We start from the raw sequence: 67,191 nt of genomic DNA, 5'->3' as shown, positions 1-67,191 counted from the left end.
AAATGGCCACAAGGGCTGGGGCCAGGCCAGGCCAAAGCCAGGAACCTGGAACTCCATGCTCGGCTCTGTGAGGGCATCCGGGGCCCAAGCGCTACGGCCGTCTTCTGTCGCCTTCCCAGGCACATTAGCAGGAGCTGGATCGGAAGCAGAGCAGCCTGCACGTGGGATGCTGGCATCATAGGGAGAGGCTTAACCCGCTAGGCGCCAGCGCAGGCCCCTGGCACGGGGCAGACCCGGGGGACCTCTGCAGACCCAGGGGTGGCGCTCGCTCCCTCAGCAACACGGGGCGCAGGTCTGGGATCCTGAACAACCCACGTCCCAGGAGCACCGGGGCTGGGACCAGGCAGCACCCCTCCCCAACAGAGAAGGAGCAAAGCCCGCCCCTACGCCCCCGGGAGCGTGTGGGGAGCCGGGCTGACCCTCCCACCTGCTCCTGACCCTCCCACCTGCTCCTGACCCTCCCACCTGCTCCGGGGTGTGGAGACCAGGACTCTGTCACGTGAATGAATCATTTTAATGGGGTGTTTTCACGGAGACATTCATCACCTTTTGCGCAACAAGGATTTTCTTTTTTGTTCTACTTAAATGGTTAAGTGGGTAATAAACGCCTATCAGACTGTGAAGCCCTGCAAGCCGCAACTCACAGGAGGATTATTAGTGTCGCAGAAGCGAGCTCAGAGGAAGGGCGGGGCCCGGTGCGGGCAGGTGCGGGAGGCCCCGCCCCCACGCTGCGATGCGCCCCTCTCTTCCCCCAGTTCCAGGCCTACAAGCTGCCAGGTCCTCTGCTGTGCCTGGGAGCCGGGCCGAGCTGTCCAGGGCCCCAGCGCACCGCGTGGTGGCCGCTGCAGAGAGCACCAGGAAGCGGGGGACAGGGCCTGGCCGGGGTGGGCGCTCACGAGGACGGCAGCCCGGGAGGCCCTGGCTGCAGAGCTCCAAGCCCACTTCTGCTGCTGTCTTCACATCACCCTGCCCCCGTGTGTGTCTGCGTGTGAGCTTCCTTCTTTTAAAATATTTATTTATTTGAAAGGCAGAGTTAAGGGGGGGGGAGAGGTCTTCCATCCGATGGTTCACTCCCCAGATGGCCACAATAACCAGGACCGGACCAGGCTGAAGCGAAGAGCCAGCCAGGAGCTTCTTCCAGGTCTCCCACACAAGCGCACGGGCCCAAGGACTGGGGCCATCTTCTGCTGCTTTCCCAGGCGCATTAGCGGGGAGCTGGATTGGAACTGGAGCAGCCGGGACTCGAACTGGCACCTGTATGGGATGTCAGCCCTGCAGTCAGCAGCTTAACCCGCTGCACCACAGCGCCGGCTCCGAGACCACAGCGCTGGCTCCGAGACCACAGCCCCGGCACCGAGACCACAGCGCCGGCACCGAGACCAGAGCGCCGGCACCGAGACCGCAGCGCCAGCTCCGAGACCAGAGCGCCGGCTCCGAGACCGCAGCGCCGGCTCCAAGACCGCAGCGCCGGCACCGAGGTTCTTTCTTCACAGGAGGTGGCCAGCCCCCCCGGGCTGGAACCCACGCCACCCCCGGGCTGGAACCCACGCCACCCCTGTGGCCTCATTCCACCTGCTGCAGTGCCGTCGCCGGGTAAGGTCACATCAGAGCCATTGGGGTTGGGAGTCCCCAGTGTTTGGGGGAACAAATCCGACTCACAGCCGGGGACCCAAGAGTGACCCCTGCGTGAGCTGGAGGGTGGCCCGAAGCCCCCGCGCTGCGGCTCTCCCTTCGCCATCCTGACCTGGGCAGCCCCGGGCTGCTCTTGCTCCACGTGCCCCGGCTCTTCCCACAGCCTCTCCCTCCCCGGGGCGGGTGCGCGGAAGGGCCCAGCCTCCGAAGGCCCGAAGGCACCCCCGTCACCAGGGCAAAGACGGAAAACCTGGTGCAGTGTCCGTCTGTCTTTCCGGCCCCGGTGTCCGTCTGTCCTTCTGGCCCCGGCTCCGCTCGAGGCTTCCCGCTGCGCTGCTGCCCCAACTTCGCATCCGCCCTCCCGGCTGTCTGTGCTCCGGGCTCCACGCACCCGCCTCAGCCGGGCCCCTCGGATCGCGCCGGCTCCTTTGTTGCCCCCTCCCCACGTCCTCAGGTCACTCCTGCCACTCTGCTCCGGCTGCTCAGGTGCCGGCTACAGGAAGCACCTGGTGCTCCACCTCCTGCAGCCCTTGGCGCTTTGCTGGTGTTGTTCACACCTCCGGGAGCTCCCCGGGGTCAGGTGGGGCTGGGGCTGAGCCGACAACCACATCCGTTTGTCTGGCTTCCTCCCTGCCCTGCTAGCTTCCCCGCCCCGGGCCGTGTGCTCAGGGGGTCCCCAGCCTTCGAGCAGCGCCGCCTTGCAGGACTCACCCGGCACCCTGGGCTCTGTGCTTGCGAGCAGAGACAGAGCGTGCTCTTTGTGGAAGCCAGCAGCAGGGGTGCGTCTTCTGAGCGGCTGCCTCTCCAGGCCCTGCTTTGATGGAGCAGGGGCCACGGCAGGGCTGGAGGCCTCCTGGGGAGAGGCTGGGAACCACAGGACCAGGACACAGCCACACAGCTTGCCCTGCCCCAGGGGGACCGGGTGGGGGCAGATGGCTGGAATCAAGGCCCTGCGACTGCCGGAGGAGTGGGCACCCTTGCTCGTTAATCTTTTGTTTTGGAGATAATTTGAGGTTTGCAGTGAAGTTGCGAGGTGCACAGAGTTCCCGTGTCCCCTCAGCCCGGCCTCCCCAGACGCTAGGGCTCGCGGGGGCCGGCTGCACTCCCTCCCCAGGAGGAGTGGGGGAGTGAGTGGGGGGCTCAGGTTCCGGGGAGGAGGGGGATGGTGTTCTGTGCGGACGAAACAGCTCATGCAAGGGTTCCGAGCAGACAGCACCCAGTCCATTGGGTAGCGCGGTGGGCGCCAGGGGAGGCACAGAGCCACAGGGGCTGCCAGACCCAGGCCACCGTGCGAGCACTTTGGACTTGGCACACAAACAGGACCCTTGGGGGTTCCCAGGGCCTTCCGCTGACCCAGAACTTGCTGTCTGCACTCCAAGAACAAGAGGAGCGGGCCGGGGGGGGGGGGGATGGAGTCCAAGGATCCACCAGGACTAGAAGGACCCAGAGAAGCTGGGCTCTTGGACCAGACTCATCCTTGCTGGTGCTGCCTAAGGCCTTCCCCGTGCAGTGGAGCCAGGGCCCCCGGGGCTGGGCAGCACCCTGGGCAGGGGGCAGGTCCCACTCCAGCCTACTTCTTAAGAGGCCAGGAAACAGCACCCCCCTCCTGGGATCGGACCCCCCCCCCAGCCCTGCACTATCTCTCGATCAGTCTGTCTCCGGCCTGATTGTCCCCCCACGCAGGCCGGCGCCCCTGTGGGCAAGGTAAGGTGCTGATCCCATTACTGAGTAAAGCGATTCACACCGAGGTGTGAGGCCACAGGAGGAGCTGCTGAGCCCACGCTGTGTGCAGACTGCCCACTCTGCTCTGTGCGCCTTCCTCCCGCTGGCTAGGGGCCAGCGCAGCCTCACCCAGCACACACGTCTGGACCCACATCTGTGGGCACCGGCACTGCCATCCACAGTCCGCAAGGGGAGGACCCAGGGGCAGGGGTCACCCGAGCAGCCCGGGCCCTCTGGGTGGCCTGAGACTTCTTAGAGCCGCTTGCATGTAAATTCCCTTTAACTGGAAAATTAAACAGATGGCATCATCGCAAGTGCCCTGTGCCAGCTGCGTGATCTCAGGGCCTTGGTCCCCCACCACTTAAGTGGGGGCGGCACGCTCAGCCCCAGTGAGCTCGGAGCCCCGACAGCGGCGTCTGTCTGTTGCAGGCTGGGGAGAGAGGCCCCTTTCACAGCTCGCTGCCGACGGAGAGCAGTTTAAGCAAGGCCGGGACCCGGCAGGCCCTGGGCACCGGCGATTCTCTTTCCAGGACTGACTCGGTGTCCCAGCTCACAGCGCCCTGGGTGACCTCTTACAGGACTGTTTGCAGCCGCAGGGTTTGTCAGAGCAGAGAAGGGGCACCTGTCGCAGTGCGGCCCCCAGGCGAGGGAACAGCCTGCTCCGGCGGCTTGATCTGGAAGGGGTCCCGGAAGAGCCCAAGCGGAAATGAACAAAATCGAAGATGTGAGTCGGTCACGTGTGGAGAGAGCATCATTGTGTTTTGTTTAAAATAGCCAAAGCATTTAATGGGATGTTCTCAAATGCTCATTTCTGGAGAAAAGAGTGTCTCAAAAATTTTATAATGAGATCATATGACTTCTTATATCTAAAAAGAGTACTTTTTTAAAAGACTTATTTATTTGTTTGAAAGGCAGAGTTACAGAGAGGCAGAGGCAGAGAGAGTGAGAGAGGGGAGAGAGAGAGAGAGAGAGGTCTTCCATCCGCTGGTTCACTCTCTAAATGGCCGCAATGGCTGGAGCTGAGCTGTTCCAAAGCCAGGAGCCAGGAGCGTCTTCTGGGTGTCCCACGTGGGTGCAGGGACCCAAGCACTTGGGCCACCTTCTACTGCTTTCCCAGGGCATAGTAGAGAGCTGGATGCGAAGTGGAGCAGCTGGGACTTGAACTGGCGCCCATATGGGATGCCAGCACTGCAGGAGGTGGCTTTACCTGCTACGCCACAGCTCTGGCCCCTAAAAATAGTGACTTAATACTGAAAATACCTTGATGTGAAAATGGCCTCAATGTGCTCCCCAGGGCAGGGTGGGAGGAACCGAGGGCTCCCGTGCGCTGCAGTGACCTGGGAAGGGGCAGAGCCGCCTGTGGAGGACCTGGAGGGGCCGTCACCCACTCTGCAAAAGGCATCTGGGGCTCCGAGCCTGACGTCACAGAGGCGGCCTGCCGAGGGCTTGCCGATTGGCCGAGGGCAGGGGCCAGCTGAGCCACCAGGGAGGCTTTGGGCCTGGAAGGGACGGGCGTGGGGGGTGTGGCTCCACCTTGGGACATGGCTGTTTCCAGGTGACAGAGAAAGAACCAGGGGGGTGGAAGGCCAAGGTGGCCACGGTCCTCCCGGCAGATCAGGGCTCCTGGGGAGGGTGGCAGAGCCCTCCAAGCCTCCGGCACCCTGGCACGTCGGCACGCTGGCACAGGGCACCAAGGGTCACCGGGCTGTACCCGCAAACCTGTGGCTTCTCTTTTCCCCTGTTTTTCTAAATTTAACATTGTATCTATTATTCTTTGAGATAGTGATTTTTAAACTTACCTCATAGTCAAAGGCCTAACAGCTCCACTAACTAAAGAGTTTAACAAATAAAAGGCCGGCGCCATGGCTCACTAGGCTAATCCTCCGCCTGCGGCGCCGGCATCCCATATGGGCACCGGTTCTGTCCTGGTTGCTCCTCTTCCAGGCCAGCTCTCTGCTGTGGCCCGGGAGGGCAGTGGAGGATGGCCCAAGTGCTTGGGCCCTGCACCCCATGGGAGACCAGGAGAAAGCACCTGGCTCCTGGCTTCAGATTGGTGCGGTGCGCCACAGTGGCCATTGCGGGGTGAACCAGCGGATGGAAGATCTTTCTCTCCGTCTCTCTCTCTCACTGTCTATAACTCTACCTGCTGGCTCACTCCCCAGATGGCAGCAGTGGCCAGGAAGCCAGGAGCCCAGAATTCCATCCAGGTCTCCCACGCCGGTGCCGGGGCCCAAGCACTCGGGCCATCTTCTGCTGCTTTCCCAGGCCACAGCAGGGAGCTGGATCAGAAGTGGAGCAGCCAGAGCTTGAACCGGCGCCCATATGGGATGCTTGTGTCTCAGGCAGTGGCCTTACCCACTGTGTCACAGCATCACCCGTGGATAACACATTTTTTAATGTAAGTGAATAAACAATATAATTCTCCATCCTAATCCTATAATATTCTGGGTATTGGGTTTCAGAATCTAAAACTTTTAATATAGTTTTTACAACTGGACTTCAATACATTTTAAAAAAACTAAGCTGAATGACGAGTGGAGAAAGCGATGGCTAGATGGGCGATCAACAAAGCAGCCTAATAAATGCTAATTAATGATACAACCGAGGCCACGGGTTCATGCTTTTTTGTGTCTTTGAAAATTTTCACATTCAAGGGCAAACATGTGGGGCCGGCACTGTGGCGTAGTGGGAAGCTGCCGCCTGCATTGCAGGCATCCCATGTGGGGGCTGGTTCTAGTCCCGGCTGCTCCACTTCCGATCCAGCTCTCTGCTATGGCCTGGGAAAGCAGTGGAAGATGGCCCAAGTCCTTGTGGGAGACCTGGAAGAAGCTCCTGGCTCCTGGCTTCAGATTGGTGCAGTTGCGACCAACTGGGGAGTGGACCAGCAGATGGAAGACCTCTCTCTCTCTCTCGCTCTCTCACTCTCGCTCTCTCTCGCTCTCTCAATCTTTCTCTCTGTGCCTCTCCTTCTCTCTCTGTGTAACTCTGACTTTCAAATAAATAAATAAATCTTTATTTTAAAAAAAGCAAGCACTGAACCTGTCTTGTGAAGCTGTGTCTTAAGGTGTGTCCGCGTAATTACTCAGCTGATGTCTATCTGCTAATGAGCTGATGATCATAAAGTCTGGTTTTCATCTCTGACTCAAACAGCACATGAAAGGGAAATGCAGACATCCACCCAGCGGAACGAAGCCAGATCCAAGCTTCCATGTGAGCACAGTGCGCGTCCTGCTGACCGGGCTGCAGAGCTCCACGTCACTGGGGCTGGGCAGGGGCTGGCTGCACAGTGGGTACAGCTGGCGCAGGCCACCGTGCTGGCCCCAGAGTTGTGTCGGCCTCACGTGTCCACCTGATGGCAGGGTTGGGGTGGGGGAAAATCCCTCAGCAGGCGGGGTCCTTGGAGCAGCCAGCGTGAAAACTTTGTTTGAAAGGCAGAGTTACAGAGGGAGAGGGAGAGGGAGAGACAGAGGTCTTCCATCTGTTGGTTCACTCCCCAAATGACCACAATGGCCAGGGCTACACCAGGCCAAGGCCAAGAGCCTGAATCTCCATTCGGGTCTCCCATGTGGCTGGCAGGGGTCCGAGTACTTGAGCCGTCTTCTGCTGCGTTCCCGGGTGCATTGGTGGGGAGCTGGGTGGGAGTGGAATAGCCAAGACTCGAACTGGCATCCATACGGGATGCTAGCATTGCAGGTGGCGACTTAACCCCCTGCACCCCAATGCCGGCCCCAGGAGGGCTGATTCTAAGACAGCCACGGCTCAGCCCCACTCATCCCCGCTGGCATGAGTTCCCCCACGTGAGGGCTGGCACAGAGACTTCCGGGCGAAAATGTGGCCATGCCACTTCCTGCTAGGCCACGGGGGACGGCACTGCTGCTGCCAGATACCCTTGCTGATTTTTTCTGTTGCCTTCCTGGTTCCTGTGCTTGGATGAAGTGAGCGACCCCACTCCCCACGTGGAGGCCACGTGACAAGGAACTGAGGTCTCCAGTCCAACAGCCGGAGAGGCGCCAAGCCCACTGACACTACAGAGAGCTTACACGCTCATCGGCACCCAGCCGTGCGCTCAGAGGAGACCTCAGCCCGCACCACAATGCAGCCTGGAGAGAGACCCAGCGGAGCCGCAGAACTGAGATGATGGAGATGCATGGGGGGGGGGGGGCGGGGCCGGCGCTGTGGCGTAGTGGGTAAAGCTGCTGCCTGCAGTGCCCGCATCCCGTATGGGCACCTGTTCAAGTCCCGGCTGCTCCGCTTCCGACCCAGCTCTCTGCTGTGGCCTGGGAAAGAAGTACAAGATGGCCCAGGTCCTTGGGCCCCTGCACCCACGTGGGAGACCCAGAAGAAGCTCCTGGCTCCTGGCTTCGGATCGACTGGAACCAACACGATATGGGATGCCGGCACTGCAGGCAGCAGCTTTACCCACTAGGCCGCAGCACCAGCGCTCCCAGACTTTTAAGTAAACGAAACTTTCTGATTTTTATGAGAAACCAGCCCAAGTTTAAATACTAACAACTGCTCTAAAAATGGAGAAACCAATCTATGGCTCAAAAACACTGTGTCTTTGGTTTACCTGTGCTGCGGGCGCTGAGAGCGGCCTTGCCCTGGGGACAGCATCACCACGGCCCCCCCCCCCCCGGCCCCCTCCCTTGGGGTCAGGGCAGCCATTTGCTGTGCTAAGAACGTGCTCGTATATACAGCGCACATGCCAGCCTCCCCTGCAGGCAGCAGTGGCCCAGAAGCCACCAATGGACGTCCTTGGGTGGGTTGGTGGGTGGGGGGCTTTGAAGAGGAGCAGCTGGGAGCCACACCCGCTGGCCCTTGCTGCTTCCCTGTGCCTCATTACAGGAATGGATACGGGTAGCACACTGTGCTGATGGGGCTTCCCCGCACGGCTGCAGATGCAAAACCCCAAGGTCAAGTGCACTGTGACCCAGCCTTGTCCCTTCCAGAAAGTGACCCTGAGGTGGGTGCCGAGGCCCAGCAAGCTAAGCCCCGCCCCTTTCGGATGCCCGCAGCCTCTGTTGGAGTTCAAGTCCTGGCGACTCTGTTTCGGATCCGGTGTCCTGCCGACGCATCCTGGGGGGCGGCAAAGGATGGATGAGTGCTTGGGTCTCTGCCACTCGCGGGGAAACCCAGACGGAGCCTCTGAAATTCTGGCTTTGGCTTGAAATGAGGAAGGAGCCAGGGGAGGGGTGCTCCCTCTCTCCCTCTCTCTCCCTCTCTCTCTCTCTCTCCCTCTCTCTCTCTCTCTCTCTCTCTGCCTTTCAAGTAGATGAAATCTATAAGCAACGTTTTAAATCCTCACTTTGGTACAGTTGCTCGCTGCGGTTCTCTGTAGCAGCAGGGGTGGAGCAGCCCAGATACTTCCTATGCGGGGGGCTCGCCGTGGCTCCCGCACACCTGGGAGTGCACCTGCTGAGAGGAAAAGGAGGCAGGCGCTTGGCTCCATGGTTAGGCTGTCACTCAGGACCTCCACACCCCAGAACCCGGGGCTGGGTGCAAATCCTGCCTCTGCCGTGGATCCAGCCTCCTGCCGATGTGCACCCTGGGAGGCAGCAGGTGATGACGGAGGACTTGGGCCCCTGCCACTCATCTGGGAGACCCTGCACTGAGCTCCTGGCTCCCAGCTCTGGCGTGGTCTGGCCCAGCTGCTAAGGGCGTTTGGGGAGTGAGCTAGAGGATAGGATCTCCCCCCCTTTCCCCTCCCTCTTTCAAATAAATAAAAGAATAAAACGAGATTTAGATTATTAAATGAAAAAAGCAAGATGCAGAAAAGTATGCATAGTGTTCTACCTTTTGTGTTAAAATGGGGAAAATACCTGTATATGTTTGCAATTTTTTCTATAAAAATATCTAGTGGGTGGCCTAGTGCCGTGGGTTAAGCCACTGCTTGCCGTGCCAGCATCCCATACTGGAAGCTGCTCCACTTCCAATCCAGCTTCGTGCTGGTGCACCTGGGAAGGCAGCAGAAGACGGCCCAAGCATTTTGACCCCTGCCAGCCACGTTGGAGAGCACTGTGGAACTCCTGGCTCCTGGCCTTGGCCTGGCCCGGCTCTGGCTGTCGCAGCCATCTGGGGGGGTGAACCAACGGATGGAGGACCTCTCTCCCCACCAGCCCAGGGTCCCCACAAAGAAAGGACGGGGAGCTGTGGTGGACACACAGAGCTAGGAGGCTGCTGGGCACCGAGCGGTCAGGAGAGGTGTCCGCAGTGAACACAGAAACACAGCCAAGTGGACACGGCCAGGGGTTTTATCTAGGAAAAAAAACTCTGCGGGGGACGTGCGATTCTGTTGTCTTCTCGCTACCTCTGGAAACTTCTCTCGAGGATTGTTTTACACTGGGCGATGAGCCCCTGCCCCGCCCCCAGTTCCTTTGCACCTGCCGTGAAGGGATCTGGAGACGGCTTCGGGAGGGGATCAGAGGGAGAAGAGGTGGCCAGCGTGGGCCGAGGGATGGCCGACCGCCAGCCAGGGAGGGCTCCCAGCCATCCTGATCTCACATTGCAGACTCCAGCACTGTGGTTCCTGGGGTTCAAGCCACCTGGCCCGGGCCAACAGCGGCCCTCGCAGACCAATGCAGAGACCGCCCAGCCTGGCAGGTGCCCAGGGGCTGAGCCAATCAGAATGGCCGGTCTCCCTCCCCCACGGCGCCTGGTGCAGGGGTGGACCCTGACTCGGCCCGGGGTGCTCAGAAGGGGCATCCCTGAGTCCTGGGGTTTCTTCTGGACGGTTGGTGAGATGCACCTGTCCCCATTGGAGCCGCTGAGGGCACTGGGTGAGAGCCCGGAGCCGCTGGGACCGTGCCTGCCCGAGAGAGGAGGCGACACAGACACCGCCCTGCTGGGAGCCCTCACCTGCTCTCCGCCTCCCAGCTGCACGAGCCGATGTGAACTTTTTCCGTCGGGCTGGCTTGCGGAGGCCTCCGTCCTCGCAGCCTGTGGACTCTGCTGAGGCCCAGAGAGAACTCACGGAGCTGTTCTGGAAGTGGCCACACGGCCCGGATTTGCCCAGGACCTCGTGCCCAGCGGGGCGGGCTGGTCCTCCGGCCACACACTCCCTCGCCCCAGAAACCCTCTCCTCCTCGGATGGGCCCCCTCCTCTCCCCTTCCTCTTCCGGCCTGCATTCCTAAGAGGCAGACTCGCGGGGCAGGGACGGCACGGCACAGGGTGTGGGATTTGGAGTCGTGTCCCAGAGGTCGGAGACGTTGATGTCAGGCATCCCAGCTCTGGGTGTGGCCAGATGACCTAACCTCGCTATAAAACGGGGATTATAATTCTCATTTGTGAGGAAGCTTAACCAAGCCACGCAGCGTGCCTGGTGCATAGATAGGAAGCCCATTAACACAGACACAGCTTTCAGTCGCTCCTCCTCTCCCCGGCACGTAGCTGACACCACGGCTGGCAGTGACCTTGGGGCAGCCCTCGGCCGTCTCCTCGGAAGGCTCCGCCAGTCACCTGCAGACTGTCAGCTGATGAGACCGAAAGCCGCAAACGCGGCCCACCCAATGGCAGGCCTGCCTGCGCAGCCCGGCTTTCAGACTGTAAATACCACCACCGGCAAGGTTCAAAGGCAAGAAGCAGGTAATGACTACTCCTAATGGGCCCTTCGTCCGAGGCAGGCCTCAGCTTGCGACGCAGTGCATGGGCCTCACCGGGTGAGGCGGCTTCGGTCGGGAGCCGAGTCTCTCGGCTGAGGAGGAGGAAGCCCTAGGGCCCTGCTGTCTGTCTTCGGGCTCCGGGGAGCCGCATCCGGACGGCAGACACGGCCAGCAGTGAGCACGCGGGCAAAGCTGACCTGCGCCCGCCCCCAGCCGGCCCGGGAGTGCTGCTGGGGGTTGGGGGAGCCGGGCCCCTGGAGCTTGTCCTCCTCAAACAGCCTGCTGTTTGCTTTGCACACTTCACGCCACTTGACACTGAGGTCACAGCCCAGCCCAGCCTTGCCGCACTGGGAGGGCAGCCCGGGAAGGAGAGGAGTGGGCCCGGCCCTGTGCCCTGGACGTGGGCTCTGGGACAAGCAAGGGGAGCTGCGTGGCGGGAGCGAGGTGCTCTGTGTGCCCGTGGCCTTGCTTAAAGAGCACCGCCCGCGCGGCTGTCGGCGTAGGCGCCTGCTCTGCCTCCACCCCGCAGCTCCTGCGGGGCGAGCTGGGTCTTGCTAGGCTCTGTGTCTTCAGCAGCTGTGAGGGCTGGGTGCTCCCCACGTTCCAATCTGCCGCGCGGGGGAGTCTGGGGCTCCTGCTCCACAGGGCTGCGGCGGGGCTGGGACGGGCTGTGTCCTGCATGGGCGGCTTCCAGGCCCTTTCCAGGCATCGCCTGGTTTTAACCCGGGCATTGTCCGAGGAGCAGGTGCTCCTAGGAGCCCCACCTTACCGATGTGCCGAGTGACACAGAGGGAGCCCGAGGGACTTGCCCGAGGTCACACAGCCGCCAAGCGCGGGTGCACAGGTGTCAGAGACCAGGGTGCCACCTTGGACCACCTGCCCCGCTGCTGGCCAGTCCAACTCAGTAATGAATGGGGGCATTGGAACACGGTGCCCCCCCAGCTGGCCACAGGCTGTCTCCAGGGAATCGAGGCACCCTGGCACACCCAATCACTAGTCTTAGTGAGTAGATTAGTGCAGCTGGAGTCCCTGCACACCCTGGCGTCTACACCGCTGTTCTGGACACGGGGCAAGGCGGGGGTCCTGCTGTGGGCAGCAGGTGGGAGTCGGGCGGCTCGTCACAGGGAGTGGGAGGAGAAACAGAGGCTCCCACAGGGAGAGGCACGGACACGAGCCGAAAGCCGGGTGCCTGCAGTTCGGGCTAAGGAGGGAGTCCTGGCTTCAGAGCTTACGGCGCAGCGTGGGAACAGGGACCAGCCCCCAGCAGGGACCGCCCTCGGGGACCCCGCCAGCAGCTTTGCCCAGCTGGGGAGCTGCCACTTGGACCTGTATGAATGGTCTTCGTAAGATTCGTGGAAAACGCATATGGTGAGGAAAAAAAAAAAGGCACAGGTTTCAAAAATTTTGGCAGCAAGTGAGCTACTTTCCTAGTATATGTTTTTATTTCTTTGAGAGGCAAAGAAAGAGGCAGAGCTCCCACCCACTGATCCATTCCCAAAATGCCCTTAATGGCCAGGGCTGGGCCAGGCCAAATCCAGGAGCCAGGAGCTCAGCCCGGGTCTCCCACGAGGGTGCAGGCAGGGACCCAGCCACCTGCTGCCTCTCGTGGTCTGCACTGGCGGGAAGCTGGAACCAGCCGTCGGAGCTGGGGATGAAGCTCAGCCACCCCGATGCGGTTGTGGGTGCCTTGACCCTCGGCTTAGCCACAAGGCCAAGCACCGGCCCCTGAAAGCGTCTCTGTAATTCCATCTGCCTGTGAACTTCCGGAAGCCCCTTCGCCTGTCACCAGCTGGGGGTGAGTGGCAAAAAGATCAGCACAGCCTACGCTGCGAAGCCGTTCGTCCGGGTCCGGCACACAGAGTCCAGGGCCCCAAGACAGAGCGTTCATGGGGCCCCCAGGGCCCAGCAGCAGGACACCAAGCAAGACGCCAATGGAGATGGACGCTCACAGGCCCAGGACGCCAGGAACAGCTGTCTTTGCTGCACACTGTGCAGAGGGTGGAGCCTTCAGAGCTGCAGATCCATGGATAAGGAGAGGAAAACAGATCTGTGTGCAATTAGCTCCCCGTCCCGGGTCACGCGGCACATGACTGCCAGCCCGAGGGAGGCCGCGATCTGCAGGCTGCCGGCCCCCGCGGCCGCCTCCCGCTTCTCTCCTCTCTTTGAAGACTCCGGGGAGCTCGGTGGCGACTTTATGAGAGCCCAGCACTAGCGCTCCAGAGGGGGTGGACTGTGCGGTGTCCAGGCTGAAGCCGGCCAAGGACATCATCCAGGGAGCCAGCGGAGAGAATCTGAAGGGAAACAGTAACCGCAGATGCTGGCTGGCCCAGGGCTCCCCCCAGTCGAGCAGGTGCATGGGCCGATGAGATGAAGGGGTCCCCCAGGAGACGGGGCTGTCGCCCCATTCGCCCGCCTGGCCATCGAGGTCCTGCAAGCCGATGCTGAGAGTGAGACGTTCAGGAGAAGCAGAGAAAGGACAGAAAGGCACGAAAGAGGCTCCGAGACAGCCCCAGCCCCGCCCAGCCCCGTGGTGTGCAGCTAGCAGGCCCCGAGAAGTGTCACAGCCGCTGGGGACGCGTCCCGATTGTCCTCTGCCTCCAGCAGCAGCTGAGGACGTGGCTCGCTTGGCCATCCCCCCAAGAAATCCCTCTTGACAGGAACATTCTAGTTCTATTAGCGAGGCATCCGAGCCAGGAGTTTTTGGCTCTCCCCTGCCCCTCTGGGGAGCACACCAGGACCAACCACATCACAGGGAGGGCCTGAGCTGGGCTCCCCGGCAGCCAAGAGCGACTGCACTCCGCGGGGCTTGTCGACTGATCCATTGCCACGGGGGCTCCCACGTGGGGCAGCAAAGGGCCGGGCTGCTCCCCGGGAGGAAGGCCTCCCTGAGGAGATGGGTGGGCCCTGGAGTCTTGCAGACGGGCTTGGAGTCCAGTCCTTGCTCGGCCACTTTGGAGCTGTAGAGCCTGGAGCGAGTGCCCTAACCTCTCTGGGGTCATCAGAGCCTCACTCCCAGCAAGTGCGTGGGGAGTGCCGCAGACACAGCCACCGTGAGCACTAGTGCCGTCACGGCACGGAAGGGCTTCTGTGTGCTGGCGAGTGTGTGGCTGACCTCAGCAAAGGCTCACTGGCGCGAGGGACTGCTGGGTGCACGACAAACCCCGCTCGTTCCCACAGCGAACCCCTGCCAAGGCGCGGTTTGTACATCGAGTGGGACTGACCTGACAGCAGATCACGGCCGGTCAGTGGCAAACTGGGCGATGGGGAAGGGGCAGGCCGTGTCCGGGACCCCCGCGTCTGCCGGTGGGCAGTCCCAGTCAGCACTGGGGTCTCCGAAGCCGTCACAGGCCGGGGTCCTGCATATCTCTTTGCTTGCTCATCCATGTTGACCAGCGGGTCCTCCTCGGGGTGAGCACACACTGCTGTGGGTCAGCGTCACATACAGCGGCCACCGTGTCCCAGTCTCGCCTGCCAGAATCCTAGCAGGTACCCCCACGTGGCCCCGCAGATCATCTTCCAGGGTGGGAGCTGGGTTTTCCCAACAAAAAGAGGAAGGGAGAGGTGGCGCTCAGCACAGCAGGTGAGCTGCTCCCGGGACTTCCGCATCCCGTCTTGGGGTGCCTGGGAGCGGGCCCCACCTCTGCTTCCGATCCAGCTCCTTCTAACCTGCTTCCTGGGAGGCCGCAGACGAGGGTTCAAGTGCTTGGGGCCCTGCCGCCCACGTAGGAGGCCCAGGTGCAGTCCGAGCTCCCGACTGGGTCCTTGGCCCATCTCTCTGCGAATGTTTCCCTGTGCGCCTCTCTCGATAACCAGAACTCTGAAAGCAGCTCTCAGGGATGGGTAAGGTGGGTCCTCCGAGCTGTTTTCCCAAACTGTCGGAATTAGTCTTCGCCTTTTGTTTTTCCACATGAGTTTTGGAAGCAATGTGTTGCATCCTATTAAGAATGCAAGATGAAAGGCTGGCGCCAGAATCCCACATGGGCGCTGGTTCGAGTCCCGGCTGTTCCTCTTCTGATCCGGCTCTCTGCTTTGGCCTGGGAAAGCAGTAGAAGATGGACCAAGTCCTTGGGATCCAGAAGAAGCTCTCGGCTCCCGGCTTCAGATGGGCAAAGCTCTGGCCCTTGCAGTCGTTTGGGGAGTGAACCGGTAGATGGAAGACCTCTGTGTGTGTGTGTGTGTGTGTGTGTAACTCCACTTCTCAAATAAATAAATAAAATCTTGTTTTTAAAAAAAAGAGTGCAAGATCCAAAAATAATGATTGGATTTCAGCTGATTTGTACACATTCTGATCTGTAAGATATTGAGTCTTACAATCAGCAGATATTTTCTTCTTTTAAAAACAAATTTTTATTTATTTTTAATTTGAAAGTCAGAGCTCCAAAGAGAGAGAGAGAGAGAGAGAGAGAGGGAGAGACAGCATGAGAGACAGGTCTTCCCGCACTGGTTCACTCCCCAGATGGCCATAACGACCAGTGTTGGGCCAGGCTGGAGCCAGGAGCTTCAACCGGGTCTCCCATGTGGGTGACGGGGCCCTAAACACTTGGGCCAGCTTCCGTGGCTTTCCCAGGCACATTAGCAGAGAGCAGGATGGGAAGTGGAGCAGCCGGGACCCATATGGGATGCCAGCACAGTAGACAGTGTTTTTACCCATTACACCCCAGCACTAGCCCTGACCATCCCCACCTCACAGAGTGAAGCCGAGGCACAGAGAGGTCGACATCCTGCCCAGGTCACACAGCAGAACTCAGCGTGAACCGAGGCAGAGCCTGTGGCATCCAGGACTGGGCGCGGCCGTGAGCTGTGAGCCTGTGGAGAGAGATGCACAGCCAGCTTCCTGTCCAACGCGGCAGATGCAGGAGCATGGACCAGGGAAGCCGGTGACGGCGCCGTCCCCGAGGGCGCTCCGGCCAGCGGTCTGGTGCCTGCTCCCCTCCGCCCCGCTGCCGCCTCTTCCCCAGGAGTTCCTGTGTCTGGGTGACACGCTGATGACTTAGCTGAGAAAGTGACCGTGAGGGTGCCACAGAGCTGAAGCCCGAGTGACAGGAAGCTGGGGTGAGGAGGGACACCGGGGTGACAGGAAGTGCAGGGACACTAGGGTGACAGGAAGTGCAGGGACACTGGGGTGACAGGAAGTGCAGGGACACCAGGGTGGTGACAGGAAGTGCAGGGACACTAGGGTGGTGACAGGAAGTGCAGGGACACCGGGGTGACAGGAAGTGCAGGGACACTGGGGTGACAGGAAGTGCAGGGACACTGGGGTGGTGACAGGAAGTGCAGGGACACTGGAGTGACAGGAAGTGCAGGGACACTGGGGTGGTGACAGGAAGTACAGGGACACTAGGGTGGTGACAGGAAGTGCAGGGACACCAGGGTGGTGACAGGAAGTGCAGGGACACCGGGGTGACAGGAAGTGCAGGGACACTGGGGTGACAGGAAGTACAGGGACACTGGGGTGACAGGAAGTGCAGGGACACTAGGGTGGTGACAGGAAGTGCAGGGACACTGGAGTGACAGGAAGTGCAGGGACACTGGGGTGGTGACAGGAAGTGCAGGGACACCAGGGTGGTGACAGGAAGTTCAGGAACACCAGGGTGGTGACAGGAAGTGCAGGGACACTGGGGTGACAGGAAGTGCAGGGACACTAGGGTGGTGACAGGAAGTGCAGGGACACTGGAGTGACAGGAAGTGCAGGGACACTAGGGTGACAGGAAGTGCAGGGACACTAGGGTGACAGGAAGTGCAGGGGACACTGGGGTGGTGACAGGAAGTGCAGGGGACACTGGTGTGGTGACAGGAAGTGCAGGGGACACCAGGGTGGTGACAGGAAGTGCAGGGACACTAGGGTGGTGACAGGAAGTGCAGGGACACCAGGGTGGTGACAGGAAGTGCAGGGACACCAGGGTGGTGACAGGAAGTGCAGGGACACTAGGGTGACAGGAAGTGCAGGGGACACCAGGGTGGTGACAGGAAGTGCAGGGACACCCAGGTTACAGGACGTGCAGGGACACTAGGGTGGTGACAGGAAGTGCAGGGACATAGGGTGAGTGACAGAAGCGCAGGGCCGCTGGGCTGGCTGTTTTAGACGCCTTAGACATCATGGCTGCTGGGGTGCACATGGGCATAGCAGAGATCTCTCCCCCGACCCCCGCCTTTCAAATAAAATAAATAAATAAGCAATTTTTTTAAAAAAGCCAGGATTGCTCCCGTCAGGTGAGCACCTGCTGTGCCAGTCTATCTGGTCCATGCTGTTAACCCTTGCAGCCCTGCTGGGGAGGACAGAGAGGCTTGGTGGGGCTGAAACACTCGTCCAGAGGCACAGGGCTGGGGCCGGGGCGGGGCAGAGGGAGCCCCTGCCATCAGTGGGGCAGGGGTCCCAGCCCTGCAGGGAGAGGGCAAGGAGGGGGCAGCCCCCGGCCGTGCGTGAAAGCAACGTGAGCGGGTCACCCTTGTCTTCGGGGGGGAAGACAGAAGCAGCCTGTGGCCTGTCAAGGCCGGGGCAGGGAGGCCACGCCTGGCATTCACCCGGCGCGAGCTTCGTGGACTCAGTGCCGGATGTGCGGGCCCACGGGAGGCAGGCCGGCCCGGGCTGAGTTCTCCAGCCTCCACAGTGGACGGCCACAGGGACCAGCAGCCGCCTGGCAAGCAGGGTCGCCACCCTCGGGGGTGCGGGTGGGGGCGGGGGCAGGGCGGGGCTGCCCACAGTGCTTGAGCTTGGAAAGAGGGCGCCTCCCTTAGCGCCCAGCAACGGAGAGTGAGACGCCTCCTGTGCCGTCCCCGGCACCACCATGGTCCTGGCCAGCGCCCAGCCCCGCACATGTGGCCGCTCGGCTGCTGCGCCTGGACAGCGGGACCCCACCCTCCTGCTCACAGGCAGCTGACATCCAGAGGCCGGCTCCGCCCACTTCCTCACCGCGATTCAGCAAAACCCGCACCGGAAGTGAGGGAGCGGCATGGTGGCCAGGTGTGGACGGCCCAGCGCTGCAGGCCACGGAAGCAGCAGGCACAGAGGCCCGAGACAGCTGCGGAGGTGCGCGGCAGGGCGGGGCGCTGAAACCTCTGTGCAGGCCACTGTGCGTCAATCATTTATAATCCCGCCTTCGAGAAGTGAGGAGGAGGAGATGCCCCGGAGATGCGCACTCCCACGCCCCGTGGGCGGCTGGGCAGTGCCCCCCCCCCGCCCCAGGGCCCCTGCAGCTGCGCTGCGTCTGCGGGCTCGGCTGTGTTTACCACGGCCAGCTCTGAGCCCGCGCCTCGCAGGGCTGCCGCGCTGGTCCAGGCATCTGTGCGTCTGGGTTTCTCTGTTTATTTCTCCAGGAAACAACTGGGCCAAAGGCAGGGCTCCTTCCTCCTCCCCAGCTCCTGCTGCCTGTGCCAAGATCTGATAGGACGCAGAGATAACGGGGGGGGGGGGGGGGAGCGATCCCTGCGGGGCAGAGCGTGCAGCTTTGAGTCTCCGCGGAGAAGCCCCGTCTTTGCTTCCAGCACCCACGGCGACCGCGCGTGTAGACAGAGCTGTGATTACGGGGCAGCTGCAGCTTTGGCCGTCCGGCCTGTGTTCCTGCTTTTCTGCTCACGGCAACCGTGACTCCCTCACGGACCCCGAAGAGCCACCTTCCTCTGTTAGTCCAGGGCTGCAGTCGGACCTAAGCAGGGGTGGGGAACACCAGGTCCATGTGTGGCCTGAGAGGTCATTTGCTCCAACCCTGCCAAGGCAACTGCAGGCAGCACTTGGGATTCAACAACCCTATAGCAGGCTAATTTTTTTAAAAAAAGATATTATTTAATTGAGAGGTAGAGTTACAGAGACAGAGAGAGAGGTCTTCCATCCGCTGGTTCACTCCCCAAATGGCCACAATGGCCGGAGCTGGACCGACCCGAAGCCAGGAGCTTCTGGAGGGTCTCTCACGTGGATACAGGGCCCAAGCACACTGGGCAGCTTCCACTGCCTTCCCAGGCCACAGCAGGGAGCTGGAGCCCCTTGCCTCGGGTTTATTTCTCTTCCCGGAGCTTCTGTGGTACCACAGGTGGCTTTGCCTCGTCTCCTCCACTGGGCCAGGAAGTCCTGCGAACAGGGACTTTATTTTGTTCGCGGAGCCTGGCACCGGCTAGGTGCTCAGAAACTGCTGAATCGAAGAACGAACGTAGTCCTCACATTTCTGTGTCCTCACACAGCTGGCCTGAGATCTTTCTTGTCTTCCTCTGACGGCTCTGGGCTCCGTGAGAAGCGGAGACAGGCGAGGACCAGGCATTGCAGCCAGGCTGTGCAGCTCCACGTCAGACGGGCCCTACACCTGTCAAAGCCTAATTTTTCATTGGCAAATCAGGGATAATACCAGTTTCTGCAGGTGGGAAGTAGAACAGGTGTTTGGCCTAAGAATTCCGACTCCCACGTCCCCCACGGAGCACCTGGCTTCAAGTCCTGGCTCTGGCTCCTAACTCCAGCCTCCTGCTAGTGTGGACCCTGGGAGGCAGCAGGTGATGGCTCAAGTCCTTGGATCCCCCCACCCCCATGGGAGACCTGCACTGACTTCCAGGCTGCCAGCTGCCAGCTGGCCCAGCCCCTGGCCATGGCGGGCATTTGTGGAGTGAACCAGTAGACGCGAGATTTCTCCCTGCTACCCTCAACAGATAAATAAATCCAAGTGCCTGGCATCCAAGTCAAAGCCAGGTGGTGATGCCACTTCACGCCCGGCACGTGTGCAAGAAGTAAAGCGTGCTGGCATTTGGCAAGGAGGCGTGCAAGAGAAACTCTGCCCCGGGGCGCACTGTGGGCCAACCACGGCAGAGGCTCATTTGGCAAAATCTGGTGGGGGTGAAGGTTCGCCCGTCCTACGTCCTACGCAGGAAACAAGCCCAGGGATGTCCGTCTCCACGTGGTCAGTAGCTGTGCCTCCTGCACACACAATGCTTGTAGCAAGCCGGTCTCAGGAGACATCCTGCAGGGTCCCCTAGCCAGACGCAGCTTCAACTGGTCAGTGCTGAGGCCGGAGCAAGCGTTTCACATGCGCGACCTCATTTCCCCTTCATTCTCTGTGTCTCGGTGGGGAAACGCGCGCTCGGCGTAGAGCGCATTACGTGCTTAAGGGCCAGAGCTCTGCCTGGCGCCTAGAATGACGGAGAGAAGGGAGCGCGGGGGAAGGCAACCACACGGCTCGGTGAGCTCGCCGCTCTGCAAAATGCTGAGCCTTCTGCTACCCGTGGCCCGGCACTTCCGCTCTGAGGCGTGCGCCCCGAGAAACGAAAACCACACCTGCACCGAAGCCTGCGCAGGGTGCTCACGGCAGTGCGCTTTAAAACGGCCGGAAAAGGGAGCCACAAGGGGCCGGCGGTGGGTGAATGAACGGAGGGGGTGAATCCGTGCCACGGAGTGTCAGTTGTTCCTAGTGACCTTGGACTTCCAAGACGCGCGCTGGGGGCCACAAAGGGGCCTCCACCAGGTGTCGGCTAAATCCCTGATCTGCCAGCTGGGAAGTGGGATGGCCCTGCCGGCGTGCGCCTGTGCGTGGCCAGCGCGTGGAATGGGAAGGTGAGACACCTGTAGGGGTTCCTCACCCTGGCTTCGGGCTCTAACACACCTTCTGGGCTTCTGCAAAATGGTCTCTTTCTATCAAAACCAGTTACCAAGAAGCCTTTAAAAGGGAAAAGCAAGCAATAAAAGCAGCGGAGGAGGAGAAGGAGGAAAGCCACTCTGGAATTGTAAATGTCTCCTGAAGTCAGAGCAAGTCTCCGTTCCGTGCTGGCCGGGTTTCAGATACGGCGAGAGCTTTGGGGCAGGCTGCCTGGCAGCCACCACGCGCGTCTCTGGGCCACGGCCTCTGGAATCTGCGCAGGGGGGCGTGGCAGAGAGCCGCCAGCAGCCCAGGTGGCTTGAGGAAGACAGCAACAGAAGATATCAGAGACACGTCAGTCCCCGGCCGTGGGTGCGTGCACGTCCCTCACCCTCTGATGGGGACACATGATGGCAAGATTTGAGGTCCCACGCTGTGACTAATGTTCGAGTCCCGGCTGCTCCACTTCCAATCCAGCTCCCTGCCGATGCGCCTGGGGAAGCAGCGGAAGATGGCCCAAGTGCTCGGGCCCTGCACCCACCCGGGAGACCCAGTGGAAGCTGCTGGCTCCTGACTTCAGCATGGCCCAGCCATGGATGTTGCAACCATTTGGGGAGTGAACCAACCAATAGAAATGCTCTCTCACTCGCTTGCTCTCCCTCTCTCTCTCTCTCTCTAACTCTGCCTTCCAAATAGTTACAAAGAGACACAGAGAGAGAGACAGAGAGAGAGAGACCTTCCATTTGCTAGTTCATTCCCCAGGTGGCCACAATGTGCAGGTCTGGACCAGGCCAAAGCTGGGATCCTGGGACGCCATCTGAATCTCCCAAATGGGTGTCGGGCGCCCAGGCGCTCGGACCGTCACCCGCTGCCTTCCTGGGAGCACACCAGCAGGCAGCTGGGTCGGAAGCCGAGGCAGGACTTGACCCCACCCCACCTCTGCCGCGCACATCTCCCCCAGAATCCGTGATAGTTTAGGTCGACTAAGCCAGCAACTCGGTCCAGCAAAGCGAACGAGCACCCCCCGCCCCGGCTGGCTGTTGGAAAGCCTCCCTCACCCCTGCCTACCTCCTGGCCCTTTTCCGGTGCGTGTCAGAGGTAGGACGGGTTCTGGGCCCAATGTAAAGGATACTTCGTTCAACCTGCTGGGAAGTCTGGGCCCTTAGACGGGTTCTGGGCTCAGGTCAAGGCTGAGGAAAGACCCACCGTGGGCTCAGGTCAAGGCTGAGGAAAGACCCACCGTGGGCTCGGGTCAAGGCTGAGGAAAGACCCACCGTGGGTTCGGGGAAGGCTCAGCAGCTGGCAGGTCCTTGCCGGAGCTCATGGCAACCTGCTGCGGTGGTGGGGGAGGGGTGGGCAGAGTGTGTTTTCTGGTTGAGTCTCACAGCCAGGGGCTGGGACCCCTGACTGGGAGCCCACCGTGTGGGCCGCTGGCTGCCGGTGGGCTCTGGAGCTAACCTGGTGCTGGGGGCGTCTGTCCTGCACCCACAGGTGAGTGGATAGCGACCCTGCCTGTCCCAGACCAGCCTGCCCGCAAGGGCCTTTGGTTTGTTCGCTGGGGCTGATAAAGGAGAGCCCTCCCCCACACCCTCCCAGAGAGGAAAGGGAACTGAGGCCAGAGGGGTGACCCCACCCCACCAAAGCAGCCCCCCAACACGGCGATGCCCTCCCAGCCTGACCGCGGCGTGTGATGTGAGTGTATGTGTGTGTGTATGTGTGAGTGTGTGAGTGTATGTGAGGGTGTGTGTGTGTGTGAATGTGTGTGAGGGTTGTGAGGGTGTGTGTGTGTGTGTGTATGTGTATGTATGTGTGTGAGTGTGTGTGTGAGGGTGTGTGTGAGAATGTGAGTGTATGAGTGTATGTGTGTGAGGGTGTGTGTGAATGTGTGTGTGTCGTGTGTGTATGTGTGTGAGGGTGTGAGTGTATGTGAGGGTGAGTGTGTGTGTGAGAATGTGTGGGGGTTGTGAGGGTGTGTGTGTGTCAGTGTGTGTGTGTGTGTGTATGTGTATGAGTGTGTGTATGTGTGTGTGAGTGTGTGTATGTGTGAGTGTGTGAGTGTATGTGAGGGTGAGTGTGTGTGTGAATGTGTGAGGGTTGTGAGGGTATGTGTGTGTGTGAGTGTATGTGTGAGTGTGTGAGTGTATGTGAGGGTGAGTGTGTGTGAGAATGTGTGAGGGTTGTGAGGGTGTGTGTGTGTCAGTGTGTGTGTGTGTATGTGTATGAGTGTGTGTATGTGTGTGTGAGTGTGTGTATGTGTGTGTGAGTGTATGTGAGGGTTGTGAGGGTGTGTGTGTGTATGTGTGTGTGTGAGTGTATGTGTGAGTGTGTGAGTGTATGTGAGGGTGAGTGTGTGTGTATGTGTGAGGGTGTGAGTGTGTGTGTGTGATGTCCCAACAGTTCAGAGCGAGTCTGGCGTGACGCCTCACCTCCCGGCTCTGTCACTTCCTGGGGTGCAGTCTCCCCGATCCTCAGCCTCTCCAAGCCTCCTTTCTCCCCTTGCGGAATGGGGATAATGGCTGCCCTCGGCTGTTGATTGATTTCCAGCACAGTTCTCCGCCGCCATCTTCATTACTCAAAGGTTTACTCCCCCCACAAAGCTGTGAGCTCCACACGGGGAGGGCACCCACTCTGCTCACAGCCACACGCTAGCGCAGGGCAGGCGGTGAGGATGCAAGTGTGACAGCAGAAATGCAAGGCACCGCACGCAGGAGACGCATGCGTGCACACACACAGCATACAGCAGGCGTCCACTGTGTGTGACGGGAAACCGAGTTCGCTTTCTTTTTTGTTATTTTTGACAGGCAGAGTGGACAGTGAGAGAGAGAGAGAGAGAGAAAGGTCTTCCTTTGCCGTTGGTTCACCCTCCAATGGCTGGCGCGGCCGGCGCACCGTGCTGATCCGATGGCAGGAGCCAGGTGCTTCTCCTGGTCTCCCATGGGGTGCAGGGCCCAAGCACTTGGGCCATCCTCCACTGCACCCCCGGGCCACAGCAGAGAGCTGGACTGGAAGAGGGGCAACCGGGACAGAATCCGGTGCCCCGACTGGGACTAGAACCTGGTGTGCCGGCGCTGCAGGCGGAAGATTAGCCTAGTGAGCCGCAGCGCCGGCCGTGAGTTTGCTATCAAAACGACCAAGCCACCAGCAACGCAAGGAACAGCAGCGTTCTTGGGGGTGGGCCCAGCTCCATCTCCGCCCCAGCCCCGTCCACTGCTCTCCCTCTCCAGGGCGGCGTCCAGGTTCGGGACTGCCTCCTGGTCCTGGGCTTCCGATTCCCTCCTGCTCCTGAAGCCTGGAGAGAGGGAAGGTGCTGCCCACCGGTCTGCAGGGGTGTGGGCGAAGGCAGTGCGGCTGGGTGGAATACAGGGCGCCCCTTAATCTGAACTCCAGGTAAGCAATGAAGCAACTTGTTTAAAAACACTTATTCACTCACTCATTTGTGTGAAAGGTAGGGCAACAGTGAGAGGAGAGGCGGAGAGAGAGAGAGAGAGAGAGAGAGAGAGAGAGAGAGAGAGAGGTCTTCCAACCACTGGTTCACTCCCCAGTGGCCACAACAGCCAGGTCTGGGCCGGGTCTCAGCCAGGCACCAGAAGCCCCATCCCGACTGTCCCCGGTGGCAGGGGCCCAGGACCGGGCCTGCTCCACTGCCTGTCCAGGCGCGTCAGCAGGAGGCCGGATCAGAAGCAGAGCAGCGGGGGCTGCAGCCCGGGCTTGGGTGAGGGATGCACGTTCTCCAAGCAGCAACTGAAGTCATCGTGCCCAGCGCCAGCCCTGAAATGGCTTTTTAGTAAGTGTGTCCCCAGGATCATACGGGGCGCAGTTGCCCTTAATTTTTTAAAAAAAGGTATTTGTAGTGTATCTGAAATTGAACTGAGTGTCCTGCATTTTAATTTGCTAAATGTGGTGGCCCGAGTAGACAGTGGTGGAGCCAGGATTTTTTTTTCAAAGATTTATAGACTTATTTATTTGAGAGGTAGAGTTAAGACAGTGAGAAGGAGAGAGAGGGGGAGGGAGGGAGGGAGGGAGAGGGAGAGAGAGAGAGAGAGAGAGAGAGAGAGAGAGAGAGAGTCTTCCATCCACTGGTTCACTCCCCAAATGGCCGCAACAGCTGGAGCTGGGCCAGGAGCTTCTTCCCAGTCCCCCACGCAGGTGCAGGGCCCAGGACTTGGGCCATCGTCCGCTGCTTTCCCAGGCCACAGCAGAGAGCTGGATCGCAAGTGGAGCAGCCGGGACTCGAACCGGCGCCCAATGGGATGCCGGCGCCGCAGGCGGAGGCTTATCCTGCTGCACCACCCGGGGCCTGGCCTGCGTGGGTTCGCTCTTGACGGGCGGGGCCACCACCTAGGCCCTCCCCAGGGCTGCCAGGGGACCGGCAGAGGTTGAGTGAAAGCAGCCTCGCCAGGTAACCCGAAGCCAGGGCTGTTGGCCCGGATCAAAGCTGAGCCGCGGCCCAGACCCACACCGGGCATATAATTAGATTCTCTAATTACTTGTTTCAGTGGAAACCTGGGAAGGTTCCTTGCCTTAAACAGCCTGCCCTCTCAAAATCACCTCACGAATTCTGGGCCCAACACCCACGCAAGCCACCAGAAGGTCCCAGCTTAGCCCCGCGGGTCCCTGACACTGACCAGAGGCGCCCGCCCACCACTTGGCCTTTCGGCCGAGGCTGACGCCGGCTGCAACAGGGATGCTATGCGCATGCGTCCGCCCGGCCCCGCCCCGCCCCTGGGAGGAGGAGTGTGAGCATGCGCACTGGCCCAACCCACACGTGCGAGGAGAGCGCCATCTTGCATAGGAAAGCCATTTTAGGGTACAGAGCGGGGTCGGATTAGGGATGCTATGCGCATGCGTCCCCTGCGCCCCGGCGAGGAGGAGTGTGAGCATGCGCACTGGCTCAGCCCGCACGCGCGAGGAGAGCGCCATCTTGTTTGGGAAAGCCATCTTGGGGTACAGAGAGGGGTCGCATTGACCTCGCGAGGTTTTTCTCCCCGGTTTCCCTCATGGCTTTTGCGCCCATGGGGCCTGAGGCCTCGTTCTTCGAGGTTTTGGAGCGGCACAGGGCTTCCCTGTTGGCCGCGCAGCGAGGTGGCGGGGACCCCCCTGCCGCAGGGATTCGCCCGGCCTCCAGGTACTGGGAAGCGAGAGGACGTCCCCGGCGGCCGCAGGCAGCCCCGGCCGAGGCCTGCCCTCAGCTCGCCGCCGCCACCTCTGCCCTCAGCTCGCCACCGCGGGCCGCCCGGCCGAGGCCTGCCCTCAGCTCGCCTCCGCGGGCCGCCCGGCCGAGGCCTGCCCTCAGCTGGCCGCCGCCACCTCTGCCCTCGGCCCTCGCGCTGACCGGAAAGGCCCGGCGTCCTCCGGACCATTCTTCTAGAATGTTCTAGGAGGTTCCCCCACTGCGGAGGCCACAGTTTCCCAAGAGTCTTCGGGTCAGGCAGTTTGAGGCGCCGTTTGTCTCTGCATTTTCATTTAAAAAACTTTTTATAAATTTTTAAATTAAAACGCTTTTAGGTGTTTTGGGAAGGGCTGGAGAGAATTTGAGTTTTCGCTCGGTAAGCTAACGGTTTCCCCAGAATTGACGACCAGAGCGTGGTTGACGTGGTGCATGTTTGTGCGGGAAGAGTCTGTTAAAGGGCTGATTCGGCACCAGCTAAGGCCCCCGGGGCCGCGCGGACATCGCACAAGACGGCTGCGTGGCGTCCAGGCCGGTGCCCCTGCGTGGGCGGAGGTGCGCGCCTGCACGAGGCGGCGCCGGCGCGGCGAGTTCTGCGGGAGGCTGCGTGCGAGGCCGGCGCGGAGGCCGTTAACGCCTCGCTGGGCCGCTCTCCGCCGCAGCACACTGCGGACGGCTCGCTCAGGCCTTGCCTGGCGGCCACAGCGGACAGCAGCAGGTGCTCTCAAAGTTGGCTTTTGGGTCGTTTTCGGTAAAAGCTTTCATTCCGCGGGCGTTCCGAGCCTGAGCGCCCTTCCCGACGGTACGCTGAGCGCACTTAGGACAACGTTTTTGGAAGCTGATGGTTTGTGAAGTCAAGTCGGCTGACAACGCTGGGCTCCGTCCTGGTGTAATAGTGCCAAATCAACCATTTAATGCGGAACTCATGATTTCTTTCGTGGTCGTGATTAAGCTTTTCTCCCTTTTGTATTTGAAATTCAGAAGGGCCGGTTGTAAGGCGTGAGTTCAGTTAGGGTAATGCGCCACGCGACAAGACGTGTTTCTTTTAAATATATTTGCGTTACAGTTTTGGGGAAAGAAATTCAAAGCCCGTGTTCCATCACTGCTAATTAGAACACTTGCTGGCAGCCTTCCAAGCCAACGAGTTTGTACTGGAACTCGGCTGGACCGGAGTAGGCTCCTAGGAGGAGCAGATAGAAACGTGTTTGCAAATCACATCGTGCGTCGTCGGTGTAGGGAGATGCGGGTTGAGCTGGATACTTGGACTAAAAGCCGGCACCGTCTCCCCGCGACCAGCCGGCCCTGCGTGGGAGGGCGAGCTGCGGGCGGGTCCGCCCGAGCAGTCGGGAGCAGACCTGCCCTGGGTCGGTCCCGGGTGGGCGCGGGGCGCTGCCTCGCGCTGAGCCGGCCCCCGCGTCTGTTCCAGCGGCGAGGTGCTGGCCGCCATACAGAGCGTCGTGGAGGACGTCGTGCGGAGCCTGGCGAGGCGGGAGGCCCCTGCGTTGGCGCTGCACGACAGAGCGAGCTGGCAGAACGTCAGGTGCGTCTGCGCCCGGCCAGGGCTTTGCACACGGCCGCGGGGCGCTGGGTGCGGGCCCTCGAGGCGTGCTCCCGAGTGGGCAGTGCCACGGAGCGCTCGTCCACACTGTGACCGCGAGCGCGCGCCAGGGGAGCTGCGCGAGTCCCTGGCCGAGCGCGTTCACCAGCCCCCCCCCCCCCCCCAGCTCTGCCCTGCCACGCGTGGGCGACAGCACAGCGGGCAGCCTCGTCACCGCGCGTGGCCAGCGGTCCTGCAGGTCCCCAGGCCGGGGGAGGGGGTTCTCGTGGGCTCTGGGAGCCAGGGCTTGTCTGGGGGAGCAGGGCGGGAGCGCCCCAGCTGTGCTCCGCGCCATGGCCCGAGGGGCGCCCTCTGCCCCTGTAGGGCAGGCGTGGCGGGGCGGGTTCCCGCTACCACGGGAGGCAGCGCTGCAGGTGACCCGGAAGTGAGGGGTTTCAGGCCAGATATTTAATCAGTGAAGTATTAAACGTTAGTAAAATTATGAAATGTTTTAAAACGCTTTGTATACTGATTGTCTGCCCAAGAAATAAACGCACGTGTGCACACACACTCCATAATCAAAGGAATTTATTTACTTCCCACTTAATCTTACTGCTTTGTATATGTGCTCGGTTTTGTGCCGACTGGATCACTGGGAGATCCGCGCCTACAGGACGGCTGACCCTCGGGCTGCGGTGGGGTTTCACGGTGTGCAGAAGAGGAAGGGTATGGGGTTTCGTGTTCAGAAGGCAAACCTGTAAGTTCACCCCTTGCTTTCCACAATGGCAGGTTTGCAGAGTCAGCGGGTCTTCAGATGGCCCCTCACTGCACCACAAGAAAAGTCAGAAGTGACTCACCGAGATCCGCTCATAAATTTGGTAATCTTTTTTAGCTTTTAGTAATAAAGGATAATTTTGTTACATTCTGTGTTTTAGTTGTTCCTAATTAAATAATTATACGTGTTATTTCATAGACCACCTTTGTATTTGAAATATGTTTCTAGAATTTTTCATTGTTGGTAGATTACTATCTGAAATAAGTGTATTTTTCAAGATATATGGGCCAGTGGAAAATTATTCTCTCTGCTTTATTCCCCCAGAGAATAATTAATATTTTTAAAGATTTATTTATTTATTTGAAAGAATTATAGAGACGTGGTGGAGGGGAAGTAGATCTTCCATCCACTGCTCACTTCCCAGTGGCCACAACAGTCAAGGCTGGGCCAGGCCAAAGCCAGGAGCCAGGAGCTTCCTCCGGGTCTCTCACGTGGGTGGGAGGGCCCCAAGCACTTGGGCCATCTTCAGCTGCTTTCCAAGTCTGTTAGCAGGGAGCGGGATTGGAACTGGAGCAGCCAGGACTTGAACTGGCACCCGTATGGGATGCTGGCAGCGCAGGTGGCTGCTTTACCCAGTATGGCACAACGCTGACCCTGAGAGAATTAATTTTATCCGATTCTTCAGGCAATTATTTTTTATCTAACGCCTCTATTTTAGAAAGGTGAGTTTTAAAAATGTTACAGAAGGTGACTGGGGACACTTAAAATCCTTAGACCAGTATCTTATGAATTAGTAAGATAAGTGACAAATTTCTGACTTGTTATATCTTGTTTTGCAGCTCTAATTCTTAAAATACTGTCCATGATTTATAAATTAGTACAGAGCAACACTTACGCAACCAAAAGGTAAATGTGTTATTTGGTAAAGTCACTCTTTAAAATGCAATGTGACTTAGTTGCATTAACTTTCATTACTACATGTACTTTGAGAAAGAACTTAAAATAAATTACCACCTTTTCACGGCATGTTTCATTCAGTTAAAGCTTTCTTCCAAAAACATACTAATCATAGTCAAAGAGAATGTGGTTAATTAAAAATCCATTGTTCAAATTCCCCTAGAGACATATACTACATGGACAGCCAGCTCTTTGGAAGCCAGACTGTGGTGGACAGTATTATCGATGACATTTCTTGTATGTTAAAAGTGCCAAGGAGGAGTCTACATATAGTAAGTTGCACTTGCTGCAAGTGGTGAGTAGTATATTGTGAGTAGTATAAAATGTCTCCTTTGAAAATAAAACGTTTATATAAAAACTGTAATAAGATATCAACTTTGCTTTCTTTTGCTATTGACACTATATCTTTCTCACTGTAGATTTAAATAATCTGCTTTGGTTCAAGGCAAAGTAGATGAATTACCAAATATTTTTAAGTTCCTAAATACCCCTACATACATATTTCTCCTTCATCTGTTAACTTCCAATCTGAGCTGAAGTACAAAAAAAATCAGCAGGTGAACATGAGGGTGATTTGGCAACATAAAATATATTAATGAAAAAGCTTTCAGATACATCTGTTTGATTTCTCAGTCGTCTACGTCCAAAGGTCTAATTGCTGGCAATCTGAGCTACGTGGAGGAAGACGGCACCAGGGTGAGCTGCACCTGCGGGGCCACGGTAAGTGTCTCGTTCCCACGTTCAGTCCTTTGATCTGAAAGCGTACAAGTGTATTTTTCGTTTTGCTGTCATGTCGTTTAGGGCTCAATATTATAAAAGAAAACTGAGGGTGGGTAGGTGTACGCTTTATGGGGCCGTGTCTTACGTGACTTGAAGGCGGCCATCTGGGGAGCGTCGTGTTGGGATGGGCAGGCACGCGCACTCCCTTTAGTGCACTGCTGTTTCCAGCAGAGTGCGGCCTGACGTCTCAGCGTGACTGTCCTGGCTCGAAATGAAGGTATCTTTTCTTTATTTTTAATTAGCTTTCATTTTTTATTTGAAAGGTAGAGACAGAGAGAGGCAGACAGAGAGATCTCATTTGCTGGGTCACTCCCCAAATACCCAGCAGCCAGGGCTGGGCTGGGCCAAAGCTGGGAGCCAGGAACGCAGTCCAGGTCTGCCCTGTGGGCAGCAGGGACCCAAACAGTGGCGCCCTCACCGGCGGTCCTCCGACGTGTGCATCGCGGAAGCTGGGTTGGACGCAGAGTGGGGACACGGACCCGAGCACTCCCTGCAGCCACCCAGACCACCGCGCCGAATGCCTGCCCGAATTAATGCCTGCATTTTTATCTGGTTTTATCTGCTTCATTTATTTGGAAGGCAGAGAGCAGAGAAAGCAGGGAGCCATCTGCTAGTTCTCTCTTCAGACACCTGCCACAGCCGGGACTGGGCCAGGCTGAGCTGCTTGCTGGGCGCTCACCCCGGGCCCCCACGCGGGTGACAAGGACCTGACCACTTAGCCACCACCCTGGCCGTCAGAGTGCACGCCAGGGGGAAGCTGAATTGGGAGCGGAGCTAGGACTCGCGCCCAGGCACCCCTGCACGAGGTGTGGGCGCCTCAAGGAGCCCGGAACCACGTTGCCAAGCGCCCACCCTGAGATGGTGCGCTTCCTGCTGCGTTCCTTGCTGGGCTTTGGCGTGTGCACGGCCCGCAGTCCCGCAAGACCACAGCAGCTTGGAGGGGCGACTTAGCCGCTTGGAAGGAGGAAGATGACAACAGTGAGATACTATAAAAGGGAGTTCCCTGCACCAGTTGCCGCCGTTTAAGCCACACTGTACAAAGCTTCCAAGAAATGCTCCCTGCCGAGAAGCGTGGGTGATTCTCCAACAGATTTATTTGAAAGGCAGAGTTACAGAGAGAAGAGGGAGGGAGGGAGGGAGGGAGGGAGGGAGGGAGAGAGAGAGAGAGAGAGAGAGAGAATATGAATCCATCCTCCATCTGCTGGCTCACTCTCCAGATTGTCTCAACAGCTAGGGCTGGGGCTGGGCCAGGCTGAAGGAGCCCAGAACTCCATCCAGGCCTCCCACGTGGGTGCGGGAACCCAAGCACTTGGCCGCCGTCTGCTGCTTTCCCAAGCACATTAGCAGGGAGCTGGGTCAGAAACACAGCAGCCGTCCTCTGAGAGGCCCTCTCGTGGGGTGCCAGCGTTGCGGGCAGCAGCTCAACCCAGTGTGCCACAGTGCCAACCCCCGCCCCCAGCGTGACCGTTTGCTTACTGAGCATTATTAAATATGCTTCCTACTGTTTTCTCACTGAGTAATAAGTCTTTGAGAACTGGTATAGTCAAAGAAAAACAAAGGCATAGGATTTGTGATTAAATTATACACTATGATTATGCTGGCTTTTTACTTAAAAGCTCTTTTTTTTTTTTTTTTAAACTTAGGTTGTTGCTGTGCCATCTAATATTCAAGGAATTCGAAGTATCCTTTGGGGAAACGGTTTCATCTTCTGGAATGTCTACTCGTTCATTCCTTTGATAAGCCTAGCCCTCACAACAAGTACTGGTCAAGTCAGACCCAACGCAGTCGAGATGAGTACCCACAGTCCCTCTTGTAAGAGCTCACCTTCCAGTGGGAGAGACGGACGTCTGAACTTAGGAATAAGTGTTTACATTTCTGAAGGTGAAAATGAAAGTGTTCTGTCTGTGGCTGGTTTTGACTATGCATGTGGCACTGTAATTTTAGTTGATAATTAAATACTTACTCGTCTTCAATTTATCAGCCTTAATTTCAGAGATCTGATTACAGATGCAAAGTTTCTATTAATTGTAGAAAAGGATGCGACATTTCAGCGGCTCCTAGATGACAACTTTTGCAGCAGAATGTCTCCATGCATCATGGTTACGGTACTGCCTCCTACCTCCGAACAACCCAAGGCCACCCAGGAAGGGTCTTCAAAAACGTCATGAAAAATGTGGCTCATGAAAATGCATATTTGAGGGGCCGGCGCTGTGGCGCAGTGGGTTAACGCCCTGGCCTGAAGCACCGGCATCCCATGTGGGCGCCGGTTCTAGTCCCAGCTGCTCCTCTTCCAATCCAGCTCTCTGCTATGGCCTGGGAAAGCAGTAGAAGGTGGCCCAAGTGCTTGGGCCCCTGCACCCGTGTGGGGGGCCTGGAGGAGGCTCCTGGCTCCTGGCTTCAGATCGGCGCAGCTCCGGCTATAGCAGCCATTTGGGGAGTGAGCCATCGGACAGAAGACTTCTCTCTGCCTCTCCTCTCTCTGTGTAACTCTGACTTTCAAATAAATAAATCTAAAAAGCATATTTGAAAAAGCTGTGCATAGATTTCAAGATTTTTTTCTTGCACCAAAATGAATATCTTTTTAAAAAATATTTCATTTATTTATTTAGGAAGTAGAGTTACAGAGAAAGAGAGGGAGAGGAAAAGACAGGTCATCCATCCACTGGTTCACTTCCCAAATGGCTGCAATGGCCAGAGCTGGGCTGATCCAAAGCCAGGAGCCAGGAGCTTCGTCCGGGTCTCCCACTTGGGTTCAGGGGCGCAAGCACTTGGGCCATCTTCTGCTGCTTTCCCAGGCCTTAGCAGAGAGCTGGATCAGGAGCAGCCAGGACATGAACTGGCACCCATAAGGGATACTGATGCCACAGGCAGAGGCTTAGCCTACTAGGCCACAGCATCAACTCCCCAAAATGAGTATCATCTTTTTAAGATTTAATTATTTTATTTGAAAGGCAGAGTTACAGAGAGGCAGAGAGAGAGAGAGGTCCTCCATCTGCTGGTTCATTCCCCAGATGGCCGCCATGGCCAAAGCTGCACCAATCTGGAGCCAGGAGCCAGGAGCTTCTTCTGGGTCTCCCACATGGGTGCAGGGGCCCAAGGACTTGCGCCATCTTCCACTGCTTTCCCAGGTGCATTAGCAGGGAGCTGGATCAGAAGTGGAACAGCTGGGACTTAAATCAGCACCCATATGGGATGCCGGCACAGCAGGCTGGGGCTTTAAGCTGCTAGGCCACAGCGCCAGCCCCTTCGATTCCATTTTTTCCCAAGAACTTCTTGCAGAACCCTCATATTCTACATCCGAAGGTCATTCTTGACCACCAGCAGCTCCCCACACCAAGGGGCTGTGGCTGCAGCAGCACTCGCGCATTCCTCTGTTCTGGCGCTGGGTGTCCAAGGTCAAGGTGCCAGCAGATTGCTGTCTCTGAGAACCAAGGTCCACTTCCGGGTTTATCCATGGCCAGCGTCTCATCAAGGACTCATGTAGGGAAAAGAGAGCTCTCTGGGGCCCCTGTCATAGGGCACTAATCCCACTTCGGAGGGCTCCGTCCTGCAGACCTGGTCACCAAGGACTGACCCCACCTCCTAATGGGTCATATCAGGAGAGGAGTTTTCAACCTGTGACTTTTAGGAGCTCCAAAATGTAGTCCACTGCAGGTAATAAGCTTCCTGCAACAGGGCTGCAGAAGTTCCTAAAGCCGAGTGACCGAGAAACCTGGTGGAGGAGGAAGCAAGGGGTGACCTCAGGAGGCTGGGGTGTGCGTGAGGCGAGGGACTGTGGGCGGGGTAAGGGACGGCCAGGTTCTGCTCTGGAAAAGCGCTCTCCCAGGCTTCTGTTTCACAGGTCTGTAAAAGCCTCGCTCTCTGAAGGAAAAAGCAGCTCATCTACTTAGAGTCCTCTGGCTTGTGGGGCTAGGGAGGGATGGCGTCTGGAGGTGTGTGTGTGGGAGCAGTGAAGGCAGCTCCCTGGGCAGGGAGCAGGATGCTGGGCAGCTGCACGGAGCCTGGGCAGCCAGACCAGTGCCATGGCGGCGTCTGAGTAGCGCAGAAGTACCAGGCGCTCACGGGAGCTTCCGGGCCGGCAGGGAGTGACTGGGGAGCATCAGTTAGCTGGGCTGAGGGAGATCCGGGCTCAGGGAGCCGGCCGGAGACTCCGGGTAGTTCTCTTGGTGCAAGGCGGCTAGGGCGGCGAATGGGGGGAGACTGAGACGTGTGTCCAAGGCCAATCCGAGAGGACCTGGAGACCGCAAGATGCGGGTGCCGCGTCAGCAGGGCGTGGGCGTGGGGACCCTCACAGCAGCATTGCCACTGCAGTTACGGGCGAGCGGCAGGCACTCGGCTCCTCACAGGAGAACCAGTGCAGTTCCAGAGATATGCACGTGTGCTGGCAGCAGAAAACCCTCGTGTGTCCACCTCGTTTAAAGTTCAGGAGCAAGACTTGAGATGAAAAATGCAGACTGTGGCCGGTGCTGTGGCTCACTAGGCTAATCCTCCACCTGCAGCGCCGGCATCCCATATGGGCGCCGGCTTTAGTCCTGGTCGCTCCTCTTCCAGGCCAGCTCTCTGCTGTGGCCCGGGAAGGCAGTGGAGGATGGCCCAGGTGCTTGGGCCCTGCACCCCATGGGAGACCAGGAGAAGCACCTGGCTCCTGGCTTCGGATCGGCGCGGTGTGCCGGCCGCAGCGGCCATTGGGGGGTGAACCAATGGAAAAGAAAGACTTTTCTCTCTGTCTCTCACTGTCCACTCTGCCTGTCAAAAAAAAAAAAAAAAAAAAAAAGGAAAATGCAGACTGAGAGCTCATATGTGTGCATAGAATTCAAAACTTTCTGCAGCAAAGTAGATACCTTTTTAATTCCTTTTCCACTAATTTTTAATGTCCCTCATTAGTATCAGCGGCCGTATCTGGCCCGTGCTGGGGGCGCTGTGCAGGGTACCGTGCGGCCTGCTCTCTGACCCAGTCCTCTTTCACATCTCGGTGCTGAGGCTCTGCTCACCCAGCTGACCAGAAGCCAGGCAGCTACAGACGGAGGCCGCCGCAGGCAGCCCCGGCTCCTCACTGGCCCTGGGGCTCGAATCAGCTGCGGCACTTGGTGCCTTGGCGACCCCGTGAGTCAGGATTCTCTGTCACTCAGGTTGAAGAGAGGATATGACCCGGTTACAGCAACGGGCGGTCGAGAGGGAAGATGGCACGTGCTGCACCCTCTCTGCCTTGCCTTTTGCATGCTGCCTTCTCCTCGCTGGCACACACACACTTCTCACACTGCTGCCACGGCAGCGTCCACCGACAGGGGCCACTAGCACCCGTGTAGCCCCAGGGCTGACCTGTAGCAGCTGCATCTGAAGGCGGGGACTGGGGAGGGAGGGGCTGGCTGGGAAGGGGCCATTCGTCAGACTCGGAACTCCATGGTCGTGGTCGTGGTCCCAAGAGGAAAAATACACACACTGCTGCTCCCTGAGTGTCCAAGATGTGCAGTAAGAGCTCATTCTCTGCTGTTTGTCACGTATAGACTCCCGACGACTGTAGCGGCGAGTACCGTCCCCTCCCCCACCTCAGTACCGGCTGTTTCACTGCAGTCCTGTGGCTTCTCAAAACTAGTGCTAGGGTCAGTGGTTCAGCACTGTTGGGTACAGTGCCACGGCTCCACGTGGCAGCTAACGTGGACCCTGGTTTTACAGGTAAGGTGGGACATGTCCAGGTTCACACCCCCCGGGTGAGCAGGAAAGGATCAGCACTCGGAGTTGTCCTGCACAAAGCCCACTGTTAATTGCATGTTACTCCACATTCCACTTGGGTTTTATGATTTTCGTCCTCAACGCTATCATAATGCTATTTAAAAATTAATTTCTGGGGCTGGCACTGCGGCAGAGCAGGTAAAGCCACCACTTGCAGTGCCAGCATCCCATATGGATGCCGATTCGTGTCCTGGCAGCTCCACTTCCGATCCAGCTCTCTGCTGTGGCCTGGGAAAGCAGTGGAGGATGGCCCAAGTCCTTGGGCCCCTGCACCCATGTGGGAGACCCAGAAGAAGCTCCTGGCTCCTGGCTTCGGATCGGCGCAGCTCCAGCCATTGCAGCCAATTGGGGAGTGAACCAGTGGATGGAAGACCTCTCTCTCCACCCCCCCCCCTTCCTCTGTGTAACTCTTTCAAATAAATAAATCTTAAAAAAAATAATTTCCTACATAATTAGTACTAATAGCTTCAAAATTATTTTTCTACCACTTAGGATTTATTAGACCCTAAATTATCTATTTTTTTAAGATTTATTTATTTATTTGAAAGTCAGAGTTAACAGAGAGGTCTCCCATCTGCTGGTTCACTCCCCAGTTGACCACAATGGCTGGAGCTGTGCCAACCTGAAGCCAGGAGCCAGGAGCTTTTTCTGGGTCTCCCATGTGGGTGCAGGGGCCCAAGGACTTGGGCCATCTTCTACTGCTTTCCCAGGCCACAGCAGAGAGCTGGACTGGAAGTGAAGCAGCCGGGACTCGAACCAGCGCTCATTGGGATGCCGGCACTGCAGGCCAGAGCGTTAACCTGCTGTGCCACAGCGCCGGCCCCAGGACCCTAAATTTATTTTTTAAAACAATTTATTTTATGTATTTACTTGAAAGGCACAGTGAGAGAGGGAGATGTGGAGCAGGTCTTCCATTCACTGTCTGACTCCCCAAATGTCCACAACAGCCAGAGACAGGCCAGGTGGAAGCCAGGAGCCAGATCTCCATCTGTGTCTCCATGTGGGAGGCAGGGACTCAAGTCCTTGACCTCTGCTCTGCTCCCCTGGCGTATCACCAGGAAGCCGGGTCAGACAAGCCGGGCCCCAAGCAGCTGGATCACCAGCCGCACCGCGGCGTCCACCGCAGTCCCACCTCTGAACCAGGCGTTCTCTGTGCTTTGTGACTATTGAATAACTCAGTTCCTGTCATAACCTCATACGGGGTTACCGAGCCCCAGAACCAGAGGGGGGCTTCGGCAGCCCGGGTTGCCTGCCCTGCACCTGTCCCCACTGCCCTGCCCCCAAGTCTCTTCTTGTAGATACCTGGTCTATTTCTGTTAGTTGATGCCGTTTGAAGTAAACTGCAGTGAGTAGCTTTAAGTAGGAGGACTGGTGTTTCTGTTTCTGCTGAAATGTTTCCTTAGGAGCACTTGCTAGGATTCGGGTAACAGAGCCAGGATATGCCGTGTGGGCTTTCACCCTCTCACACGGGCATCAGCAGTCGTCTGCCACCTAGCATCCAAGGTGGTGGTGGGGGGACTTCTAAATCATTAACACAATCGGACATACTTGGGCGCCTTTTCTTCGCTGGAGCTGAAATGCCTGTTCCCACTTGCCTTCAGGGAAAGGGGACACCTGATCTGAACACACGGCTCTTAGTGAAGAAGCTGTGGGACACGTTCCACATTCCCGCGTTCACCCTCGTCGACGCCGACCCACACGGTAACTTGTCCCGGACTGTCTGGAGCAATGTCCTAACGGAATCGTGTGTGTCACTGCGGTTTCCTGTGCCTAGAACACTTTGATGAAGCATCTTCAAGGATTATGATTAGATTAAAATTAGGCTGTGTTCATTTCAGGCAATTGTTACTTTTGCTGTATTAAACCAAGAACTATACATTTTTCACTGAGAGTATCCACAAAAATAAAAACTCCAAATGCTAGATAAAATTTGAAAGTGCAAATTATCTAAACTTGGTATACACGGCTAATTTTAAAGTTAACTTTCTTTTGACAGGCATAGAAATAATGTGTATCTATAAATACGGATCTGTGGTAAGTACAGAAGAATAGCTCACCTTCCCTGCTGTCTAGATGTTCTGCACCCGCTGGGGAGATTTCCGCTCCCAGTGCCCTCAGAGTCCTGTTCTAGGACCATCTGTGCCCTGCCGCTGCGATCCCAGTGTCCAGCACAAACAACAGTGGCTTCGCTGGGCGGGGCGGGGGGCGGTCACTCACTCAGCCAGCTGAGCCACTGTGGCCCTGGGCCGCGGCGACTCCGCCCGTCACCCAGAGCGTCCAGACATTACACAGCATCCAGATGCCGCCTTGGCCAGTCCCGTCCCCACCACAGTGAGAAACGTCCCCCCAGCCACGTTCCTGCAGGTCTGCAACATCCACAGGGCAGTGTGGGCACCAGCGTGACCTGGAACCTGAACTCGGTAGCAGTGCAGGCTCAGGCCCCATCCAACCGAGGGAGGCAGACTCTGCGGGGCTGGCCCTGCCACGGGGCGGGAGGCCCAGGATCACAAGCAGGAAGTGTGCAGGTGGGAGAGGCTGCTTGCTAGTTTTGCTTTAGAGAAAAGCAGTACACTGGGGCCGGCCCTGTGGCCTAGTGGGCTAAGCCTCTGTGGTGCCGGCATCCCATATGGGCGCTGGTTTGTGTCCCGGCTGCTCCACTTCCCATCCAGCTCTCTGCTATGGCCTGGGAAAGCAGTGGAAGATGCCCCTGCATGGGAGACCGGGAGGAAGCTCCTGGCTCCTGGCTTCGGACTGGCGCAGCTCTGGCCGTTGCGGCCACCTGGGGAGTGAACCAGCAGATGGAAGACCTCTCTCTCCATCTCTCTCTCTCTCCATCTCTCTCTCTGCCTCTGTGCCTCTGTAAGTCCGCCTTTCAAATACATAAATCTTTAAAAAATATATAAAAAAAGAAAAGTAGTACAGAAACCCAGAGAGAAGTTTACCACCTTCACTGAAAGCCCAGCTGTGCAGACCTCCCAGTGACTTCCTGCCATGGCCGCGTCCTGTCCTTGCTGGCAGGAGCGCGGCTGCCCGGGCGCCAGCTCTGCGCTGAGCCTCACCCGCCGCTCTGCTTGCTTTCAGTCCATGTGTTTTGAAGCCCATCACCTCACGGTTCCAGCTGTCAGATGGCTTGGGCTCCTGCCCTCGGATGTTAGCAGGTGAGTTCCTGCGACAGGGCTAGGTGTCTGCAGTGATGAGTCACTGCTGTGGGTAACCATGAGCTCAGTCACACGAGGGAGCTCTGCACGTTACTCATGCTGTCCGTTATGACTCGAGATGACAGAATTATGGACTGAATCCATCAGTGTTTCTGTTCCAACCACTTCAGTACTCAACAGGTGAGTCTGGTTAATTGTGCTTTCTGTTAGCTAGAAAATGTTTTTGCTTTACTAGTTAAAACATCTTGTGAATCTTTTTATACTTAAAATATAATACATTGAATCCAATTAAATGGTAATCATTGACAATATCATTTTAAACCACTTACTTGAAAGGCAGAGTCTGAGAGAGAACTTCTATCCACGGCTTCACTCCCCAAAAGGCTGCAACAGCCAAGGCTGGGCCGGGCCGAAGCCAGGAGCCTGGGCCTCCATCCTGGTCCCCCACAAGGCTGGAAGGCTCCAGGCACTTGGGCTGCCATTGGCTGCCTTCCCTGGATCAGAGCAGAGCAGCCAGGACTCGAACCAGTGCTCTGAGGCTGGCGTCGCCTGCAGCAGCTCAACCTGCTGGGCCACCCCAGCCTCTGACCACATCATTTGCCACACGAATCCATTCTGGCACAGAGAGATCTAAAATTTCAACTCATTTAAAACTTTCTTTTTAAGATTATTTAAAGTTTGAGAGCCCCAAGTTTGGTAAGTTTAACATTTATGTTCGTTATAGAAAAAAATGCCACTAAGGAACAAGATAGCAATCAACAGACGAGCGGCGCTGCTTTTTAAGTTTTCCCTGTGCAGCTGCAACTCCCAAACCACTGCTGCTCCTCACACAGCCACAGCGTGCAGCTCCGCCTCAGTAAGCTATCTTCTGGAGGCTTCGTGTTACTGTTTTCTCCTACCAAGTTCTGAGTGCTGCCTCAGCCAGCACCCCAGAGCCCCGAGCCCCGAGCCAGACATTTCGTGGTTTCCAAATGTCTGTGCTGATAGAGCTTTGAAGGGCCTTCCTGTAACTCAGTCTTTACCTGAATCTTCACGGCGTCCCTTAGGCTGAGTTCCCAGAACCGCTGGGCCACCGTGTGTGTTTCTCGGGTTCCTGCCCTCTGCACACGTTCGTTATTTTGCCTTCTCTGGAGAGTAAGAGCCCGCCTGTCCCCCAGCCCAGGACGCGGACATGTTCTTGGTATTTCAGTGTCGTCTTACGGTTTTCACTGGCCGGTGAGAAACTAACTCAAACATATTTACTGGGTTTACTTAGGCAGTGAGCAGTTCTTGGTCACGGGGGCTTTTCTCCCTAAATACGGAACGTGAATGTTAAGGCACAAGAAGAAATATTTCATTTTGATTTTTGAACACTCACACTGCAGTGAATTAATGCTTTGTTCAAGCTGGGATCCAGTTTGGTGACCAGTGACGTCGTGGTCAGACTCCCCGGGGGCCACGTGTCTGTGTGAGAGCATTTCTAACACAAATTATCTGACGACGCCCAGGGTGGAGGGCTTGGGGACACTGGTGCATCGCACACACCCCAGCAGTGCCCTCAAAGCCCCTCCAGATAAATGCACCATCGAGCCGAGCCTGCGGGAGCGGCACAAACACGGCTTCCAGGGAAACGCCCTAGGCCTCCCTGTCAATCCCGGTCAGCGCTAGCCAGGAGCTGCCGTTGGCAAGTGGCCCTGACCGTGGGCATGCTCACAGACTACTTGAGGGGCCAGCACTGTGGCGTAGTAGGTCAGGCCTCCGCCTGTGGCGCTGGCATCCCACATGGGTGCTGGTTCTAGTCCCGACTGCTCCACTTACGATCCAGCTCTCTGCTGTGGCCTGGGAGAGCAGTGGGGGTGGCCCAGGTGCTTGGGCCCCTGCATCCAGTTGGGAGACCCAGAAGAAGCTCCTGGCTCCTGGCTTCGGATTGGCGCAGCTCTGGTCATTGCAGCCATCTGGGGAGTGAACCAGCGGATGAAAGCGCCTTTCACTCTGCCTCTTAAATAAATAAAATCTTTAAAATAAAAAAAAAAAAAAGACTTGAAACTAGAGCTCTCCTGGGAAATCTAGGATTTGTGACTTCAGAAAGCAGACACCATGAACCCTCACATTCTGTTTCTAAAACACCTAGGTAAAAACTGTGTTCTGTATTCAAATGTAAAATATGAGGGCAGGGCCGGCATGGTGCGCACTGGGATAGCCCAGCATCTGCAACGCTGACCCTACACTGGAGGTCAAGTCCCAGCTCCTCTGCCCAATCCAGCTTCCTGCCGATGGACCTGGGAAGACAGCGGTCAGGGCCCGAAGTATCTGGTTCCTCTGCCCACACAGGAGACCCGGATGTAACTCCTCAGTTCTGGTTTGGCCTGGCTGGCATCTGGGGAGTGAACCAAACAGAAGATCTCTCTCTCTTCTCTGTTTCTGCCTTTCAAATAAATCTTAAAAAAAAAAAAAAAAAAAAAAAACAGAGGCAGGTGGCTGTGTGCTGACTGTGTGCACGTACATAGTGTAAAGTGGCTCACAACCCAGTGAACTGCAAAGCACTAAGCACGCGTGGACCCTAAAGGTCCTCAGTGCATCTCGGCTGTGGATCTGCGCGACGTCAGTGCCACTGGTGGCTGGTTAGTCACCAGGGTCCTCCTGCCGGCACACTGCGCATGGGACAGGAGGCACAGAAACCCCTTTACGATCCAGACGCAAACTTCCACCTGACCTTGGAGACTGATCCAGGACATGACAGATTCCCCCAAACCCCAGACTTGAGAGGTTTCTGTGTACTGATTGTCCGTAGTTCAGTTTCTCAAAGTACAGTACAGGTGAAATTCATGCCTGTTCAATTACACGGACTGTTTCGCTTTTTTAAAATCCATTTCCCCCCCCAGGTTACACGTACCTAAAGACAGTTTGATTCCACTGACGAAACGGGACCTGATGAAGCTGGACAGTATCCTGAAGAGACCTTACATCGCCTGCCAGCCACTCTGGCGAGCAGAGGTGGGTTCCCTGCGTCGTGTCCGGTGCTGGCTGTCTGCCTCCCACTCTGCTGGTGGTCGCTCACACTGGGAAACTCCCTTCTGGAAAGGTTCCGTGCTGGTGGGCAGCACGTTGTCTGAACTTTGATCACACGAGGAGAGCCCCCGAATGGAGCTGGTCTTTTTATCCTAATAATGGTTACAGACCCAGTTTCAATGGCTGTATCATAGCTGGTGGGGTTGAAAAAAAAGAAAAATTATAAAAACCCCAGAGCACGCGTTGTTATGGAAGGCGCGCAGCTGGGAGTCCTCACTCGGGCCCTGGGTGGCCCAGGACCACGGCCTGCGGTTCGGAGACTAACGGAGTCTAGGCTGCTGCTGTGGGCCCGACGGGGAAGCAGAGAACTCCGCTTTGTGTCTCTGACAGATAGAAGCGATGGCCAGCTCGAAGGTGAAGGCGGGGATCCAGGCGCTGACCGTCCTGTCGGCTGACTATCTCTCCAGAGTGTATCTGCCTAACAAGTTAAAGTCCGGAGGATGGATATAGACTTCAGGAGAGGCCCTTCTTTCTGTTTTAATGATAAACACTGTTGCAAAAAGTCTTCGTTCCTTAAAGGTAAAATAAATTTCCATTTTTAATTGTATTTTATCAAATTTAATTATATTTTATCAAAACAAATCGTATACTCCCTTTGATTCAAAAGCTTTATTGCATCCTCTGTAGAGACTCTTCTGTCCTTATTTGGGGGACTAATTTATATCCTGTGTTCTCAAGTAAATTCCGATTGTGTTATTAAGATATTTTTATTCCTCATACAAATCTACAAGAATATTTTGCCTTCTATATTATACAATATAACTAATGTTAAGGCACGAAGTATCTGACTGTAACAAAAATAATCTTACTTTAATAAAATATCCAGTGGTTCTTACGTTGTCCTTTGCCTTTCTAGGGTAGGCGTCTTACCGCATTAACTCACTGTAAAATTAGCAGATGTACCAGGGGTCTGAGTGTCTCCTGCTGCTGAGAGCAGGCCCGGGACAGCCTAGCGAGCGGCACGCGCCCGCGACGCGGGCGCCCACACAGAGTGCTTCACGCGGCTCGGGAGAGGCCTGAATCCCCCCGGCCACCAAGCGGGTGACATTCACAAATGCATTTTGTTCCCCGGTCACGCGGGAGCCAAGAATTTCATTCTGAGGACACTCTGGTCAGCTGGGGTTTTGTTTTTGTTTTTCACTGTGTGTGTGTTTTCCATTTTTTTTCTGGCACACTGTTAATTTGACTTCTGAGACTCAGAAATTCTAAAAGCATTTAATAAATCACAAAAGTTTTTCTTTGAATTTTTATGACAAACTTGGTCCCTTAACATGTAATAATGTCATTGAACTTTAACAAGTTTTGCAGTAAGAAATTATTAATTTAGGAACCCACAACATATTGGGTTAGGATGTTCTGTTAAAGTGGGAGGGGTGACAGACCTACAATAGCCATTAAAACTTGGAATAATCTGAAGGAGGCTTGCGAATGCATTCAGTTCAGATAATTAGATCTCAAGTTCATGACTGGGAATTTACTTCAAAGGGTTTTCAGCCGGGGAAGATGGACGAGCAGAGCACACTACAGTCTGGCTTCACTTCTCGTCTTTATTAGATGCAGATGAGAAATTTATGCTGGTAGCTATTTGGGAAACATCAACAATTTGGTCTTAAGTTTTGCTTCTAAAAAGGATTACTGTAAAAATATATAGCCATTTAAAAGGACAGCTGACGGGTCGCCCCTCTACCCTCATCTGCAATACATGTATGTAAATAACTCCACAATGTTGATCCCAAGAGAACACTGGACCCGAATCTGTTTATAATTAAAGTGGATAAAAGCCAGCACAACGGGGGGGGGGGGGGGGTGAGGGCCTCGGCTTCTCCCGCAGGGCTCGCAGGGATTCCCCTCCAGCGAACACTGCACGGCCGAGGCTAAGTGATCTCAGAAGTCAGACTTCACGGGAAAAAACCACAGGGCACTTGCTACACAGGCAGAAGGCCCCGGGGGCTCCCTCTGCTCTGCTCTGCTCTGCTGATGCCCAGAACCGAGCCACGCGCGCATCCGTGTGCATGAGAAGGGTCTTCAGTGGGACTTTCTGTAGCAGAATACTGAGCCACAGTTCTTCGGGACTCGCAGCCCAGGCAGTCCACAAGCCAAGGTCGCCCTCTGCTGCCAGGAGCGGACTGTTCTCCCAAGCCCTTCCTCTACTGGGGTAGAATTTCCTTAAAATATTTTCAGGTCTTTTTTAAAAAAAAAAGTATTTATTTTATTTGAAAGGCACAATTAGAGACACAGAGGGAGAGAGGGAAAGAGAGACAGACCTTCCATGTGCTGGTTCACTCCCCAGATGGCCGCGACAGCCAAAGCTGTGCTGATCCGAGGCCAGGAGCCAGGAGCTTCTTCTGGTCTCCCACGTGGGTGCAGGGGCCCAAGGACTTGGGCATCCCCCACTGCCTTCCCAGGCCATAGCACCATGGCCGAGAGCTGGATTGGAAGTGGAACAGCAAGGGATGGAACCGGCACCCATATGGGAAGCCGGCACTGCCCACTATGCACCGGCCCCAGGTCATTTTTTTTTTTTAAAGGAATGTGATGAAAACAGACAACAGAACAGGTGTGGGGAGCCCACGGGGACCGGAGAGGAGCCTGCCACGCCAACCTGTGCCTTTTGCAACCCAGCTATTTACAGAACGTCACGCCACCAGATAGCGATTTTTAATCCAAATTTCAAAATTAAATATCACTTCAAATGAAAAGGAATTGATAATAAAATTATGGACTTATTTTCTGTTGACCTAGAAAAGGACTATAAATGGTTATCATTCATAAACAGTCCATCCTGTAGAAACGGCGGCCAGGTTTCCCACTCAGTATCCGCCATGGCCTGGCTCCCACCCTGGATACACGTGACGCTCCCCTCTCCCTGGGGTGCGGGGTGTGTGTGGGGGGAATTGACACAGTCTGCGGGCTGGGGAGGTGCAGGCCTGATCTGGGCCCGGCTGCCCGCTGCCCACTGCCCGCCCGCCTCTATGGCTGCGGCAAATGACGACTCGATGCTGGGCTCACGGACAGTAACATGGGGCTGACGTGACACCAGTGACCGCGCAGGGTCCTCGTGAGCATCCAGCAGAACACGGGAAGCGCGTCGCGTGCCCGAGGGACTGACGCTTCAGCGTCGAGGGTGTTCACAGGCAGGGTGCGTGCTGCCCTGGCGTCACCACACTGCACAGGCAGCTTGGCAGCCGCGCCTGCCGGCAGTAAAGAGCCATCCAGCACAAGGGTCAGCCAGCGCCAGGAACCCTGGGGAGCCCTTTGGAATGGCATAATGAAATTCAACAAATATCAACTGAATGCCAACTGTATACTCTGCTTCGTGCTGCACCAGACACACACGGGCGTCCACAGCTCCAAATCTAGGAGGCTGGGCGGCGCTGTGGCGCGGCAGGCTGAGCCTCCCCCTGCGGCGCCGGCATCCCGTACGGGCGCTGGTTCGAGTCCCAGCTGTTCCACTTCCCATCCAGCTCTCTGCCGTGGCCTGGGAAAGCAGTGGAGGATGGCCCAAGGGCTTGGGCCCTGCACCCACGTGAGAGACCTGGAGGAAGCTCCTGCCTTTAGATCAGCCCAGCTCCAATTGTTGCAGCCATTTAGGGAGTGAACCAGCGGGTGGAAGACTTCTCTCTCCCCTTCTGTCTCTGTAACTCTGCCTTTCAAATAAATACATCGTTAAAAAAAAAAAAAAAAAAAAAAAAAGACAAGCTTGCCCTAATGAGGCCGACCAGGCCTTGGGAAGCCTGAGGGGCCTCTGGGAGGGGAGAGAGGAGGGTGGACAGGAGGGAGGAAGCAGTGGCCTGGAGACACCAGGCTGCTGGTAGGAGAGCGTCCCGGCTCCCTGATCAGAGGCCAGCGACTGAGTCTGCTCAGCCTCTCCCCCTACCCAGAACAGAGACCACCCACTGCCGTCCTCACAGCTGCCCTGGAAGTCACAGGAGCCGGGCATCAGCACGCTGCGTCCAGTGCCCGGGAGAGCAGGGGCCGTCACGGGCCCAGTCTACACCCCAGGTGCCCGGGAGAGCAGGGGCCGTCACGGGCCCGGTCTACACCCCAGGTGCCTGGGAGAGCAGGGGCCGTCACGGGCCCGGTCTACACCCCAGGTGCCCGGGAGAGCAGGGGCCGTCACGGGCCAGGTCTACACCCCAGGTGCCCGGGAGAGCAGGGGCCGTCACGGGCCCGGTCTACACCCCAGGTGCGGTCCCCGCTGCATCGCAGTGTGTGTGTGGGGGGGGCACTTGTAGAGACCACGGGTCCCCTCCGCCCACCGGGAACTGCGCAGTCTCTGAAGATGCCCGGCAGGCGCCCTTTATCAAAAGCTCCGGGGAGCCCGGCAGACGGGAGGGCTGCGCCCCCCATCCCCCATCCAGCAGCCTCAGCACCCATCACGGCACCCATCACGAGGTCCAGGTGCACAGCCCCCAGCTCCGCCCCCTCCCCCCATCTCCCCCTCTCTTCCCTTCCCCCCTCCCAGCCTCTCTGCCCCTCCTCCCCTTTCCCCTCCCTCTCCCCCATCCCTGCCCCTCCTCTCCCTATCTCTCCCTCTCTCTTCCTCTCCCCTCTCTTCCCCTCCCCTCCCTTCCCTCTCCCTCCCTCACCTCCCCTACCCGCCCCTTTCCCTCCCCCCTCCCCGTTCTCCCTCTCACCTCTCCTCCTCCCCTTCTCCCTCTCTGCCCCTCTCTGCTCCTCCTCCCCTTTCCCTCCCTCTCCCCAGCTCTCCGTCTCCTCCACCCCTGCCCCTCCTCCCCCTCCCCTCTCTCCCCCACCCCTACCCCTCCTCCCCTCCCTGTCTCCTCTCCCCCTCCCCTCCCCTCCCCTCCCCTCCTGCCTTTCCCCCTCCTGTTCTCCCTCTCCCCTCTCCCCCCTCCCCCGCGCGGCCGTTCTCGGCGGGCACGCGCGCGCCTCCCCACAGCCCCCGTGCACACACGCGACCGGCGGCCGGGCCCGGCGCCGCGGGGTCGCGCGAACGTAACCGGCCCGTGGAAACCGCGGACGGCGGGAAAGCCGCGCGCGCTCCCGCAGGTTTCGCTCCCATCTGGGTCCGCCCCGCGCCCCGCGCCCCCGCCCTCTCACGCCGACCCTCAAAACGCGTCACAATTCCGCCCGGACACCTGACGGGGCCCGCGCCGCCCACACCCGGGAGAGCTCGCCGGGAGCCGCCCCGGGAGCTGCGGGCTCGCCCTCGGCGGCGGCGCCAGCGGCGGCTGCGAGCCGAAAGCCACAAACGCCATCATTAATTCGCACTCGTACCTTCACCAGCCCCGGTCGCGGATTCCGGAGAGCGGTTGCTTAGCAACTTGCCGCCGACACCAAACTTTCGGCCAATCCCCAAACTGCTGGCGTCGGGACTTCCGCTCGGCGTCAGGAGCGCTGCTGCGCATGTGCCGTCGCCCGCCGGAAGGCGCCTCCTTTTTCCTCGATGCCTTCCGGGCAACACAGGAAGTGGCTTCGCGGCGCGTGCGCGGTGTGTCCGCGGTAATCAGAGCAGTTTGCAGCGCCCGCGTGGGGCGACTTCGGGGCCCCGGCGTCCTCGTCGGCACCACCCCGGCCTCTTCTTTGCGGCGGAGCAAGTGTGCAGGCTCCCCGGGCCCTGCTGCTCCCTGCCTGCGGCGCTCCGCCGCGGCGCGACTCTCAGGTAGGCCTCTGCGGCGGCCCGGGTGCGCCGCCGCCATGGCGCCCGCGGAGGCCGGGCCCCTGCGGAGCGCGCCTCGCTGCGAGGCGCTGCCCTCGAGCCGGGCCGTTGGCCGAGCCCCGCTCGTGGCCCTTGAAAGCGACGGCGGAGCTGGAAGCGGCCTTGGGGGTTCCCGGGGGTCTCGCCCGCGGCCCCGGAAAGGGGGTCACCGAGCCGATGGCAGGGTCTGCGGCCCCTGTGGGTGCCCCGCGCACGTCGGAGAAGCGGTGTCCGGCCGTCCGGCTGCGGAGGGGCGGCCCCTGATTGCGCCGGCAGCGCTTTCCGCTTTGCGAGAGGCACCGCGCCGTCGCCCGCCGAGCGTTTGCTGCAGACGACGAGGGGGTGTGTGTGCGCCCCTGCCCCGGGCTCGCGTCCACTCGGACCGCACCTTGGGCAGGAATCCAGACGGGCGCCTGCCCTCCCGGAGCCGGCGTGGCGCTGGGGGAGAGATTGGCCGCGGGCGAGCGACCCCTGCTCCGTGACAGGGGCGATGAAGACGAGGAGGGGCTGCGACCGCAGGTGGGCCCTGTGAACTCGCCCTGGGACGCCGTGTCGGGCCTCTCCGACACCCCGGAGAGGCGCGGGGAGACGGCTGTGCGCTGGCATCCGGAGAGGGGGAGGGGCAGGCGCGCCCCACGGCGGGGTGTCCGGCGACGCCTGCGTCCACAGAGCTGACCACTGGGCTCGCCGCAGGTGCTCGGTCGCACGCACCCTGCAGACTCGGCGGTGCGGGGTGCCAGGGGCTGTGCGCACGGCCGCGCTTGGACCTCGGGACTCCGCGTTTTACAGATGAGCAAACCGAGGGTACATGACCAGCCCAGAGCCGGCCCGCCGGCGCCTGGACCGAGCGCGGGGGCCTCGTTCTTGCTGCGTGTCCGCTCTGCGGCGGAGAGGGGCGCGCAAGCAGCTGCCTGCAGGTCGCGAGGTGCCGGCGCGGCTCTGGGCTGCTGTGTCCACTCAGCTGAAGCTGGGGAGCCCACGAGGCTGCGTCCTGGGTTGTCGCACTGAGGGACGTTACCTTGTGTGTCACGCAGCTGTCCGGCTGCTTTTGGAGTGATTGACCTCAGCGCTGGTGCTGAAACTTTGAGAAGCGCAGAATTGAAATGTAGGGGGACCGGCACTGTGGCGTAATGTCTAGAGCCGCCGCCTGCAGCGTCCAGCTGCTCCACTTCCGCTCCAGCTCTCCAATATGGCCTGGGAAAGCAGTGGAGGATGGTCCAAGTGCTTGGGCCCCTGCCCCCACGTGGGAGACCTGGAGGAAGCTCCTGGCCCCTGGCTTCAGATCAGCTCAGCTCTGGCCGTTGTGGCCATCTGGGGAGTGAACCAGCAGATGGAAGACCTCTCTCACTCTCTCTCTGCCTCTCTGTAACTCTGCCTTTCAAATAAATAAATCTTTAAGAAAGAAAAGTAGGATGGGCGTCTGAGAGTCATCGTGGAGTTGTGACATACGGGGGAGGGGGCCTGGGACCTGCGAGGTGCTGCCCTGTGCACCGTCTGGTCTGATGGTCAGAGCAGCCCTGGTCGCCGTGCCCGGCTGTGCACTGCAGGGCGGGAGGGCGAGGCCTCGGGCAGGTGCGCGGCAGAGCCGGGATCCCTGGGAACTCCCGGGGGAGATCGCTCGGCCGCTCCCAGGCTGCCTGTCTTGCTCTGTGGTTCAGGTGGCACTGTTAGCACAAGCAGAGCACACATGTGAAGGGGTTCAGTTCCCAGCGGGTGGGAGCCCGAGAGAATGGGTCCTGTCCTGGTGCGCAGCCCCGCGCTCCCCAGCCTGAGCGACGACGGTTCGCCACCTTGCGATGCGCGTGCTTGGTGGTTCTTGTGTGGAACTGTTCTAAAGTAGAGACTTGGGAGGGGCCGGTGCTGTGGGGCAGCAGGTAAAGCCGCCGCCTGCAGGGCCAGCATCCATCTGGGCGCCAGTCCGAGACCCGGCTGCTCCACTTCCGCTCCAGCTCTCTGCTGTGGCCTGGGAAAGCAGTGGAGGACGGCCCATGTCCTTGGGCCCCTGCACCCACGTGGGAGACCCAGAGGAAGTCCTGGCTCCTGGCTTCAGATTGGCACAGCTCTGGCTGTTGCAGCCACTGGGGAGTGAACCAGCGGATGGAAGACCGACCTCCCTCCCTCCCTCCCTCCCTCCCTCTCTCTCTCGCTCTCTCGCTCTCTCGCTCTCCCTCCCTCCCTCCCTACCTCTCTTTCTCTCTCTCTCTCTGCCTCTCCTCTCTCTCTCTGTAACTCTGAATTTCAAATAAATCTTTAAAAAAAGAAACTTGGGGAGGGGTTTGCTGGGCTGTGGAGGTGCTGGTTGGGACCCCTGCACCACGCTGGGCGCCTGTGTTTGAGTCGCAGCTCGGCTTCCTGCTGGTGCACCCTGGGAGGGCTGGGTCCCCGCCAGCGTTCAGGGGCCTGGGTGGGGCTCCCCTCTGCGGGTTGGCCTGGCCGCCCTGACGCTGCAGGCATAGGAGAAAGTGAACCCCGGGCCAGGCGCGCTCTGCCTGCAGATGGATAAGTTATACACAGCACCAGTGATGACAATCATTGGAAAGTGAGGCCAGCTTCCCTCAGGAGTCACTGCCACGTGACCGGCTCTCCTGAGGTCTCGGCGGCCCGTGTCCCTGCCTCTGGGTGCCCAGTGCTGAGACAGGGCCCGGCCTTGACGCTTCCCACCTTGCTTTTCAGGGGCAAGATGAGTCTGTTTGGAACCACCTCGGGCTTTGGGACCAGCGGGACCAGCATGTTCGGCAGCACGACGACCGATAACCACAACCCCATGAAGGTGCGGGGGGCCCCGGGCCGGGTGGGGGGCAGGCCGGGCCCCACCTCAGTGACAGCGGGCGACCAGGCGGTCGGGAGCCTCCTCTGGGCTGCAAGCGCTGATGTTCGGTCAAGCCCAAGTCCCTCAAGTAGCGGAGCACAGGAGATTGCGTCTCCGAGGCTCCGGCCTTTCCCTCCCCTGGGTCCCCAGGTGCTCGCTCTGGGTGCCGGTTTCCAGCTCGCGTTCCTGTGGCTGGGCAGAGGGGAGGGCGCTAAGAGCCGGGGTCCCTTGGGGCCAGCGTGAGCTGGTGGGCCGGCATCGGCCGCGAGGCCTGGCGGTGTGCGTGCGCTCCCCGTGAGTCGGCGCGGCAGGGTCTCCCTCGCTGCGATGCTGCGCAGGGCCGGGCCCTCCCCAGGGTCTCGGGGAGAAGGCACCGGTGGAGCTGTGGCCTGCTTCTCCCCAGGACATCGAGGTGACGTCTTCTCCCGACGACAGCGTGGGCTGCCTGTCCTTCAGCCCGCCGACCTTGCCGGGGAACTTCCTCATCGCGGGGTCGTGGGCCAATGACGTAAGTGCTCTCGTCGGCGCTGTGCGGGCTGCCGTAGCTGTGCCCGTTGGCGCTGTGTTCTGCCCCGGTGCAGGCGTCGGGAGGGTCACTCCTGGCCTGTGGAAGTGAGCGCTCTGAGTGGCGAGTGGCACTGGGAATCGTTGTGTGGGGAGCACTCGCAGGCGTCGCTGAACCACTGCCAGACGTGGAGGTCACAGGCAGCGTCCCCAGACCGTCCTGTCTTCAAGCCCGTGTTAGTGTTGCAGCGTTAGGTAGTGTTACCCTCGCCCAGTGCGGGCGAGGAGGGTGATAGAGATCAGTGGGCGGGGGGACGGGTCAGTGGGCGGGGGGACGGAGAGGACGGAGAGGACTCGGGGGGAAAGCTCGGGCACGAGGAGCCTCGCGAACTCGGGGCAAACCCGGAGCCCCTCAGAGCCGCGGCACAGCCAGGCCGGGCCAGAACCGCGCGTGGGTGCCGCGGGCGTTCACCGGAGCCGTTCTCGCCGAGGGTCAGGGCGGTGTCTCCCAGAAAGGCCAAGCCTCGTGCCGCTGGATTGTCTTCTGGGCTAGAGGAGGACATGAGTCCGCTGGTGGCCTCGGGACGCCCAGGCCTCGAGGGGGAAAGCACCGGCCCAGCAGGAGACAGCTGCATGCCTAGACTCTTCTGCGCGGATTTCAGGATGTTTCAAACCCAAATCAGGTTCCGTTTCCCCAGACTTTCTGAAGCGCCACACACATGTCAGTTGCTTTGTTCTTCGAGGTGGGTGGTTGGCTTGAGACGAGAAGCCCGTGTGTTCTCAGGTCGCGCCGCACTGGTGTCGGTCGTGCAACACGTGGCGCGTCCGGAGTGCTTAGCCTGCCTCTGTCTGTTCCAGGTCCGCTGCTGGGAGGTTCAGGACAGCGGGCAGACCATCCCGAAAGCCCAGCAGATGCACACCGGGCCGGTCCTGGACGTCTGCTGGAGTGACGTACGTCCCCTCACTGCCCCTGCGCCTTCGGGGTAGTCAGTGACCGGTCACAGAGCGCCTGGGCGTCCACACCCGAGGGATTCTGAGTATCTGAGTAACTCGGTCGTGTTCTTTTAGTATTAGTATTACATTATTATTATTATTCACTTGGAAGCCAGAGCTCCTCCCTCCACTGGGTCACTCCTCAGATGCCTGAAGCAGCCTGGGCTGGGACACAAGGCGAGTGGCAGGGACCCGCTGCCTCCGAGGCCGTGTGTGGCGGACGCTGGCGTCAGAGCGGAGCTGGGGCATGACCTGCGCACTTCGAGAGGGGTCATGGCTGTCCCCAGAGGGTTTCAACCACGGAAACAAATTTCCGCCTCCGTCGCTGCTCTCCATGTCAGCTTCAGGTGGGGGCTCCCTGAAGGACGTGCACAGCCCCAGTGGGCGCCGGGGCTGGAGTCCAGTTGCACCTCCCTGCGTGGGGGAGCTCCTGGCGTGGGCCTGGTCCAGTCTGGCTGCTGCAGGCACGTGGGAAGTAAGCCAGTGGATGGAAGACGTTTCTCTCTCCTCTCTGTCCCTCAAAATGAAAATCATGAAACACGCTCTGGCATGTTTGGAAGGATAGGAAGGCTTTGAGAGGTGACCTGATTCCTCGCCCCAGCTAACCTGTCAGCAAAACCTGCGACAGTGAGCACCTGCCAGTCGTCCGGAACTTGGGAATGTCTGTCCTAGAAAGTCTTAGGAAAAAGGAGATATTTCTGTTACATGTTTGAAATATTCTGGTCGTCTGGTGATTTTTAAGCTATTCCGTGGTTTCTCTCGGAGCAGTGATTATAATCAGTGTCTTTTTATTACATAGTTTGCCTTTGAGCTGGACAAAAGTAAGAGCGGCTATAAAATAGCGAATGTGTGTATACTTGGAGAAAGGTGAACGTAGGAGACATTACGCTTAGTGAATCTGAATGAGGAGCTGGTGTTGTTGTGTTGTCATTTTCCTGAAGGCTTGGAGCTCATCAGCGTAAGCACAGCTGCGAGGGCTTCCCTGCGGGGGCAGGCAGGAGACTCGGTTCCCGCTGGTGACTGAGTGCTGCCCACGTCTCCCAGCCGCTTATCTGTTACCTCTTTAAAGCTAGGGCAGCGGGGAGCGGTGGAGCGGCGGAGCGGCGACGGCCCTCACGTCTCCAGGACACTGGCCCTCAGACAGCTGAGAACAGCCGCGGTGAAAGCCCGCTGGCCCCGCGTTCAGCCTGCCGTGTAGCTGCCGCAGCTGGCAGTTCAGTGGGTCTTAGAACGCCGCATTCTCTCCATTTTAGGACGGGAGCAAAGTGTTCACCGCATCTTGTGATAAAACTGCCAAAATGTGGGACCTCAACAGCAATCAGGCAATTCAGATCGCACAGGTAACAGCGTCTGCAGGGGCCGGGTGAGGCGGGGCCCAGGCGCCGGGCAACCTGAAACACAAGATTCTCTGTTGGTGACAGCTGCGTTTTAACAAAACCGCATCAGTTAAGCATAAGCATCCCAGACAGCCCCCTAACGCAGGTGACGCTGGTTTCACAGGCATGGTCGTGCCGTGTGGGTGTCTCAGAAGTTAGTGACGTTAGGATCTGGGAAAGACAGGTGTTCACCTGGTCCTTAGCAGTCACATGTGTGTGTGACACCCGACACCCGACACAGCTCCCCTCTTAGCACTGGGTTTTGGTCACTGGCTGTTGAGGGGCTGCGGGTTGAACCTCTGCTCTGTGCGGAGCTGGAAATGACAGCAGTGGGGACGAGGACCACTCCACTGCCCTTGAAGCCTGGATAGTCCGCTTGGGGGCAGCAGGTTAGTTTTGTGTGAGGAAAGCAAAACAGGGCAGAAGCACGGCGTTGAGAGGAGCTAGGGCCACTGTGTCCGAGCTGGCCCCTGGGCAGTTTGGAAAGCCCTTTGGTGGTTCCAGAAAGCCGTGCCGTCCTCAGATAGTGTAGCGTGACCTCAGTGTGTGAACTCCCAGAGCTAGCGCTGTTTCCCTTCATGTGTTTGGTTTGTCTTGCTGACAGCACGATGCTCCTGTTAAAACCATACACTGGATCAAAGCCCCCAACTACAGCTGCGTGATGACCGGGAGCTGGGACAAGACCCTGAAGGTACGCAGCTGGCGCCGGGCCCCGTGGGCGCTTCCCCCTCTCGGGCTTGCGTTCCGAGTGGTCACTCACCGGCTCCTCTTCTGCTTTCAGTTCTGGGATACGCGGTCGTCAAACCCTATGATGGTTCTGCAGCTCCCCGAGAGGTGTTACTGTGCGGATGTGGTAAGGGATTTCCACTTGATGGGTAGCTCCTGGAGGAAGCAGCGAGCGTTTCTCACTCAGAGCATCCGGGATCAGCGGGCGGCCGCGTCCTCGGCCTTGGTAGCAGGTGCAGGGACGTAGCCGAGGTGGCCGCGGTCCCTTACTTCAGTCGGGAGATGTTTGCTCTGCTTTTGGTCCAGAGTTCCTAGACAGGGCTCATTTGTGGTCGCTTGTTTGAACACACCACACACACACACACACACACACCCCGACGTTTGCCCTGTTTGTGACACGGCTCTGGGGCTTGGGCGCTATCTCTGGATGAGATAGAAACTAGAGAACCTGCTCCGTCTCTGGTCATAACTGCGCCAGTGTCCACTGCTGGGCTTCAGTGCTCACCGATGCAGAGGGTGTTTTATGTGACACAGGAAGTGGCCTAGGGGATCGACAAGGGAGGCACAGTGAAGTGGCCCCGAGGACTTGTCGTTGGAGGAAACGTGAGACGCCACTCAAGGTGTCTCGGAAGAGCGTGTGGTACGGCCGACGCTCACGAGCCGTGTTTTGAGTAAACGTCAGGGATTTCACTAAATGAGCACAGACCTTTAATTTCAGAAAAACGGGGTGAAATATGTTAGCAGCTGTCCTTGGAAGATGTGCGGTCTTGGGTTTTCGTTTCTTCCATCCCTTAGTATATTTTCTAAGAATTCATTATAAACTCAATTTTAAGAACAAGTCTTTTAAAAGTGTGTGAACAGTCTGTTTTTCAAATGTTTCTCAAAGTTTCTGTATCGTTGGTATTTGGAAGAGTGAGAAATGGGCCTTCCACCTGCTAGTTCACTCCCCAAATGCTTGGGCCGAAGCCAGGAGCCAGCAGTGGCATCCAGGCCTCCTGGGTGCTTGGCAGGACCGGGGGTCTCTCAGGGGCATTAGCCGGGGACAGGATCAGAACGTGCAGTGACCTGGACGTGACCCAGGCCCTGACGTGGACGCAGTCCCGGGCCGCAGCTGGCCCGCTGCTCCACCGCCGCCTGCGCTCAGCCTCCGTCCCCGCGCCCCTGCTCCCTGCCCTAGATCTACCCGATGGCCGTGGTGGCGACCGCGGAGAGGGGCCTGATTGTGTACCAGCTGGAGAACCAGCCTTCCGAGTTCCGGAGGATAGAGTCCCCGCTGAAACACCAGGTGAGCGCGCCACCTCGCAGGCCGTGAGTGGTACCTGCGGCGTGTGAGACTGCGCCCCCGTGTGGCGATTCCGGGTGATTCCGGTGACGGCTCTCAGCTGTAGGGCAGCACTGGGTCTTACTTTCAGACAGCAGTCGGTGACTGCCGGGCTCAGCATTTCTTCTGTGACGGCTGTGTGTCGGGTGCTTTCTCCGCTGTGGGCCGCGGCGAGTGTCCCGAACACGGGTGAGGAGCGTGGGCAGTGAGGGCGCCTGGGTTAAATGTGCTTTCCTTCCATGACGGCTTCTGGGGCAGAACCTCACTGCAAGCTGAGGGGCGTCTGTACCTTGCGTTTCCCAAGAGGGCCGTTTAAGGGGCCACTCACAGCTGTTTGGTGAGTGAGTGCTTCCCCTCCCCAGGGCGCCCAGCTTTCCTCTCCTCCCCTGGGTGCTGCTCGGGGATCGGTTCCACCCCAGCCTAACTGCGCCGGCATGGTGCTGGGCCGGTCTCTGGCTCTCTGCAGTTCTGTCCCCTGGCCAAAGGACTGCCCGATGTTGTCCGTGTCCCCGTCTGTCAGCGGAGTCTCAGCAGATCACAGCAGCACTCAGGGAACAGAGACACTGAGGCCTGGGGGTGGGGGCAGTGGTCCCTGAAGGGCAGTGTTGTCTGTGGTGGGGCCCGCGTGCCCTCTGTCTGCACAGGACCCTATGCCAGCCGGCACTGCCTCTCCGGCCTCATCAGGCTCCCCAGCTTCTCAGTGCTTCTCTCTGAGTGCCTGGCGGGCGGTGCTGTGGGAGAGAGGATGGTGCCTCTGCCATCAGACTGACGGGAGTGTTGGCGGGCAGTGCTGTGGGAGAGAGGATGGTGCCTCTGCTGTCAGACTGTGACGGAGAGCCTGGCGGGCGGTGCTGTGGGAGAGAGGATGGTGCCTCTGCCGTCAGACTGACGGGAGTGTTGGCAGGCGGTGCTGTGGGAGAGAGGATGGTGCCTCTGCCGTCAGACTGTGATGGGAGAGCCTGGCGGGCGGTGCTGTGGGAGAGAGGATGGTGCCTCTGCCATCAGACTGACGGGAGTGTTGGCAGGCGGTGCTGTGGGAGAGAGGATGGTGCCTCTGCCGTCAGACTGTGATGGGAGAGCCTGGCGGGCGGTGCTGTGGGAGAGAGGATGGTGCCTCTGCCGTCAGACTGTGATGGGAGAGCCTGGCGGGCGGTGCTGTGGGAGAGAGGATGGTGCCTCTGCCGTCAGACTGTGATGGGAGAGCCTGGCGGGCGGTGCTGTGGGAGAGAGGATGGTGCCTCTGCCGTCAGACTGTGATGGGAGAGCCTGGCGGGCGGTGCTGTAGGGGTGACAATGGTGCCGCTGCCGTCAGTGTGACGGGAGAGCCTGGCGGGCGGTGCTGTAGGGGTGACAATGGTGCCTCTGCCGTCAGACTGTGACAGGAGAGCCTGGCGGGCGGTGCTGTGGGAGAGAGGATGGTGCCTCTGCCGTCAGACTGTGATGGGAGAGCCTGGCGGGCGGTGCTGTGGGAGAGAGGATGGTGCCTCTGCCGTCAGACTGTGATGGGAGAGCCTAGCGGGCGGTGCTGTGGGAGAGAGGATGGTGCCTCTGCCGTCAGACTGTGATGGGAGAGCCTGGCGGGCGGTGCTGTAGGGGTGACAATGGTGCCGCTGCCGTCAGTGTGACGGGAGAGCCTGGCGGGCGGTGCTGTAGGGGTGACAATGGTGCCTCTGCCGTCAGACTGTGACAGGAGAGCCTGGCGGGTGGTGCTGTAGGGGTGACCATGGTGCCGCTGCTAGGGAAAATAACATGGAGGCGTCTCAAAAACATCTTTAAGATATTTTTACTTAGAAATCTTCAGTCTGCTGGTTCACTCCCCGGGTGCCCATAGCAACCGGGGCTTGGCCAAGCCAGAGTCCAGTACAAGGAGTTCCATCCGGGTGTCCCACGTGGCGGCCAGGATGTGAGCACTTGAGCCGTCGTCCGCTTCTCCCCAGGGTGTGCACTGAGGAGGTAGGGCTTGAAGCCAGGCCTCCTGACACAAGCCTGGTGTGCCACGACGCCCCCCGTGACGGTGGAGAGCAGAGCTGTCACGTGACCCGGCAAGCCCATTCCCCACTTGACCCGAAAGCACGGCGGTCAGGATTCGGAAGAGCTGCTTGCGCTCATGCCGGCCATGTGACTGGACAGAGCGGATGTGGGCACGTGTGAAATGCGGCCATCTGACAGCAGGGCTAGACTGGGGAAACACGACGTTAAGTGGAGTAAGACAGTCGCAGGCCACAGACAGTGCAGTCCACGCGCGGGGTCCCTGGTAGTGAGATTCGCCCAGGCGCGCGCTCTTGCTTGTGGGGCGCGGCCGTGGTCTGCAGAGCTGCGCGCCCACCGCTCCCCTTCACCCGTGAGGGGCTTGCCGACCTCCAGCACAGAGCGTGGGAGACCGGCCAGGGACAGGCGCTAATCAAAGGGACCGTCTTCCTGTTCCAGTGGGGACAGTGCCTGTGTCGGAACCCTGGGGGCCCTGAGGGAGGCCGCGGCTGACCCCGTGGCTGAAGGCCACGGCTCTGAGAACTGTGATGCTGCCTTGTCGTCGTGTCACAGGTGCTTACTGTCAGCTTAGCTGGGAAGTCCTGTGTTGACATTGTGATGATGTGCTTTGTTTTTTAACTGTAGCATCGATGTGTGGCTATTTTTAAAGACAAACAGAACAAGCCAACTGGATTTGCTCTGGGCAGTATTGAGGGGCGAGTTGCTATTCACTACATCAACCCTCCGAATCCTGCCAAAGACAACTTCACCTTTAAGTGTCATCGCTCCAACGGGACCAACACGTCAGCGCCTCAGGACATCTACGCGGTGCGTCCGAGCCCGGAGACCCAGACGGGTTCCCTGGTAGTTGGGGGTGGGGAAGCTGCTCCGGCGCAGCCTGTGGCTCCTTGGGGACGGGGGCTGGGCTGTGGTTGCAGTTTCCTGTCCGTAGACCTCTGGCTCAGCCTCGTGTGCTTCCACGGGCGGGCTGGGGGCCTGCTGGGAGGCCTGGGTGCGGCGCAGACGCTCTGCACACACTCGGAGCCACGGCCAAGATGGCGGTGCTTGGTCCTGGCACGCCCCTGGGCTGTTACCGCGCCGGTTAGCTGCTGCTGGCTGGAATGTGCAGCACGAGCAGGATTTAGCTCTGGGGTGGCAAGTGACTGGGGCAGCGTGGCCAAGAAAGCGTGCTCGTTTGTTTCCTAACTCGGAGCATAAGGTGCGGTGGCATAAACCTGCCTCCCCACCCTGTCCCGCCCTGCGGCTCAGCGCGCCTGTCACCCCCGCAGGTCAATGGCATCGCGTTCCATCCCGTTCACGGCACCCTGGCCACCGTTGGGTCTGACGGCCGCTTCAGCTTCTGGGACAAGGATGCCAGAACAAAACTCAAAACTTCAGAGCAGTTAGACCAGCCGATAGCAGCCTGCGGCTTCAACCACAACGGCAACATCTTCGCCTACGCCTCCAGCTACGACTGGTCCAAGGTGAGGGGCCGTGAGGCGGGGCCTCAGGCAGGTCCAAGGTGAGGGGCCGAGAGGCGGCTCAGGTCCCCAGGCAGGTCCAAGGTGAGGGCCGTGAGGCGGGGCCTCGGGCAGGTCCAAGGTGAGGGGTGTGAGGCGGCTCAGGTCCCCAGGCAGGTCCAAGGTGAGGGGTGTGAGGCGGCTCAGGTCCCCAGGCAGGTCCAAGGTGAGGGCCGTGAGGCGGGGCCTCGGGCAGGTCCAAGGTGAGGGGCCGAGAGGCGGGGCCTCGGGCAGGTCCAAGGTGAGGGGCCGAGAGGCGGGGCCTCAGGCAGGTCCAAGGTGAGGGGCCGTGAGGCGGGGCCTCAGGCAGGTCCAAGGTGAGGGGCCGAGAGGCGGGGCCTCGGGCAGGTCCAAGGTGAGGGCCGTGAGGCGGGGCCTCGGGCAGGTCCAAGGTGAGGGGCCGAGAGGCGGCTCAGGTCCCCAGGCAGGTCCAAGGTGAGGGCCGTGAGGCGGGGCCTCGGGCAGGTCCAAGGTGAGGGGCCGAGAGGCGGGGCCTCGGGCAGGTCCAAGGTGAGGGCCGAGAGGCGGCTCAGGTCCCCAGGCAGGTCCAAGGTGAGGGGCGTGAGGCAGGTCATTGTCACTTCGCTGTCGAGAAAGTCAGGCCTTCTTGCAGGGCTGTGGGGTTCAGTGCCGCCCTGGGCGGAGGCAGCGCACGGAGGCTTGGATGAGCTTGGCTGTCCTGGCGCGCAGGCAGACCAGGCTGGTGCATGTGGTTGTTGGGAGCACACGAGGGGCGGTGGGGGGAGCCCGGCCTGGAGCTGGGGAGCACGGTTGTTTCCTGTTCGGACAGGAAGGCGGCACCGACAGGGCCTCCAGTGTGATGGCAAAACGTGCGGCTCGTGGACGTGGTCAGACGGCAGCCTGGAGGGTTTGCTGTCCCCCGGCTGCACGCCTCCGTGACGTTTGTGGCTTTGTCTCTCTTGCCACGTGCCCTGTGCCCTGTGCCCTGCTGGGGAGGTTGCCGAGGTCACCGGCTGTGTCCTGCTCATCTCTGTACGTGCCCGCCTTCTGCCCACCTGCACGGAGTCCCTCGCTCGCTCTGCCCACGGGAGCCGGTGACTCTGGTTCCTGACTGACTCCTGGCTCCGTCCCCACCTCAGCAGGGAAGCAGCACCTCAGTGCCCTGGTGACCTTAACTCCAGGGGGGGGACTGTCCCTCCCTCCCTCCCTCACCCCGGGCTTGCTGCCTCCCGATCCCTCTGCGTTCACTGGGAGTCCCGAGTCGAGTCGGCTTCATCCCCTCTCCAGAGGGTAGGGGAGGGTAGGGCAGCGCCCGGTTCTGTTCCCACGGGCTCGCCGCACCGGGTAACGCAAGCCCGTTCCTGCGCCGGCCTCCGAGTGCCCGCTCTCCCCGGAGCCCTGCTGCTCTCATTTCCTGAAAGTGTGAGCCACTCGGCTGAGGTGCAGCTGAAATGCAGTGAATTGTTGAGAACACAGTTTGAGCCTGGCCTTGTGGCACAGCCGGTCGGCCTGCAGCCTGCAGCTCGGCGTCCCCTGTGAACGTCCCTTTGAGCCCCGGCTGCTCCACTTCCGATCCAGCTCCCCGCTAACGCACCTGGGAAAGCAGCGGAAGGTGGCCCCGGTGCTGGCGCCCCCTTGTGGGAGACCTGGGAGTGCTCCAGGTTGTTGGCTTCAGCCTGGCCCAGCCCCAGGGCAGCCATCGGGGAGTGCTCCAGCAGATGGCAGCTCTTCCTCTAACTCTGTCCTTCAAATGAACGAATAAATCCTTAAAGATTCAATCAAATACCCAGTTTGGGGACAGGTGTACAACGGGTTAAAGCACTGCCTGGGATCCCCCCCACCCCGTAGGTGACGTGAGCACACACTTCCAGGTAGAGTGCACATCTGATGCGTTTAGCAGCTGTAGGTCGCCGGGACCGTGGCCACAGTCAGGAGAACCCTCCGCTCCCCAGAGCTTCGTGCATCCCGCTCGGGTCCTCCCGCTCACTGCCGATTTGTGTGCGGGCTCCAGGCCCCTCCTGGGACTCCCCCCGCCCCACCCACGGCTGTTGCCCAGCTTGATGAATGAAGTTCACGTCACTTCTCAGCAAACCCTCGAGTCCTGTGGGCATGCCTGTCGGGGGAGTGAACGCAGAGTGCGCCCCGCCTCCTCCCAGCCTGCTCCACACCTGAGGCTCCCCACTCACCCCTCCCCGCTCGGCCGACCACGCCCCTGGACCGCTTGGACTTGCTGTCATTCCTTCTCCCCGCGGGCCCGAGTCTGACCACAGCCCCTCTCGCTGGCCGCCTCCTGCCATATTGCAGAGCCCCTCTATCCAACCAGGCACAGGCCGGCGCTTCAGCTGCGGGGGCCCCTCTGGGCACGGCACGGGCACGTGCTGCAGACGGGCAGACGGGTTGGGTGTCTCCTGTGACTGCTCAGATCGGGGATCCCAGGGCCATCGACTCGGGGCTCAGTGCCTAAGGTCACCGGGCTTGTTTTCCTCCCCCAGGGACATGAGTTCTATAATCCCCAGAAGAAAAATTACATCTTCCTGCGCAACGCGGCTGAAGAGCTGAAGCCCAGGAATAAGAAGTAGTGGCCGGCAGCGTCGGGTTGGCCAGTCTACCTGTCTGCCCGCGTGCCGGTCCCAGCGCGCTGGGTTGTCGCCCACAGACGTGGATTTCAGCCCCTGGGGAAGCGACGTCTTAGCCAAGCAGCCAGAGCGCCGTGTGGGCGGCGACTTGCCGTCCCCACTCCACTGCCGGCCGCGGGGGGCTGGCGTTGTCCTAGGAGTTAGGTCCTGTGGGCAGCGCCGGGGGTGCTGCGGGGCGTCTTCCAGCGCTGTGTGCATTCGAGGTTCTGGGGCACGGTCTGCGCACCTGTACTGTATTTTGTAATAAACTATTTTGAAGACTGCCGCCTGGCTCCTTCTGTGCCCGCCCCGCCCCGCCGTGCTCGGCTCCAGCACTGTTGTCCGCTCTGGGAGGTGCGACACCCCGCCGCTTCCTCCCGGGCGGGCGACCTCGCGGCCTTGCCCACGCGCGGGCGGCGTCTCCGTGTGGTTTTCTCGCCTCCTTCGCTCCCGGCGCTTGAACGACCTCGGCGCCCTCTGGCTCTGCTGGGCAGGTTTCCTGGACTCCTAAGTGGGCCTCTTCTCGGGCTGGCTGACAGCCTCCTGTGGGCCAGCTTTGCAAGGCCCAACCAAGGGGTGACTTGTGTGGCCTTCAAGGTGGAGCAGGTCCCCTGCGTGGGAACTGCGCTGAGCCTGTGCCCGGTGACGGGCTCTGGCTGGTGCTTTGTATCTGCCGTGACTTGAGTCCTGCTGGGTAAGTGTGCAGAGTGAACTCCGCGCGGTGTTTGATAGTTCTCGGCTTGTTGGATTTTTGCCCCCGATCCCGAATGCCACTTCCGCTTTCCTGTCGGGCTGGGTGGAAGCTTGACTTGCTGGTATCGGTAGTGTTGTGATGTCGCCTGCTCAGAAAAGCAATGACAATAAAGTTTTCTATCGAAGAGACTGCACTCGGCATTTAAAATTCTTTGGTAGGTGATGACAAAGGAGTTCAAACCCATGACCCGTTGGCCCTGTTTAACCTAAAACATATGTTTTTGGAATAGGAGGACTCCTCCCTCCCACCCAGGAGCCAGTGTACACGAGGGGATGGGGCGCAGAGAGGAGAGAGAACGGGTTGCCCGGCGTGAACTCAGCCCGTCCCGCGCCAGCCCACAGCTGGCCACTGCCTGTGGCCAGAAACGACAGTGCGTCGCCATCGTGGGCCTTCCAGACTGTTCTTTCCCGGCACTCGGGGACGGGTTTGTAGCTGGTGAATTGAAGGTCTTTGCCTCGGCCCTCCGGGCTTTGAGGGGGCCCCCGGGGATGCTCTCTGCCCCCCGAGACCACGTGCTTGCTGGGCGTAGCTGAGCTGCTGAAATGTACGAGGGACCTTGGAGGAAGGCTGCAGGCACCTGTGCTGTGGCGCATGAGTGGGTGCTCTGTACGTGAAATCTACAGATTTCATGGCGTCTTTCAGGTCAGAAAACAGTAGCATCATCTCTAAAAACAAGTGGCTCACTTGGTAGGCAGGGGGAGACCTCTTCCGTTTGCTCTACTCCCAGATGCGTTAGCAGGCAGCGGGGGCTGAAGCAGAGGGGCCGAGAAGCCAGCACTGCCTGCCGTGCGGGTGGGATGCGGCGTCCCGGGGGCCACGTGCCCCTGGGGCAGGAGCCCGAGCACGGGGTCGGCTTCTCCCTCCCAGGAAGCTGGACAGGAAGTGAGGGTGGGAATTGACCCCAGGCACTCAGGGGATGCAGGCATCCCAAGCGTGGCTGAAACCCCTGCCCCACAACCCCCACCCCGGAAGCAGCTTGGAATTCATAGTCCGTGAGCTTTACGGAGTGCCGTGTGCCCGAGGCACAGTGAGGGTCCCGAGTGGGCGTGCTCCCCGCTGTCACCTCTGTCTGGTTCCGTCACCCCCGTCGAACCTTGCCAAGTGCCAGCTGGCCCCATTCCCTCACGTCCCTTCTGAGAGGAAGGCGTGAGCACGTTGCTTGTGATGTGACGTTTGCACAGCTGCGTGATGTTAGTTAGGGCCCTGTGCCTGGAGCTGGGCTGCCCGCCTTCACAGACCGGCTTAAACCTCCTTGGTCCAGCTGTCCAGCGGGAGAGACGGGAAGCGATCCCAGCAGCTGGGGTGAGTGGGCAGAGCTGTGGCTGGCGGGGCAGCCGCTCAGACTTGGCTGCGGCTACTGCAAGTCCCAGAACAGACAAGGGGAGGTGCACCCCGGGAGGCTGCTGCAGTCGGGCCAGCAGGTGGCACTAGCGACCCCAGTGCCCGCGTGTGCCCGCGTCAGAGAGTGGACTGTTTCACACACTTGGCTCCCCGGAGCTGGGGGAGGACGGGCTCCGCTCTTCCGTGGCACGGTGCCCGGATGTTTCAGAGTGGCTGCGGGAGGGGCCCTGAGCCGTCACCACGAATGAGTGGGTGTGGCAGTCACCCGATTCGACCCGTACACAGCACACAGGTGTCAAAGCGTGGCACGGCGGTTACGACAGCGCGTCCCGTTCAGGCTGCCCCGGCTCGAGTCTAGGCTGCGGCTACACGTCCGTGCAGCTTCCCGCTGTGGGCACCCAGGCGGCGGCTCCCTGCCGGCCACGTGGGAGACCCGGATGGAGTCCCAGGGCCCAGCCCTGGCTGCTGTCATGAGCCCGCAGATACAAGACCTCCACAGTCCGTGTCTGTTCTGTCTGCCCTTCAAAATGTTTTAGAAACTCATCACATTGTACCCCGTAAAAACAGACAATTGAGGGGCCACCGTTGTGGCTCAGCAGGTTAAGCTGCTGCCTGCAATGCTGGTTTCCTGTGTGGGCACCAGTTCAAGTCCCGGCTGCTCCACTTGCAATCCAGCTCCCTGCTAATGTGCCTGGGAAAGCAGCGGAGGACGGCCCAAATGTCTGGGCCCCTGCAGCCCACGTGGGAGCCCCGGATGAAGCTCCTGGCTCTGGCCTGGCCCAGCCCTGGCTGCTGCAGCCATTTGGGGAGTGAACCAGCTGATGGAAAACCTCTCTCACCCCCCCCATCCCTGTAATTTTAAAAGAAAATTTAAAGATAGACAACTGTGTCAACTAAAAACTTAAAAGAAAATTGGGGCAGGCATTTGACTTAGCGGTGAGGCCCGTGTTGGAGTGCCTGCTCTGAGTCCTGGCTCCTGTCGGCCACAGCTTCCCGCTGACCCGCCCCTGGGGGCAGCTGCGTGCGCTCCCAGCCCCTGGCTTCCGTCTGGTCCGGCAGAGCTGCTGGGGCATTGGAGCAGCAAGCCAGCCGCAGACGGGAGTGCTCTCTGCCTCTCAGAAGAACAAACACACCCGTCTTTTAAACTTCAGGAAATGACAGGCTACAACCTACTACGTAAACAACCTATGATCTGATCATTTAAAAATGAAGTTATTTGTCAATTACACCTGGGTAACGCTGGGAAGTGGTAGAAGTAAGAGTGTCACTAAACTTTAAGATGCTTGGACAGCAAGGGCAAAGGCTTGTTAGTCCTGTTAGAAGAATATTTTTTTAAAGATGTATTTATTTATTTAGAGGTAGAGTTACAGACAGTGAGAGGGAGAGACAGAGAGAGAGAGAGGTCTTCCATCCTCTGGTTCACTCCCCAAATGGCCACAATGGCTGGAGCTGAGCCGATCTGAAGCCAGGAGCCAGGAGCTCCTTCTGGGTCTCCCACGCTGTGGCCTAGTAGGCTAAGCCTCTGCCTGCAGTGCCAGCATCCTATATGGACGCCAGTTCTAGTCCCGGCTGCTCCTCTTCCGATCGAGCTCCCTGCTGTGGCCTGGGAAAGCAGTGGAAGATGGTCCTAGTGCTTGGGCCCCGGCACCCGCGTGGGAGACCTGGAAGAAGCTCCTGGCTCCTGGCTTCAGATCCACCCAGCTCCAGCCATTGCGGCCATCTGGGGAGTGAACCAGCAGATGGAAGGCCTCTCTGTCTCTCCCTCTCTAACTCTGCCTCTCAGATAAATTAATATGTTCCTGGGCACAGCCGCTGGAGAAGCAGCCTGCGGGGGCCACACCTGGGCTCTGTCCCCGGGCAGGCAGGGTCTGCACGAGTCCCTCACACAACACAGAAGCCTGGGGCTGCCGTGCGGCCGGCTCTCCTCCGGGAAAGAAAGATCAGGAAGCGCAGGCTCCGGACGGGACGCATGGCCCCGGCAAACAGCCACGCTGAGGCCAGTTTTGGGCTCAACACTGAAGTCACTTTGGAGGCCGCTGACTCCGCGTGTGGAGGCTGCGAGCCTCCAAAGGCTGAGAACGTGCACCTCGGTGTTCGCCGCCCCCGGTGGTCCCAGGAAGCACCGGCCTCCCAGCGTGTGACATGGGGTGGGTCCTGCACCTGCAGGGCTCCCGGGGCAGGGGGTTCTGCGGGCCCAGGGGGACCTCCTGTGCCCTGTCACCGTGGAGAAGAGCCCAGCCCTTCCCTAGGGTCCTCATGGATGGCTCGCAGCTGGAGTGACGGCCCTAGCCCTGTGACACAGGCTTGCCGTCCCCTGCCAACCCGCGCCGTGCCAAGAACCCGAAGGCGCCTGCAGCCTTCCAGGTGAGCCTCAGGGGGACGGAGGCAGCGTCCCCAAGGGCCCCTCTCCCGGCTCCTGGTGGCAGCCCGTCTCAGCCAGTGGGGGTGTCGGTGGCACTGTGTTTTCCTAGCACAAAAACACCGCATTGTTCTCATCACCGTCTTGGAACCAGAGGTACAGAGGACAGCCAGCTCAGCACAGCTGCTGTCAGCTCAGTGTCTCCTCTGTCGCCCACCCGCCCACAGCGAGACCCAGTTCCAACGCTGGGCGCTGTAGGGGAGAACCCATCTCTTGTGTCTTCCGGCTTCGGTGGCTGCTGGCCACGTGGCTCAGCCTCTTGCCTCTGTGGCCACAATCCCTCCACCTCGCGATGGCAAGGTCCCGTCGGGACAATCCAGCCCCAATCCCCATCGCCATCAGAGGGGGCGTGTTCGCGGTTCCAAGGGCGAGGGCTCAGCCTCCCACACGGGCCACGTCCTGTGTCTCCGCAGTTGGGGGCGGATGCTGTGGCCTCCTGCTGCCTGGGTGGTGGCGTGGCTGTGATCTGTCCCTGCACCTGGGGAGAAGGGGGCCCTGTGTCCCCCCAGCTGCAGGCAGAGTTGGGTCTGAGTGCCCAGAACTATAAGGAAGCCGCAGACACTCTGCCTGGAGCCCGGATGGCAGACGGTCTCCTCGGAAGCCCCCTCCCCCCGCCGTCCCCCGTCTCTCTGCTGTTGTCTCTGCGGATTTGTGCCAGGGACAGGTCCTGGCCACCAGCAGAGCAGCTGAGGGGTCCCTGGTCCCACTGGACGCCTTTCTCTGGGACCGCTACTTGCGTGAGAGTCCCCTGGGCCAGGCGCACCCCGGAAGGCATCTCCTGGGCCAGGCGCACCCCGGAAGGCATCTCCTGGGCCAGGCGCACCCCGGAAGGCATCTCCTGGGCCAGGCGCACCCTGGAAGGCGGAGCTTGCTGGGCGGAGCCAGCTGGAGCAGCGGCTGCAGAGGCACAGGACCCAGGCAGCCCCTGCGGCGGGGCAGGGCTGGGCCCGGAGCCCCGTGGCGAGCCAGGAGCTGGGGGAGAGGTGCGGAGGGAGGCAGCTGTGGCCGGAGGAGAGGCTTCGCATCGGCTTCACTGGGTAGAGCGACCAGCGGACCCGGCTTCCACCAGCTGACCTCTCCCTGCACAGGAGCCGGCCTCACCGCTTTCTCCAGGAACTAAAACTTTCAGTCAGGTGACTCAGACGCAGTGCCAGGCCGGGGCGGGGGTGCAAGCACAGGAAGCAGGCTGCGGGGGCTGAGGACCTCCCAGCCCAGAAAAGCCACCTGGGAACGTGCGACCTCGCGTGCCCAAAGGGCCTGGGCAGGTGGCCTTTCCACGGGGACTCGGGGACGGCTGATCTGGGCGGGCCCGCTTGGAATCACGAGGGCTGTTTAAGTGGAAGAGGCAGAGGGCCACAGCTGGAGTGAAGATGGAGGGAGGGGCCGGCCCCAGAGGCGGGACAAAGCGAGGCGGCAAGGTGGCCCTCCACCCCCGCCCGGAGGACCAGCTGTGCCACCACCCGGAGGGCGGCCCGCGGGAGCCGCCCCAGATGCCCCGCCGACGAACGGGGAGAAGGTCTGTGCGGTTTTGAGCCCAGAACGTGCGGTGACTCGTCAGAGCTGCAGCTC

The 67,191-nt window shown here is 59.2% G+C and overlaps 2 protein-coding genes and 1 long non-coding RNA gene across 14 annotated transcripts; 2 read left to right on the top strand and 1 right to left on the bottom strand.

The window, feature by feature from the left end:
* Positions 1 to 25,316: 25,316 nt before the first annotated feature.
* SPO11 (SPO11 initiator of meiotic double strand breaks) lies at positions 25,317 to 42,115 on the top strand. 8 transcript variants are annotated; one of them, XM_089307864.1, is made up of 13 exons: positions 25,317 to 25,626; positions 27,095 to 27,208; positions 27,995 to 28,083; positions 28,820 to 28,886; positions 29,101 to 29,209; positions 29,571 to 29,657; positions 31,361 to 31,397; positions 31,713 to 31,822; positions 37,049 to 37,148; positions 37,444 to 37,481; positions 38,529 to 38,605; positions 41,467 to 41,582; positions 41,988 to 42,115. In XM_089307864.1, exons 1-13 carry the CDS (start codon positions 25,499 to 25,501, stop codon positions 42,101 to 42,103), a joined length of 1,188 nt encoding a protein of 395 aa, XP_089163990.1. In that variant the 5' UTR covers positions 25,317 to 25,498; the 3' UTR covers positions 42,104 to 42,115. The 8 variants fall into 8 exon arrangements, with proteins under 8 accessions (XP_089163990.1, XP_089163983.1, XP_089163984.1 ...); XM_089307857.1 differs by lacking the exons at positions 38,529 to 38,605; positions 41,467 to 41,582; positions 41,988 to 42,115 and having other exon boundaries at positions 31,725 to 31,822; positions 37,049 to 38,414; XM_089307859.1 differs by lacking the exons at positions 38,529 to 38,605; positions 41,467 to 41,582; positions 41,988 to 42,115 and having other exon boundaries at positions 25,335 to 25,374; positions 37,049 to 38,414.
* LOC138844187 (uncharacterized) lies at positions 27,777 to 47,027 on the bottom strand. Of its 3 annotated transcripts, none has more exons than XR_011379728.2 (3): positions 46,895 to 47,027; positions 41,478 to 42,165; positions 27,777 to 28,030 (listed from the first exon to the last, which is right to left on the bottom strand). It is a non-coding gene; the product is annotated as an uncharacterized LOC138844187 (long non-coding RNA). The 3 variants fall into 3 exon arrangements; XR_016216482.1 differs by having other exon boundaries at positions 41,478 to 43,234; positions 46,895 to 46,997; XR_016216481.1 differs by lacking the exon at positions 27,777 to 28,030 and adding an exon at positions 33,824 to 34,463.
* Positions 47,028 to 47,088: 61 nt separating this feature from the next.
* RAE1 (ribonucleic acid export 1) lies at positions 47,089 to 61,394 on the top strand. Of its 3 annotated transcripts, none has more exons than XR_016216479.1 (11): positions 47,089 to 47,279; positions 49,989 to 50,085; positions 50,528 to 50,632; positions 51,487 to 51,579; positions 52,875 to 52,961; positions 53,602 to 53,688; positions 53,779 to 53,850; positions 54,901 to 55,008; positions 57,658 to 57,840; positions 58,302 to 58,614; positions 58,736 to 61,017. XR_016216479.1 is itself a non-coding variant. In XM_051842316.3 (11 exons), the coding sequence occupies exons 2-11, from the start codon at positions 49,996 to 49,998 to the stop codon at positions 61,070 to 61,072; spliced, it is 1,107 nt and encodes a 368-aa protein (XP_051698276.1). In that variant the 5' UTR covers positions 47,089 to 47,279; positions 49,989 to 49,995; the 3' UTR covers positions 61,073 to 61,394. The 3 variants fall into 3 exon arrangements, 2 of the variants coding, with proteins under 2 accessions (XP_051698276.1, XP_089163982.1); XM_051842316.3 differs by having other exon boundaries at positions 58,302 to 58,496; positions 60,986 to 61,394; XM_089307856.1 differs by lacking the exon at positions 50,528 to 50,632 and having other exon boundaries at positions 58,302 to 58,496; positions 60,986 to 61,394.
* The last annotated feature ends 5,797 nt before the right edge of the window (positions 61,395 to 67,191 follow it).

Source organism: Oryctolagus cuniculus, chromosome 11, assembly GCF_051225735.1.
Source record: "Oryctolagus cuniculus isolate XC-2025 breed Fujian yellow rabbit chromosome 11, ASM5122573v1, whole genome shotgun sequence".
Taxonomy (NCBI): domain Eukaryota; kingdom Metazoa; phylum Chordata; class Mammalia; order Lagomorpha; family Leporidae; genus Oryctolagus; species Oryctolagus cuniculus.
Note: the sequence above shows the minus strand (reverse complement) of the source record. Positions and strands in the feature narration are given on the sequence as shown.

What these genes read in the sequence shown, in the direction of transcription:
- SPO11 (XM_089307864.1), top strand. Translation starts at nt 25,499, where the DNA reads ATGGCTTTTGCGCCCATGGGGCCTGAGGCCTCGTTCTTCGAGGTTTTG. An exon ending in GCGAGCTGGCAGAACGTCAG is followed by an intron (nt 27,209 to 27,994) that starts GTGCGTCTGCGC and finishes CCACAATGGCAG; the next exon opens with GTTTGCAGAGTCAGCGGGTC. An exon ending in GAGATCCGCTCATAAATTTG is followed by an intron (nt 28,084 to 28,819) that starts GTAATCTTTTTT and finishes CTTGTTTTGCAG; the next exon opens with CTCTAATTCTTAAAATACTG.
- RAE1 (XM_051842316.3), top strand. Translation starts at nt 49,996, where the DNA reads ATGAGTCTGTTTGGAACCACCTCGGGCTTTGGGACCAGCGGGACCAGC. An exon ending in GCTGGGACAAGACCCTGAAG is followed by an intron (nt 53,689 to 53,778) that starts GTACGCAGCTGG and finishes TTCTGCTTTCAG; the next exon opens with TTCTGGGATACGCGGTCGTC. An exon ending in CCAGCTACGACTGGTCCAAG is followed by an intron (nt 58,497 to 60,985) that starts GTGAGGGGCCGT and finishes TTCCTCCCCCAG; the next exon opens with GGACATGAGTTCTATAATCC.